The 70,343-nt window shown below is 35.3% G+C and overlaps 9 protein-coding genes across 13 annotated transcripts in view; 6 read left to right on the plus strand and 3 right to left on the minus strand.

Annotated features, from left to right (window-relative positions):
* The window catches only part of RpL24 (ribosomal protein L24), a 3,041-nt gene extending 407 nt beyond the window's left edge, over positions 1–2,634 (plus strand). The window contains exons 3-5 of the mRNA XM_028175253.2: positions 283–368; positions 995–1,156; positions 2,476–2,634. Coding sequence (XP_028031054.1) covers positions 283–368; positions 995–1,156; positions 2,476–2,614 — 387 coding nt within the window. The 3' untranslated portion in view covers positions 2,615–2,634. The remainder of the gene's footprint in view (positions 1–282; positions 369–994; positions 1,157–2,475) is intronic.
* A 949-nt stretch (positions 2,635–3,583) lies between these two features.
* On the minus strand, positions 3,584–5,869 carry LOC114243616 (ATP synthase subunit beta, mitochondrial). The gene has a single exon (XM_028175174.2). The coding sequence runs from the start codon at positions 5,263–5,265 to the stop codon at positions 3,724–3,726; it is 1,542 nt and encodes a 513-aa protein (XP_028030975.2). The 5' UTR covers positions 5,266–5,869; the 3' UTR covers positions 3,584–3,723.
* Positions 5,870–6,681: 812 nt separating this feature from the next.
* On the plus strand, positions 6,682–12,910 carry Nmd3 (60S ribosomal export protein NMD3). The gene is made up of 9 exons (XM_028175152.2): positions 6,682–6,848; positions 6,957–7,091; positions 7,598–7,748; positions 8,463–8,706; positions 9,404–9,697; positions 10,368–10,477; positions 10,908–11,065; positions 11,521–11,703; positions 12,629–12,910. Exons 1-9 carry the CDS (start codon positions 6,793–6,795, stop codon positions 12,813–12,815), a joined length of 1,518 nt encoding a protein of 505 aa, XP_028030953.2. The 5' UTR covers positions 6,682–6,792; the 3' UTR covers positions 12,816–12,910.
* Positions 12,911–16,163: 3,253 nt separating this feature from the next.
* Positions 16,164–25,879, plus strand: LOC114243701 (sphingomyelin phosphodiesterase). 2 transcript variants are annotated; one of them, XM_089729738.1, is made up of 10 exons: positions 16,164–16,275; positions 16,711–16,856; positions 18,872–19,033; positions 19,615–19,773; positions 20,101–20,478; positions 20,556–20,731; positions 20,963–21,157; positions 23,501–23,671; positions 24,059–24,233; positions 25,419–25,879. In XM_089729738.1, the coding sequence occupies exons 1-10, from the start codon at positions 16,209–16,211 to the stop codon at positions 25,752–25,754; spliced, it is 1,965 nt and encodes a 654-aa protein (XP_089585864.1). In that variant the 5' UTR covers positions 16,164–16,208; the 3' UTR covers positions 25,755–25,879. The 2 variants fall into 2 exon arrangements, with proteins under 2 accessions (XP_089585864.1, XP_089585863.1); XM_089729737.1 differs by lacking the exons at positions 16,164–16,275; positions 16,711–16,856 and adding an exon at positions 18,770–18,833 and having other exon boundaries at positions 18,907–19,033.
* A 55-nt stretch (positions 25,880–25,934) lies between these two features.
* Positions 25,935–29,336, minus strand: Uqcc1 (Ubiquinol-cytochrome c reductase complex assembly factor 1). Its single transcript, XM_028175273.2, has 5 exons — positions 29,029–29,336; positions 28,805–28,960; positions 27,886–28,164; positions 27,265–27,459; positions 25,935–26,088 (listed from the first exon to the last, which is right to left on the minus strand). The coding sequence occupies exons 1-5, from the start codon at positions 29,053–29,055 to the stop codon at positions 26,011–26,013; spliced, it is 735 nt and encodes a 244-aa protein (XP_028031074.2). The 5' UTR covers positions 29,056–29,336; the 3' UTR covers positions 25,935–26,010.
* Positions 29,337–30,147: 811 nt separating this feature from the next.
* Positions 30,148–32,177, plus strand: Atpsyn-beta (H+ transporting ATP synthase beta subunit). Its single transcript, XM_028175160.2, has one exon. It carries the CDS (start codon positions 30,562–30,564, stop codon positions 32,110–32,112), a length of 1,551 nt encoding a protein of 516 aa, XP_028030961.2. The 5' UTR covers positions 30,148–30,561; the 3' UTR covers positions 32,113–32,177.
* A 3,397-nt stretch (positions 32,178–35,574) lies between these two features.
* Positions 35,575–42,923, minus strand: LOC114243664 (uncharacterized). 2 transcript variants are annotated; one of them, XM_028175236.2, is made up of 10 exons: positions 42,616–42,923; positions 42,026–42,221; positions 41,455–41,616; positions 40,914–41,192; positions 39,890–40,046; positions 39,061–39,208; positions 38,608–38,767; positions 37,810–38,056; positions 37,021–37,731; positions 35,575–36,940 (listed from the first exon to the last, which is right to left on the minus strand). In XM_028175236.2, exons 2-10 carry the CDS (start codon positions 42,212–42,214, stop codon positions 35,688–35,690), a joined length of 3,306 nt encoding a protein of 1,101 aa, XP_028031037.2. In that variant the 5' UTR covers positions 42,215–42,221; positions 42,616–42,923; the 3' UTR covers positions 35,575–35,687. The 2 variants fall into 2 exon arrangements, with proteins under 2 accessions (XP_028031037.2, XP_028031038.2); XM_028175237.2 differs by having other exon boundaries at positions 42,405–42,693.
* A 689-nt stretch (positions 42,924–43,612) lies between these two features.
* Positions 43,613–47,462, plus strand: Uba3 (Ubiquitin-like activating enzyme 3). 3 transcript variants are annotated; one of them, XM_089729740.1, is made up of 7 exons: positions 43,613–43,776; positions 44,236–44,572; positions 45,728–45,888; positions 46,309–46,477; positions 46,566–46,815; positions 46,923–47,142; positions 47,210–47,462. In XM_089729740.1, the coding sequence occupies exons 2-7, from the start codon at positions 44,238–44,240 to the stop codon at positions 47,419–47,421; spliced, it is 1,347 nt and encodes a 448-aa protein (XP_089585866.1). In that variant the 5' UTR covers positions 43,613–43,776; positions 44,236–44,237; the 3' UTR covers positions 47,422–47,462. The 3 variants fall into 3 exon arrangements, with proteins under 3 accessions (XP_089585866.1, XP_028030941.1, XP_028030940.1); XM_028175140.2 differs by lacking the exon at positions 43,613–43,776 and adding an exon at positions 43,786–44,012; XM_028175139.2 differs by lacking the exon at positions 43,613–43,776 and adding an exon at positions 43,825–43,950.
* Positions 47,463–52,846: 5,384 nt separating this feature from the next.
* On the plus strand, positions 52,847–56,151 carry twr (signal peptidase complex catalytic subunit SEC11 homolog C twr). Its single transcript, XM_028175263.2, has 4 exons — positions 52,847–54,376; positions 54,452–54,711; positions 55,102–55,279; positions 55,955–56,151. The coding sequence occupies exons 1-4, from the start codon at positions 54,329–54,331 to the stop codon at positions 56,003–56,005; spliced, it is 537 nt and encodes a 178-aa protein (XP_028031064.1). The 5' UTR covers positions 52,847–54,328; the 3' UTR covers positions 56,006–56,151.
* The last annotated feature ends 14,192 nt before the right edge of the window (positions 56,152–70,343 follow it).

Below are 70,343 nucleotides of genomic sequence, written 5' to 3' on the forward strand. Positions count from 1 at the left end.
GCGAAAACAAGCTTATACAATCGTTTCTTATTCTTAAATACAATTACCAGTACATAGAACTAAATAAATGTAATAACAATCCATTAAAAATATTAATGTATAATTAACTACTTTAAAATACAATATAAACAATTAACCAAACATTAGTTATTTTGCTATTCTGATTCTCTATCGAGTTAAAATGCAGTTTTAAATTTGACTCAGTTCTCATCCTCATATATCCATTTCATCAAGTTTGTTAAGGGTACTATAAAAAAATCTATATTAATATTATGGTTTCAGACCTTCACATTCCTGAATTCAAAATGTGAAGCCGCCCATTTGATGAGGAGGAATCCTCGTAAAGTAACATGGACTGTCCTGTACAGGTAAAGGTTCCGTTTGAACAACAATTTGTAATGCATTTATCTAACGTTTTTCTGCTGGGTCCAGGGTTCTGTGGGTTCGATTTCGTGCACATCAGGCAATTATTCATGTGATGAAACCTTTTGTTTGCCCTTTATCGGGGTGTTTATTGCTGTATATATTCCCATAGTACAAGGAATGATACTTTGGAGTGAGATTGGTGAGTGATACTGTGGGTTTTCTTTGTGATTGTTAATATTTTTCTAACAATTACTTTTACAATCAATTTGAGGTGGCATCTTACTGGGGGTAAACAGTAATGTAGGAACCAATTTAACATACTAATGATATGCAGTAGGCTGAAGAGCTTACTTTCCACTCGATGGTTAGTGGTTTGACTTGTAGACATACAGTGCTAGTGGCACAGATGAGTTTCTGCTTAATTATTAGGTATCAATTCAAATCTTGTTTGAAAAATATGTCATTACAAAACATTACATCAAAAAAAATATGGAAATACCCTAACGTATGAGCGCAGTGGTATCATGTAGCATAAATGGTATACGACTGATATAAGATTAAATATACCACTTTAATTATGGATAAACTGAAACAGCTTTCTGTTAACATTCATTATTGAAATTTTTAGGCGCAAGTTCAAAAAGGGCCAAGAGGAAGAACAAGCAAAGAAACGTACTAGAAGGACCCAAAAGTTCCAACGTGCGATTGTTGGTGCTTCACTTAGTGACATTATGGCTAAGCGTAATATGAAGCCTGAAGTACGTAAAGCGCAGAGAGAACAGGCCATTAAGTAGGTTTAGAATATTAATATACTCAATTTAATTATAAGAACTACTATTATAATAAGATGAATCTACAATAAGCCTATTAAATCTATCTGATTACCATTTTTAACCAGTGACCAAATAACTTCACCATTTATTTGCTCTCTGAAAATGGTCTCCACCCTCCAATCAAAGCCAAAACTAATGCCTAAATATGCTGAGGCAGTTGGTTAAAATATGTAAAAAAAAACAGTGAAACACCAGGAGGTCAGAAAACGTTTATTTCATCTTAATAATAAACAGAAGAAATAAAAAAATATGAATAAGTCGAAATTTTTTTTAACAATGTAAACTATTTTGTCACATATTGTTGTTTTGGAACAGAAAATGTTTACAGCAGCACTATTAATTGTTGGTGCACATGGATAGGTGAACTCACTGTCCACTTCATTTTTAGCAATCACCTTATAGGCAGATATCCATGTAATAAAGACAAGTACTGTAGAAATTTAAATTATGATGACTATGATCTAAAAGTTAGTCTACAAATTGATACCTTAAGGAAAAAGTACATATATCTGAGTAATTTTAGTAAAATGTTAATTTGCCTGAAAATTTCCGAAGAAATAACACTCCATTTATTTGTTTTACTTCATTATTTTTTCATTATACATATTGGTAAATAAGTTCACTGGCCACCTAGTGTGAAGTGGTTCCTAGGAGCTTAAACATAACAGTAAGAATGCCGCAATCTAACTTCAGATATGAATTTGAACTGTCAATAATAATAATTGTATAGTATAATGCCTATCTTATTATTCAAACTGAAATGCATGACTGCTGTGTGGTGGCAGAAATAAGTGTACCTACTTGTACAGGCTTACAATACACCTCATTACTGACAAATGCTGATTAACAATTGCAGTATGCTGGTGTTATATAATAAATACTCTAAGAATGCTTCTTCGTGCTGATTCTCTGGCTAATCCCTTGGTGACTTTTTATGGAACATATGAGAAGCCATGAGGCAGTTCTATTTTAAGTCAGCACATATCCAAAAATGTATTCCTATGAAATTATGGAAGGTCTTGTATATATAGGAAATTAAATACTAAGTGTCAGTATTAAAATTGAAAATAAATAGTTATTAATGTTTTACTTTCACTAGAGTGTAAAACAGTAGTCTTACCTTTCTAGCTAAAAAGCAGTAGTGGCAGCAAAAATGCAGAAATGTCATTAGTTTTTAATTCTAATAACACCATTTCATAATCATTGTTTATTCAATTAGATGAGATAAGATATAAATAAAAATAACCAGGGAATTCAATTTTAAATTATTTTCAAGGGCGGCAAAGGAACAAAAGAAATCAACTAAAGCTGCCAAGAAGACTACAGCTCCTCCTACGAAGGCTAAGTCACAACCTAAAGCAAAGGCTGCTAAAGTCAGTCAAAAAGCAGCACCTAGAGTTGGTGGAAAGCGATAAAAATAAATTTTAAAAACTGACTTTTTTTAATTTCATTACCTACATATTCCTTTTTTATTATTACAATTACATACCTTGATTACTATTTAACTTGATCTATTCATGATTCAAAAAGTACAAAATGTAAAGTAAGTGAGATAGTTTCCTAAGCTAGATTTGTCTAAAATGAACATTAAATGTTTCCAAGGAGTGGTGGGGTATAGAATCGCAAATCATTGAACTGTAGTTTTCTTTTTATTGCATTATAGATGGGTGGACGAACTCAGCCCACCTGGTGTGAAGTTACCGAAGACATCTATAACGTAAATGCCGCTACCCTCCTTGAGAGATGTGTTCTAAGGTCTCATTATAGTAACAACAGCTGCCCCACCCTTCAAATCGAAACGATTACTGCTTCGCGGCAGAAATAGGCAGGGTAGTGGTATAGTCGTCGTAGCCTAAAGGATAAGACGTTCGGTGCATTCGTGTCTTGCGATGCACCGGTGTTCGAATCCCGCAGGCGGGTACCAATTTTTCTAATGAAATAAGTACTTAACAAATGTTCACGATTGACTTCCACGGTGAAGGAATGACATCGTGTAATAAAAATCAAACCCGCAAAATTATTAATACGTTTTGGTTTAAAGGGTGGAGCAGCTGTTGTACCTAACTATACTGAGGCCTTAATCGCCGATCCGAAAGAATCAGATTCATTTCCTTTATGGTTATTGATATTTTTTCAATGATGGTAAAAAGGAAGTTTTTTATTGAAAACAAAGTTAGTCAAAAACTAATAATTTTTATTTTGTTAACGTACAATAATCTTCTTTAGGTATGCTGACCTGTTTTGTCTTTACCATTTATTGTGTAGGTTATATGTACCTATACATACCTATTCAATTAATAAACAATTTAGACATATGTCAAATTAGTAGAATTTATATTCATAAAACAAAAAGTAATAAAATCTATTACAAAAAGAAAAACAACTTTTATTTTTACACATTTATTGATGTATATATTTTCAGAAGCAGATGTGTAATTTATATTGATTATTATAATTACTAGTGATACATCAATTTTCAATAAATTACTCTACACGATTTTAATATGACACAGTACTGTCCTGTTTATGCATTTTTGGCAAGTGTTTCTGCTTTAGCTACAACTTCTTCAATGGGTCCAACCATGTAAAATGCAACTTCAGGTAGGTGATCATAGTCCCCTGCTAGAATTTTGGAGAATCCTTTGATGGTTTCCTCAAGTGGTACTAGTTTACCTGCATGTCCGGTGAACACCTCAGCTACTTGGAAAGGTTGTGAGAGGAACCTCTGAATTTTACGTGCACGTGCCACTGTCAACTTGTCTTCTTCAGACAACTCATCCATACCCAAAATAGCAATAATGTCCTGGAGGGATTTGTAGTCCTGAAGAATTTTCTGAACTCCACGTGCAACATTGTAGTGCTCAGCTCCAATAATATTGGGGTCCATGATACGGGATGTTGAGTCAAGAGGATCCACAGCTGGGTAGATACCCAATTCAGCAATGGCTCTAGAAAGTACAGTGGTAGCATCCAAGTGAGCAAAAGTGGTGGCTGGAGCAGGATCAGTCAAGTCATCAGCTGGTACATAAATAGCCTGCACAGATGTGATGGAACCTTTCTTGGTGGTGGTAATTCTTTCCTGCATAGTACCCATGTCAGTAGCCAGAGTAGGCTGATATCCTACAGCAGATGGGATACGACCAAGCAGAGCAGACACTTCTGATCCAGCCTGAGTGAAACGGAAAATGTTGTCAATGAAGAGCAGTACATCCTGTCCTTCTTGATCACGGAAATATTCAGCAACGGTGAGACCAGTAAGGGCAACACGAGCACGGGCACCAGGAGGTTCGTTCATCTGACCATATACTAGAGCTACCTTGGATGTTTTGTCTTTTAGAGAAATCACACCAGATTCAATCATCTCGTGGTATAAATCATTTCCTTCACGAGTACGCTCTCCTACTCCAGCAAACACAGAGTAACCACCATGGGCTTTGGCAACATTGTTGATCAGTTCCATAATCAATACAGTTTTGCCCACACCAGCTCCGCCAAACAACCCAATCTTTCCTCCTTTGGCATAAGGAGCGAGTAGATCGACGACTTTTATACCAGTTACGAGAATCTCCTGCTGCACAGACATGTCGACAAACTCTGGAGCTTCGGCATGGATAGCAGCAGTCTTGTCGGTTGGGATGGGACCGCGCTCGTCAATCGGTTCGCCGATTACATTGATGATGCGTCCGAGGGTTTCAGCTCCCACCGGGATACGAATGGGTGAGCCAGAGTCGAGTACGGGTTGCCCACGGACTAAGCCTTCAGTACCGTCCATGGCAATGGTACGTACAGTGTTCTCTCCCAAGTGCTGCGCCACCTCCAAGACCAAGCGGGGAGATCGATTTTGCACCTCAAGGGCATTTAGGATCGGCGGCAAGTTGTCTTCAAACTGAACATCCACTACGGCACCAATAACGGCAACTACCTTACCTTGCCCTTTGCCGGAAGCCTTGGCTGCATAGTCACGTTTGTTCACAGCGGCTCCAGTCACCAATGATGCTTTTTCAGTAGCATTGTTTACTACTGTCTTCGTAGCCAAACGGCCTACTCTGCAGACAGTAGGAAACATTTCGATAATATTTTTGAAAATTTAGTAGAAAGGCAGCAAAGTAGGATCGAACTGGTTACGAAAATCACAAATTCTTTACGTAACGATCCGTCCAGTGCCGATGGGCGGATGCGAGCGGTATGAGGTACGAGGGGGGAAAGGGAAACCAAGAGTAGGCACAGGCACATAGTGAACGCGTATTTAAAGTATCTATGGGTCTGCAATGCATGTTTTATAAGAATTTTAAAAGTTACGAAAGGGATTAAAAGTGATTTTCAATTTTGGTTTAAACATTTTTAAGTCTTGAAACTTTTTGATGGGTCCATGAAAGCTAAGAAGACGTAAAAAGTTGTCTAGTTCTGATAAAGTCGCGAAAGCAGTTTGAGTCACTTTGATTCGACACATTCGATATGAAATTGAATCTGAAAATTATTTATTTCGCTTCGAAATACATAGAAAAAAATCGAACTGGTCTTGATTCAAAATATTATGCACCTGAAGCTACAATAAATATGGGTGCTATTTGGACTATAACCATTAATAGCGTTAACTAGAATTTTCTGGATTCAAAATATTATGCACCTGAAGCTACAATAAATATGGATGCTATTTGGACTATAACCATTAATTGCGTTAATTACAATTTTATTAAGACTGAGGAGCTAACGCACTATTTACAAGACTAGGCAAAAATGTAGCCAAGGCATAGAAGGTATTTAATATGTCTGAAAGTTTGGCAAAATTTATAGTAACAACAACTCTACAAATCGTATAAAAAGGGTGGAACCCAATACCAAGTAGGTGATGTAATGCCTATTACGGTCTAGAAAATCTAACTTGGCTTTAAGGCTTCAAAACGCATAAAATGACCCTAATATTCTAACCCTAAGATCCTAATATTCTTGGAATTGCACCATCATGAGCATGTTAAACGTGTCATTGATCAGTCTGTTCTAATATTTACCATTATGGCTTTCAAGTGATGGTACCCACCCGCGCGGACTCACTAGGGCCGTTTTCCAATTACAGCACAAGAGCGCATTATGCGGCATAATGCTCAACCAAGCTTCAGCATAATTCGGCATTGTGCGTCACTGAGTCGCATTATGATTGGAAAACTACCATCAAGTAATGGTTAATTACAGATGATGATTAGTTGAGCATTATGCCGCATAATGCGCTCTTGTGTAATTGGAAAACGGCCAAGAGCTCCTACCCCCAGTAAATATTGACCATCATTTTACTAAGATTATATTTCATCCCATATCATCTCATCTCATTTCATTTCATTCCAGTTGATTAATGTCTTAAATTAATCATCTTCATTTCATTTCACTCCATATCATTTTTCATAAAAATATGAATATAAATTAAAATAAAACATGACTTAAAAGTCTTAGTTATCAGGTCATAAAATCCCTAAAAAAAAAAAAAAAAAATTAAGAGGTTAGGTTCGTACAAACCTGCTGTTATTGGTCTACTGTGAAAAGCATTTTTCTTTAAACAGTGACTAGAAACTAAATTTTGTGTCGCGTGTGTTGAGTCTAAATGAAGATGGAATACTTTGCTCCAGAAAACGCTTCTTTAAGCAACAATACACGAATGTATGTATGAATAGGATTTTTAGTGATTTATGTAAATATAGGATTATTAAACACTATTACACTTCGAATAGTTTCAAGAGCACTTAGAAAATAAAATGTCTATTACAGATTGTGCTGTCAGTGTGCTGTACCTATAGAAGCAAACCCCTCAAATATGTGTGTAGCTTGTTTAAGGGCTCATGTAGACATCACAGATGGAATACCCAAACAAGCGACATTATTCTTCTGTAGGGGTTGTGAAAGGTAATATTATCTGATTAAGACAGAAAGAAGTTAAAAACGTGGATAATTAACACTGAATTTGAAACTGTCACAGTAAACAGTTTTACAATTTGTTCTGTCGTTATATTTTCTGAGAATCAGCTGTACTTACTATTAAGTACTATAATTTAGAGATGATGAATAATTTTCTTCTTGCACTTTCACATAATGCTCATGGCATGTGCAATGCGGCAGCTTACTATGTCATCTTATCATGCTGCATAGGGCATCAATTTCACCTGAGATTTGCACTGGCCGTCTGCCTGACATTAATCCTCATTGGGGTTTAGCTCCAGTAGTAAATCCATTGCAATAGCGAGGGACTTTCTCTTTCTTATTTTGATGTTTTATAAAATAAATATTAAGTCAGTAAACACTTGTTGATTATTTATAAACTTGTAAGATAGTGAAACTCTTCACAATTTTGCATATCATCATTGAAAATACATGTAATTTTCAAGTTATATCATCTAAATAATTTTTTTTAGATACTTGCAACCACCCTCTGAGTGGGTTGTGTGTGCATTAGAGTCACGTGAACTCTTAGCTCTCTGTCTCAAGAGATTAAAAGGATTGAGCAGAGTTAAGTTAATTGATGCTGGTTTTGCTTGGACTGAGCCACATTCGAAGAGAATAAAGGTATTTTGATGATTTAACTGTCTTGAACTGTCAAATATGTTGTTTGCATATATCTAGAAGTATCCAATAATAGTGAGAATACTTTCTATCCAGTTTTAGAATTAAAGTGAGAAAGGTTTCAAGTAATGATTAACATTAATTGTATTGATTGAGAATAAAGAGTTCAAAATGAGTATTAAAATTCATAAGAAAATAAAAGTTAAAATAAAAGGAAAATATATTAAACAGATATTATCAATATGTTTCAGTCAGTCTCAAATATATTGACAAATGTAATGATTAAATATAAGGACAATATTGCTCATTCTGTTGTCTGAAATTACTGGTTCAATAATTAAAAAATTTCGCATACATTTTGCAATATTGAATATAAATAAATAAGTATCCAAATAGATTACCATTAACATTCCCAAATTAAATACATTTCTTTATACAAACAATAATACTTAGCCATTAGTGTATGGTCCAGGGCAACATTTATTTGGTATTGAGAATGGTTCTCATTCTAAGACTTAAAAAGAATACGACTAATATACTTATGAATGCTGTGTCACCAGCTTACATTGATATTATGTAACAGTGACCAAACAAAAATATTAAATGTAACTTTTTTTGCTAAAACTATAAATGCAGTAATTGCTATCAGATATTTTGAAGGTTTTTTTTTAAATTATTTCTATTTTGATGTTGCTATTAAACTCTTTTGAATTTTAGGTAAAACTAACTGTACAAGGTGAAGTTATGGGAGGAGCAGTGCTCCAGCAGACATTTATAGTTGAATTTACAATTCAACATCAAATGTGTGATGCTTGCCATCGTTCAGAAGCGCAAGATTACTGGCGTGCTTTAGTGCAAGTACGACAAAGAGCTAATAACAGGAAAACATTTTACTATCTTGAACAATTAATATTGAAGCATAAGGCTCATGAAAATACTCTAGGGATCAAGCCCAAGCATGGTATGTAAAGTTTTCTAAAACTTGCCTTTTATCACAATAGAATGCACAAGATTTATCTGTTAATTAGCTTTTGCCCGCGACTCCGTCCGCGTGGAATAATTAATTTGGCATAATACTACATTTTACCCGCCTCTTCATTTACGTAGAAATTGAAAATATTTTTTAATTATAAAATGTTATTTATTGATGCTTCACTTGTATTGGCCTTACCGTGATGTTAAATAACCTATAGCCTTCCTCAATGAATGACTTATCTAACACTGAAAGAATTTTTGAAATCGGACCAGTATTTCCTGAGTTTAGCCCGTTCAAACAAACAAACTCTTCAGCTTTATAATATTAGTATAGATTGGCATATTGTTATGGTATTTTTAGAACTCTTCAGATTTGTAGAAGTCAATACTGTAGCTGATTTTCCTTATAAAACATGGGAAATAGATTATTTCATAAAACAAAGCATCACTGGTAGCCAGTGATTTGATATTGTCATTGTCATAGCTGTTCATCATAGGTGAGGGCGATCACTTCAGACTCTAATGGTGGTAAAATAAAGACCAAACTCTAACACTAGTGTGAATACTGATATATAATTTTAATCTATAAATGATATTATTGATATGAAAGAACCGATACCACTGTTTTCTCGGCAAATCTAATTATGTTTATTGTCAATTATCATATTTTTAAATAATTTCAGATGGACTAGATTTCTTCTATTCAACAGAGAATCATGCGCGCAAAATGGTTGATTTTATTCAATCTGTTCTGCCTATAAAATGTCAACATTCCAAGAAGCTAATTTCGCATGACATACATAGCAATATATACAACTACAAATTTACATTCAGTGTGGAAATTGTACCTCTGTCTAAGGACAGTGTTGTGTGTCTTCCAAAGAAACTTACCCAACAATTGGGATCCATTTCACCAATTTGTTTAGTGCACAGAGTAACTAGCACAATTCATTTGATTGACGCTAATAATGGACAAGGTAAGTTGTGGCCTAAAGAGTCAGACGTCCAATCTACTCATATCGATGTGACAATACTGATGCCCAATTCCTGTAGTCCTATAATAATTTTTACACAAATACACAGCTGACACCAGCAGTGTAGACATAACACCGCGTAATAAAAAATTTAATTTGCGTAATTACTGGTGGAAAGCTCTCTGAGCGCAGAACCCTTTTTTTTTTTAACGCTGTGTAATCCATTAACGGATACCCGGTCGAGGGGGAGCGCACAACCCTAGGTGTCACCACTCTCCCTACTTTTACCGCGAAGGTGTGTAGGGTTCCGGTCTATAGAGTCACACACTTGTTATAAAATATAATGAGAGTAACAATACGTAAGGGTACTGTTAACCAAACATTTAAAGAGTAAAATTGAAGAAAAATGCTGTTTTATTTCTAAAAAGTCACAAAATTTACCATAAAGTGATTTCAAAAAAACAATAGCATTGTTGAGCTGTAACTAAATAAAATATTTTAAAAAACAATGTGTGAACACAACACATACTTTATAACAGATCCACACATTTGCTAGGCCCTATTACAATAGGACGACAATAGGTACAAATTAACAGTAATAAAATCTAGTAATTACTGTTAATTTTAAAGTGAAGAAATGTATAACACTCTAAAATTACTCTTTTGTTTTCAGTTTGCGATGTATCATCCACTGTTTACTGGAGAAATCCTTTTTCACCCATATGTAATCCTAAACAGTTGGTGGAATATATTGTTATGGATATTGATATACTGAAAGAACATGTAAGCTAATTCATAATATAACTATAATTTACCAACTTAAACATTTCATTTTTACATATTTATTATAAAATTTAAGGGTATTTTAATGGTGAGATAAGAGTGGCCCTTGTCCTGTGCACACTGAGTTTCTCACTGCATCTTCTCAGCAGTTTGCGATTCTGATTCAGTGGTAGAAGTGGTAGTGGTGCTAGTGTTATCAAATTCTCTCAGGTTGAGCCTGTGACCTCACCTACCCGTCCGGGCGTAGCTGGAATAGCTTAAGCTACCAGTGAATAGGTAGGAATAATAAAAAAAAGAAATCGAAAGAAAAAATGTCTACAAAAAGAAACAAAAGTGCAAAAAAAATAATATAACCCAAATGTTATTGTAATAAATTATAATATATTACTATTCTATTTACTGATTTTTAAAATAAAATAATTTGTTTTAGGAAAAGAAATCTTTCCCGGGACAGGGTATGGTGTCTAACAAACACGTGATTGCTGACGTCTGGATCGTTAAAGCCAGCGAATTAGGCATGGACATTAGTCCCGTACACACTAGGACGCATCTAGGACACATCCTGAAACCGGGCGACACCGTTCTAGGGTGATTATATAATTATTTTTTTTTCTTTAATAGCAAAATATATTTCACCAGCTAATTTATAATAATCAAATCAAATCAAATCAAAAAAAAATTATTCAACATAAATGAAAGTACATACTTGTTGAACGTCAAAAGAACTACCATACGCCATGTGTTACGGGCTCAAAGGCAAAACAGCTCATGTGTCAAGGTGATTAGCGGTATCCACTTACGGTGTTTAGGGGTTCCAGCATATACTTCTACGACTGTTAACTTGTGCCGACCTGTCGATGCTAGTTGAAAACTAGAAATTTGGTGTATGACTCTACATAAAGCAGTGAGAGGGGCATGAATTCAGCTGTTATAATAATGCCACGGATCTAAGTCATAATTTATTATTTTTAGTTTCTTAAAATAGTCTTATAAAACAAAAGATTCTTAATAATTCACAGCAAATATTTGTTTTCATTTTCTAGATATAATTTAAGTGAATCAAACGTTAATGATACAAATTTCGATAAACTGGATCGAAGTAACATCCCCGACGTGTTTTTGGTGAAAAAGTTCTATGGTGAAAAGTCGGCTCGGAGGAGAGCACGTGCTTGGAAACTCAAACACATGGCCGAAGAGTTTCACGAAGGCCTCAGCTCCACTAATGAGTAAGTATCTTGTTTAATAATCAGATGCGTCGGCACGTAGTGGTAGGGTTGATTAAAATGTCCAAAACTGGAAGTTTACTTCAGTAATTTGTAATATGGGCGTTTGCCATTGCCCTGTAGAGCACCAAAAGGGGCCACCTTCCGCCGAGCAGATTTTACGACTCGATAGACCGACTCCAGATTTTGTTGTTTGGAACAAGCTTTTACGTACGCAAAATGATCGTGAAATTATCATCAGTGCGATACAGAACTTTTCTAGATAATACTTTACTCATTGTATGGCGTCTCAAGAGCCCACATGGTTGTGGATAGGAACAACCACACTGCTCGTCCCTGCCCCGAAGCAGTAACAGGTTTTGGCATGAGGGGTAGGACAAACGTTACACTACTATGGAGACTTAAACCTGATGTCTCAAGATTTCTGGTTACATTCACGTTATTGTATCTGTGAGTTTCGATAACAAGTTAACACCAGACGGGCCGTAATTTCATTCACCCATATATGAAGAATTGTTTGAGATGATTCCATCATCTCGTTTACCATCGCACCGCCCGGAGTAGAGTTCATCCATACTACCTGGAGCCATTGCGGTCATCCACACTGCGGTCATCCAGAGATCCTTTTTGCCACGTACCATTCGGCTTTGGAATGAGCTTCCCTCCACGGTGTTTCCTGAGCGCTATGACATGTCCTTCTTCAATCGAGGCTTGTGGAGAGTATTTAACGGTAGGCAGCGGTTTGGCTCTGTCCCTGGCATTGCTGAAGTCTACGGGCGACGGTAACCTTCATCATCAGGTGGGCATTATGCTCGTTTGCCTACAAGGGCAATAAAAAAAATGTAGTTAATAAATATAATATAAAAAAAAAACTGTAGTTCACGTATTGCAGTATTGTAAATTTATATGGTGCATCTTTCATTTTCAGTGACTACAATGACTTCCTTGATGATCTCGAGGAGGATCCTGCATTCAGACAGAATGTTAATATTTTTAAAGATACTAGCAGAATTGCTGTGGATACAGACGAGATCGATCCGTCACTTCCTCGTATTACACTGGCCGAAATGCTCGACGATTTAACTATTGAAGATGTGGAAATGAGCGACGTTTGACGAATGCTGACTTATTGTTTTCTGTTGTTAAAAATCTAATTTTATCTATGGAATTGAATATATAAAAAAATAATAAAGAAATTGTTTCTTTGTCCTTAATTGAGTTTAACTTGTATCAGCTTATCATGTTTGTGAAAATGTAATATTCGTGCCTGAAAAATCTACATTTATATACTGTTTTATCAGAAAAAATATCGAAATAGTGATAAGAAAACAAATTTAAATATAGACAGGTAAATATTTTAAATTGCTCAAATCGTAAGTGAATATTTGTCAGTTTTTAGCTATATTGATATACAGACCGAAGTTAGGATTGTTTCTTGTGCTAAGGCCGCTGAAAACAGACGTGACAAGTATACTAAGGTCCCGTATATAAAAACGTTTGACATCGAACCCGGCCGGACCCTGTAGTATAATAGTAGTAAAGTCTTAATACTATATCATCCTTGCTGGACCCATAATATTCTCTACACAACACCAGGCTAAAGTCTAAGGCTATGTCATCGTCTTCATCGAACTCGTCTATTATGACGAAGAGTTCGACGTGTGAGCTAACCCCTATGGGTTATCCATTATAAGATCCAGCGAGAAACTCAGTGAGCTGTGTATAGACATCTTTTGCGAGTCGTGATTCCGCTCTGGGGTTAGATTCTGGGAAGAACTGCTCTTGCTAAAGAGTGTGCAAACTCTCAGGTTGAGGTCGTGAACTCATTTACCAGACCGTGAGTAGCTGGAATAGCTCTTTAGGCTACCCGGGACAAGATAGAGAAAAAGGAGGTAGGTTCGGTAGAAAAAAAAAGAGGTCAAAGCTTAAGCTAAACGGGTGGGCCTTAAGATGAACATCAGAAGAAAGAAAGACGTTTTGGCAAAGAACAACTGCTGCCTAGTTTCGTCTATTAAACTTAGTGGAAAAGCATGTATAGGCAGCGTGTGTTCCGATAAGCACATTCTGCCACTATGATGGCGGCATACAATTGCACCACCTCAACTCTTTCCGCTGGTGTCATAAAAGGCTACTAAACAATTCAACGGAGAATGGGCAGTAACTGAGTCTGAGTATGATACCAAGAAGGGTGACGGCAATAAGTTTGTAATGTCGATGACAATGAGCTCGTTTGCCCATCCATGCAAAAAACTGTCGCCTTTCTTGGTTGGACGCGAGTAACTTTAGTTTACTAATAAGAAAATTTCTTTATGTAGGGAAAGGCTGATGGTAAATATTAAAACTGGTATCAATGACGGTGCCAACTCACTGCAGTATCCACGAAAAACAAAGCAGAGATGCAGTCCGGAAATATGATTGGCCACTGCGTCGAGGTTCGGCCTTGTAGTACCTACGAATGGAGCAAGTTTCGGCTGTGAAGAGGGACGTCGTCCAGTAGGGAGACCCAAGTACTGCTGGACTGCACGGAACGGGATCCGCCCAAGCTCCAAGTGCCAGACTGGAAAGATGTTGCGCAGCGCGGGGACGAGTGGCTTAGTGGCTTATTGGTTACTGTCGGAGGCCAAGACACACTGGGGTCACACTGCTAGCACAGTTGTGGTAGCAGTCGACTGCTTGTAATTAAAAAAAAGGCAAATGAGCTGATATTTCGCTTGTTGTTAAATATTATGATTAGGTACTAATTTTTTTCCCCACTGAAGATCCGACGGCAAACTTTTTTTAAGGAAGGATTAATTGTGGCCCGAAGGCCTTTCCGGTTTCACGAGGAAAGGTGGGCGAGCAAAAGCTCAGCCAAGAAGGGATGGCATTTGCTAACAGCTGCCCGAGCGCCTCCAAAAGAGACCTAACAACTGAAAAGCAACTGCTTCGCACCGGATTGGAATCGCGACCTGCTGAGAAGACTCGGCGTGAAACTCAGAGGGCTGATGCATGGGTTAAGTTGCACGGTTACCGGGAACCTAAGCATGCTCCTAGTGTTAGTGGCTGACTCCTGCGTGATCAGGATTCGAGGAGTAGTCAGTGGCAGCAATGATAAGGCGATTATCATGATCATGACGCATCGCCTTATCGAAGTAACGTTCCGAGTTCTGCCCACGCAGGAGCTAGACAACGATAAGGCGATAATCACGACGCATAGTCTTGCCTTGCCGTGTGCTTAGTGCGAGTTTTTTAATACGCTTTTATTAGTTTCAGACGTATGTACCTATATTTGTAACGGAATCTTTGAACATGATTTTGACCCCCTTCAAAACGTCAGATTAACTCGAAATTTGGTATACTTATTAAGGACCGATGACAATATATTTAAAATAAATTGAAAAAATTGAAATTCAACTAAAAAATGAAAAAAAAAAAATGTTTAAAAGAACTAACAAAATACGCTTTTATAGAAAATCCAACTAAAAAATAGTGAAAATAGTGTAGTTTTTCTTACACTATTTTTAATTCATAATTATTAAAATTTATTTTCTATTTTTTAGTTGGATTTTCTATAAAAGCGTATTTTGTTAGGTTTTTTAAACTATTATTTATTAACGTGTATGCAGTTGGAACAGCGCCCCTAGCGTACAAATTTTTGATAACTTTTACGCTATCGAGAACGTTAAAAAACTCGCATTAAACAAAATGTTCGCTATTGTTCACTTGGATTTATATTGATTTACTTGTGTGCTAATTAACCTATATTATACCTAAATCCAATCTTAGATACATTACACTTTACGTAAACAATATTCAATCTCTCTATGGTACCTATCTTTCGAGTCAGCGCCAGGATAATCTAGCTAGTTGAAGCAGCTTAACTACGGGTGCTCCTACAGCCTTATCAAAGTACCGTCGAGAAACTCAGTGGGCTCTGTCGGTTAAAGATTTAAGAACGATTACCAGACATACACTTACATCACCCACATTGAATAACGTTGGTGCAAAATTAAAATGGTTATAAATTTGAATTACTTACATGCAAATCACAGTAATCACAATCAACTTATCAAGGGGGATTTTTTTTTTACTTGCATTATTAGTATTTAAATAATTTAAAAGTTTCCAGAAACACATATTTTATCTGGTTATACATGATTTATGAGGGATAATACGCTTTTCAATTAATCCCATGGTGATTTTATTTTATTTGGTGTAATATTTCGATGTTTCCTACGTGCTAATGATTTTCAGAGGTGTGACAATGCAGTCCCATATCATTGTGTCGAAATATTATTGTCCGACTCTCGAGCAAGGTTCCAAAGGAGATAATAATATACTCGAGATATGATAAAAAATACGATTTATCTAATAGACTACTTACCCGCATCACGGCTGTAACAAGGTCTAATACGAGTACCGGTAAACATTTCATTAACTTGGATAAAATACTTAGTACAGCGTGTCAAGACTATATAAGGTTGGAGCGCCGTCGTTATCGTTCATTGGCGGGTGAAAGACCGGCCAAAATGAAATTCCTTGTGGTAGTTTTAGTATTGGTGAGCTCTAGTTTTGCAAACCGGCTTATTTCATTAGGTAGGTGACAAATTTTTTTTTTTTCTAGAACCGTAGAAACACAGCTACGTAACTGGTCTAGTGTCGAAAATTACTTAAGCAATATACAAGTCATTTGGCAATTTTTAAAGCAAGTCTTTACCTACGTAAATTTATGTGTATTTCAAATAAAAGTAATGTTGTTTTCTCTCTTAATATTATATTAAATAGCTATAACTCAATTCGTATGTAATTCGAACAATGCACGTGATTGACAAAAGTTTTTATATTTTTTATTTGAGCATCTCATGAACATGGCATTAACCGAAGTCATATGGTGTGCTATATACAAAGAAATTTTACTATTTAATAAAGTTAGTTAAGTTTTAATAAATATTGTTGTGGTGGGGCTTGATGGGATTTAGTAGTAACCAAAACATTAATGCAATAAAAATCAAAACGACATTTTTATTATAGAAACAGTAGAAGATGTTCTAAAGAAAATACTGGTTAATGAACTGAGTGAAGAAGACAAAAGCCTACTAGAAGATATAATTGAAATCTTGCATAGACCTGAATACGTTTCTGAAAATTCTATTCAATACGCCAGTCCAACTAGAACGGTAAGTGCATATTATTATAAGTATGTAGTATAGTTCTCATTTTTCGTATACCTACCTAACATAATTTTTTTTACGACGAAAACAACGGGTTTATAATTTTAGGAAACAAATATTTAAAAAACTCCATATACTCCGATATACCCTACTGAACCAAAATAAGCCTACCGGGAGGCGATACACCGCCAATCGGTCGGTCTTCATAGATATTAAATTTGCGGCGCGCTAGAGTGTTAGTAGCACGCAGTCTCAACCCCTCCGTTTGCCCTGAATGCTCATCAGGGAAGGCTGCTTCATATAGGGGTCGGTGCTGGGCGTAGTCCTCCAGCCCACGGCTTTACTCCTTTGGCGGAAATAATGATCGTATCAGAGGATAGGTAGTAGTGTGAAAGTCAGGCTGTAGTTTTGCTTTAGTGCCTATAGAAAAAAATAGTTTGTAATGATTTGATCGTGCGAAAAAATATATTATCTTTGAGTGGAAAATATTTACATTTAATGAATTTATTCCGTAGGAGTAATCTTAATCCGTAAGGGCTTAGCCTGCCTGAATCGTAATGTCAGTGACGACAAGAAAGATATTAATTAAGTAATATAATCGGTTTTCGGTGTTAAAGACAAAGGAAAGATCTTCCACCGAGCTCGGTATGGAGAAAAAAAGGTCTTTTCGCATCCCACGAAAAAAAAGTTAAACAACTGTTGACGTATGAGGAGCTTCTCCAAGCTTGTCATTGTTGAGACACCTGCACGATTTAAGTAGACCTTCAGTGCCCGACGAATTAATGAATTATGTCGGGATCACCAGTTTAGGGGTTAACGACAAAGGGAAGATGTTCTGCAGAGCGGATGTAATTGTTCGGGCGACTGACAGTCTGATTTATTGTTCGGAGCTTTTATACGTATATGCAAGCTAAAATTTAAAATGTTAGCGAGATTCAGGCATCTGTCAAATATTTTGTGTTCTATGATAGCTACCGGCTGCCGGTCCGAGCGTAGCTAGAATAGCCCCTTAGGTTACCAGCGAATAGGAAAAGGGAAAAACCGACAACACAGTTACCACACGTATCTTCACTTAATACGGTTAAATCGACTTGGCTGCTTTAGTTCTCTTTATGTTTGGGAATGCCTACACTTTGTGCCATAGGATTTTTTGGAAAATCCGCGAAAAGTCTTTCATATAATTCGTGAAAGTCACGGAATTAAGATAACATGATCCCTATTAAGCTCGTGGCAAAGATAAGGGTTTGATATTGTGCCTAATATTACAAGGCAAAGGTGTATTAAAATATTTTTTGTTTTTAAAATTTAAGGTGTGTTTCTTGATGAATAAAAATTTTAAGATTTAATATTTATCCGACAGTTTTCTACACATTTTTTTTTAATTTTTCGTGAGTTGGAATGTGCGGTATGCATTGCCCATTTTTTCCCCTACCTATGCTGGTAACCTCTAGGGGTTATACCAGCATCATCGAACATTGCATTGCCCGGCATGCGTAAGAATACAACGCTTTTTGTTTCTATAGGAATACCCAAAATTTGTAAAGTTATGATCTCTTGTCACTGATAATTTAACTTTGATAATTGATTAAATTCATTGATTAGATTTTTGAAAGATAAAACGGACGTTAATTCAGACATTTTATGTGTATTTATATAATGTGAATTATAATCTATATTAGGCTAGTCGATTTTACGTGATAATAATCTGACCAGAAAATTACATAATATTATGCCTTATTAGTAGACGATACTGATCACGGTATAAATACCTTTAGCTTTTTTTAAATAATAAACATCATGGTTTTGATATCAAAAAGCTATCGGAGTTCATAGTGAATAACGCCTCTCTTGGTTATTGGGTTTCAATTGCAATCGAAGATTCAGACAAGGACGCGCTATCGGGTCATGCTAGCACGCAACTACCTTACCCACGCGTATTAAGCAGTTAATGGGACACAGCCGTTGTGAGTGTCGTCACTTGGTGTAAGTACATTTTAAAGCAATAAAATCATTCTTCACAGACCCTAGACTGCGTCATCTGTCGGAGTGCTTTCAGAACTGCTATACAGGGACTCAAAGCTGGGCAAACTGAAGAAGAATTGACGAATGTTATATCTACACTTTGTATAACATTAGGAATTGCTGGTTACGGCGTTTGCAATGGAGCTGTTTCACTAAACATTGTATGTTAAAAATAACAAACTTAAAAAACATTTTATTTATCTTTATTTATTACCGATGATAGGGGGTGGTCACCGTTGCTCATAGACATCAGCAAGACCAAGGGACAAGTTAGCCGCCGTCTATTGTCATCGCAAGTTTGAAACTATAACTTATAATTAAACTCTAAAAGATGATGTTGCTCTAGTAAAAATGTCACACACAATGCTTGCAGAAATACATTAGGCTAGTAGTAGTACCTAGTAGTAGTAGTAGAAATGCTATTACCATTGTAGATAGATAAGCATACGGCCCAGGTGATAGGGGGTGGTCACCGTCGCTCATGGACATCAACAACACCGAGGGACAACTTAGCTGCTGTCTATTGTCATCGCAAGTTTTTTTATGTTGAGTATAGTTTTTACAGAGAACTATAATTATTGTTGACCAAGGAAATTATAACTTATAATTAATAATACTTTAAATGACGAAAAATGCAAAAATTATTAAATAATTATACACAATTCCAACATTGATTTATAGATTGTCAAATTACACTTCTCACATGTTCTTGAGTTTTCATTCAGTGCTAAATACCTTTCAGCCAATAATTCGTTACATTGTCAAAAATGAACCACAAGCTACAGCAGAAGCATTTTGTGGTTTAGTGCTACAAAACGTTGGAAACCCGAATAACTGTCCCTTTGACGATCAACGATTTGAGTGGGAAGTAACCCTCCCCGCGCCTCCTGCTGTGGAAGCCGTAAGTTTATTGTTGCTTAGCATTAATTCGGTCCCAAATGTACAATTTTATTTTTGCTAGTGATAGGACCTCTTGTGAGTCCGCACGGGTAGGTACCATCGCCTCGCCTATTTCTGCCGTGAAGCAATAATGCGTTTCGGTTTGAAGGGTGGGGCAGCCGTTGTAACTATACTGAGACCTTAGAACTTATATCTCAAGGTGTGTGGCGCATTAACGTTGTAGATGTCTATGGGTTCCAGTAACCACTTAACGCCAGGTGGGCGGTGAGCTCGTCCACACATCTAGGCAATAAAAAAAAAATTAAAGGGTCTCTCAATCAAATTTAAGGTGCCAGTTTTCGAAACTAAACCATTGACGATTGCGATAATCACCGACGCTCATCTCGATCCTCTTTATGAAGCTTTCGGAGTGGCTGATTGCGATGAACCGGTATGCTGCAGAATAGGACAAAGACCCGCAAGTAATTACATTTACAAATCGCACATCGACGAGTCTGTTGTCGCAGAGAGCTTAACTAATGTTACTGGAGAAATAAAATTGAATTTGAACGTTGCACCAAAGATCAGAGAGTTGAGGAAGAAGTCACAAACCAGATTTTCGAATCGGCACACAGCACCGGCTGGTTATTGGGGTGATTACAGGAACTGTGACTCCCCTATTTGGGCTTTCGATGATGTTATTGATAGAATAGCAGAGACACATAAGGTTAGTTATGAAATGATTTCAATAAGTCTTATGTCTTGTTTCTGTATATAAAATTGTTTAATATCTTTCACATGTAGAACATAGATGTTTTGTACTACATCGGTGACACTATTGATCACGGTGTTTGGGAAACGTCTTATGCACTAATTAATGACATGAACCGATATTTAATCGAAAAAATAAGGAAAACCTTTGGAGATGAAGTACAGGTTATACCTGTACTAGGAAACCACGAATCTCAACCCACCAATCAGTGAGTTAAAATAACGTAATTTAATTTTTTATATTACTAAAGCTTCATGCTCTCCATTCATTGCAATACAACTATCTTCATCCTCACATCATGATTATCAATTATTCATCTACGAGTAGGTACATGAGCAAAGACCTTATATTAATTAAGAATCCGAATTTTAAAATCACTTTTGTTTTAAATTTACAAAATTATTTATTGATTACTTCATTAATTTTGTCTAATTTATAGGTTTGCTCCCTCAAGGGTAGTTGGAGATCATTTGAATACTACTTGGCTTTATGAAGGGTTAGTTGATAAATGGGGATTCTATTTGACTGAAGACTCTAAAAGGACATTACTTGAACGCGGAGAATTTTCTCAGTTGGTGAGACCCGGTCTGAGGGTTATTGTACTCAACAATAATGTCGCTTATAGATATAACTGGTAAGTAAATTGAATTTATATAAAAAATGGTAAAAATTTCAGTAAAAGTATTTATTATAATGAAAAGCTAGAGATCCGATATTATTGAAGACGGCCAGCTGTCTTTTGCTACTGCTTCTAATTCCCCAGTATACATCCGCAAAAGTACTGGCCTGATTTATTTTTCTACTGAACTCACCGGTACTGACAGGATAACATTCAATATTTTTTTTAAAAACTAAATATTTTGATCTGTTAAATTATTTATCGATTAATTTGTGTTTACGGATGAAGTAGTCTGTAGTATAAGTAGTTTTATGTCTACGATTCCAGAAAACAAAGAGCGAACTCCGCCCCGTAAGGGCGTAATGTCAGTCGGCACCAACAAAACAATGCACCAGCATCTGCCAATTTCTGGTGTTCAGCATTAATGAGTTCCGGTTTGAAAGGTGGGACAGCGGTTTTAAAATACGAGAAAGCACAAGTCCGGCCTCGCGTGGAGTACTGCTCCCATCTCTGGGCCGGGGCTCCCAAATACCAGCTTCTTCCATTTGACTCCATACAGAGGAGGGCCGTTCGGATTGTCGATAATCCCGGTCTCACGGATCGTTTGGAACCTCTGGGTCTGCGGAGGGACTTCGGTTCCCTCTGTATTTTGTACCGTATGTTCCATGGGGAGTGCTCTGAGGAATTGTTCGAAATGATACCGGCATCTCGTTTTTACCATCGCACCTCCCGCCACCGGAGTAGAGTTCATCCATACTACCTGGAGCCACTGCGGTCATCCACAGTGCGTTTCCAGAGGTCTTTTTTGCCACGTACCATCCGGCTATGGAATGAGCTCCCCTCCACGGTGTTTCCCGAGCGCTATGACATGTCCTTCTTCAAACGAGGCTTGTGGAGAGTATTAAGCGGTAGGCAGCGGCTTGGCTCTGCCCCTGGCATTGCTGAAGTCCATGGGCGACGGTAACCACTCACCATCAGGTGGGCCGTATGCTCGTCTGCCTACAAGGGCAATAAAAAAAAAAAAAAAAACGAGACTTCGTCCTCATGTTAAATTGGCTACCGACATTCACGAAGAGTTTTAAGCTCTTTCATCCAAATACACAATAAAAAATATATATAAGTTGTAAAACACGTTTACTTATTCGTTGCTTCATTAGAGATATTTGTCCTAGATGCTCTTTAATTAATTCGATTTTGGTGAAATCTAGCAATAGTTAGCTTATTCTTATCAAAAAATTATCTAGGTATTCGAGGACACAACGGTCATTAGGTACCAATTAAACAATAATGAATCCATTTGTAACTGGGAACGGATTCCTATCAGCAATCACGCATTGATTAACAAAATTTGAATTAGATAGTGATATAAGTGGATAATAATTGGTTTGATTATTTCATTAGTTTAAATGACGAATGCGGATTTGTGTGACGATTTCATATTCATAGTTATCAACACTTATTAATGTATGTACATAATAATTATACACCAAGGCTTCACGCAGTCCTATCTATTCTTACCGCCACGCAGGCATGCGTTCCCATGCAAAAGAGAAAACCAATATTCCAATGAAACTTATTGATTGCGACCTGATTATGGTGGATAAATTATGAGTTTTTAAGCATTTTTCACGTTAGGTAGGGTTTCTAAAATAGACATATCTAATGTCTCATGGTAAGTGAAGCACATGTCGCGGGGCTCGTGAAAAGATAAGAGATGAGGAGTTCAAATGTTATAGCGCTTGTTGAAAGAGCGGAAGGAAATAATTTATTCCAAAATTTGATGGTAGGTACGTGGGAATAATATTGTCAAGAGATCGTTATCAAGTGACCACAGTCACACATTTCATAAGAAGGATAAGCCTTGTGGATAAGCGCGCCCATCTCTGCTTCAGTAATGGATCCAGATTATCATCAACATTGGTCAACTAAGACGTACTCAAGGGATTTTACTGGTGGTAGGACCTCTTGTGAGTCCGCGCAGGTGGGTAAAACCGCCCTGCCTATTTCTGCCGTGAAGCAGTAATGCGTTTCGGTTTGAAGGGTGGGGCAGCCGTTGTAACTATACTTGAGACCTTAGAACTTATATCTCAAGGTGGGTGGCGCATTTACGTTGTGGATGTCTACGGGCTTCAATAACCACTTAGCACCGGGTGGGCTGTGAGCTCGTCCACCCATATAAGCAATAAAAAAAAAATTGACCCTTTTCATCCCTTTTTTTGCCCGCTTTGCATTAGTCGTCGCTTAATCGGACCGTTGAGCGCGGCACATTACATTTTCCGATTCACGGTTTTAGCGGCGAATGATCTTAGAAAGTTCTTGACATTTCAAACAACATCTTATACTGTTTTCGTCTTATAGGTGGCTAGTTTATGACCCCTTGGACGCAAAGAAACATTTAGATTGGTTAGTTGAAGAATTATACAAAGCAGAAATAGCCGGAGAGAAAGTTCATATACTGGCACACATACCTCCTGGAGTTCACGACCTCACATACACTTGGACTAGAGAATATAACAAAATAGTTAACAGGTGAATAATTGTAGTACCTATTAATAACATTAGGCGCAACCTGCCAATGACAATCGACAACCTGAACAACAATTTAAATAGTATTCATAGACAGTAGAAGTGGTTACCAATTTTATAAAATATGTGCATACGTTATTTGATTGGGCTCTTAAATACTCAACACCATATGGGCCATGTGATTGTCTATGCGTCTGATTTCACAAAAAATGGCCAATATCTCGAGCGCTCGCATGAGGTACACATTAAAAAAAACCTTGCGCGGAAAAAGCGACGCTTGCTATCTTTTGTCTAATTTTAAATAAATAAATGAAATACTAAAATTAAAATCACTATGAATATATAGGCTCATAAATCATTTCATATTCAAAAGTATGATTCTATTTTTAGATTCACCAACACAATAGCCGCTGAATTCAACGGGCACACTCATTCTGATGAGTTCAAAGTATTCTACAATCAGCAAGGTACACCAATTAACGTTGCGTGGGGAGGAGGTAGTGCCACCAGCTACACGTTCTACAATCTAAATTATAAGATTGCTACTATAAACACTCGGACATTCGTAAGTATTCTAACGATCTTTCTGAACTCAATACATTTTTGATCTCCATAAAATTCCGCTCGCATATAAAATCAGTCCGCGACTGTGCCGCGTTTATTCCGACTCTACCCCATGGTCTGTAAGCGGAGTAAAATGTCACTAAGGAACAAGGTTACACTTTACAAAACATGCTTATGGGCCGTCATAACTTACGCGAGTGTGGTGTTCGCTCACGCGGCCCGCACACACACAGACACCCTCCAATACCGTTTTTGCAAGTTAGCCGTCGGAGATCCGTGGTTCGTGAGAAACGTCGACCTACACGACGACCTGGGTCTCGAATCGAAACGAAAACGCTTGAACTCAGCGTCGGAACGTTACCTCGACAACGCAATGCGTCATGATAATCGCCTTATCGTTCCTGCCACTGACTACTCCCCGAATCCTGATCACGCAAGAGCCAGTCACTGTTGACGCCCTAGAAACTTCCCTACGGATCCACCAGATCGAATAACTCTTACATTAGACGCCTTCAGCTTTAACACTAGTAACAGGTTTAGGCACCCTGGCAACCGTGCTCGTTGAACTCGGCAAAGGGTTCGACGTTCAACCAAACCGCTGAGTTTCTCGCCGGATGTTCTCAGCGGGTCGCGATTCAGATCTGGTAGCAGATTTATTCACGAAGCAGCTGCTCTTGAGTTGTTGCTCTCTTTTGGAGGCGTTTGGGTAGCTGTTAGCAAATCCCACCCCTCTTGCTGAGCCTTTGCTAGCCCAACTGTCCCAGAATTATATTAAAAAAAATGATTTTTTTGATGATGAATGAATGTTAAAATATTCTTTTTTTTTATTGCTTAGTTGAGTGGACGAGCTCACAGCCCACCTGGTGTTAATTGATTACTGGAGCCCATAGACATCTACAACGTAAATGCGCCACCCACCTTGAGATATATATAAGTTCTAAGGTCTCAGTATAGTTACAACGGGTGCCCCACCCTTCAAACCGAAACGCATTACTGCTTCACAGAAAAATAGGTAGGGTGGTGGTACCTACCCGTGCGGACTCACAAGAGGTACTACCACCAGTAAATAAGTTTAACGTGAGCACAATGAAATAGACGGTGTAGTATTGACTGAATCATAATAAAAGCGTTTACGCTTAGTGTCTATCAGAAAAAAATATCTAAATATTGTTTATTTTATTTTTAGGAACCTCTGAATATCGTGAACTATGCTTACAATCTAACGGAAGCTAATTTAACTCCAAACCGAAGGCCGCATTGGTTCCAACTATACGATATGAAGAATACGTTCGGTCTCACAGATTTGTCGGCAGTGTCAATGAACGATTTAGTTTACAAAATGGTAACTACAAACAAAGAATATTTGGAAAAATACGCAGCTTTTTATTCAAAATTAAGCGACACACGTTGGCCAAATTGTAATATTAACTGCAAGCTGGACAACCTTTGCAAAATTGTTGTAACTGTTTTATGGGAAAGGCAAAGATGTGAAGAGCTTCGGCAACTGTATTCTGTATCTTAAGAAAAGAAAGAGAATTTTGACATTTAATCAATGACAATTAGTTTTAAAATTTTGACATTGTATTTAACTTACCCGACACTGTAATTGACTTGCCCAATTAGCAAATAATAAAATTTTCAGAAGTATTATGTCTTTAACTACATCAATTTAAAGTTATGTTTTGGAATTATGAATGAAACATTTTGAACAGTTCTTATATATTATTCTATTCGCAACAACATTTTCAAAAATAATTTAACTTGTTTTATTTCAAATACTAGCCAGTAATTTTCAACCAAGGTATTTCAGGTTTCCATTTTAGATCTTCACTGGATATTTTATCTAATATTAATATCTGAAACAAACAAAAACAAATGATGACTGCTAAGTATAAGTACCTATAAGATAGTTGTATCTTCATTTCCCGACACCATTTAAGTCGTGGCCTAAAGGATAACACGTCCGATGCATTCGTACCTAGCGATGCACCGGTGTTCGAATCCCGCTGGCAAGTGCCAATTTTTCTAATGAAATACGTACCTAAAAAATGTTCACGATTGACTTCCAGAGTGAAGGAATGACATCGTATAGTAAAATTCAAATCCGCAAAATTATAATTTGCGTAATTACTGGTGGTAGGTAGGTAGGTAGGTGAGTCCGCACGGGTTGGTACCACCACTCTGCCTATTACTAGAAAGGGTAAGATTTGCTAACAGCTACCCGAGCGCCTCCAAAAGAGACCTAACAACTCAACACTAGCTGCTTCGCGAATGAATCTACTACCGGATCGGAACCGCGACCCGTTGAGAAGAACCGGCAAGAAATTCAGTGTGTTGCGTTTATGGGCTAATTTGCAAATCAGAGGACATCTTTGTTTATTGTGTGTTTATAAGTGCTTTAAAACTGTATTATTAATGTAACTGCATTAAGATGTAATGAAATATATGTTATTTTTTTTAGCTTAGATCATCAGAACTCACATTCCACTGATATTAAGCTAATACTGAAATCTATAGACACAACATGAATGCTGCATCCCCTAACATATTAGGTCGGAATAAGTATTTGTTTACGTCTGATAATTAATAAACAGATTGGTCAAGCTTCTTGGGTTTCGAGAATAAGGCAATCTTCCACTAAACAATAGGAGACAGAGCCTTGTTGATATGCCAACTGTGTTCAAGTGTAAAATATGTGACTAAAATTCACATTCTGAGTGCATGTTATGACTCTTCAAATATTATATATGTATATATAGTAAATGCATTGAAAGTTATGATTATTAAAGTGTCAGCATTCAGCAATTTCAGTTCCAGTTTGTTGGGTGGGGTAGCTGTTGGACTGTAGTACTGAAACCTGGAGCTTATGTCTCAAGTTGTGTGGCACTATTTACGTTGTTGACGGCTCCACTAACTATTTTACACCAGGTAGGCCATGAGATCTTTCATTAAACAACCTACACTTAACAATATATATACCTAATTACTGGTAATCCGGTACAATATGAACTTACTATTAAAAAAAGACTAACCTGACGCCTGATAAAACTGACAATTTTCTCTACATTTTCAACATCTGTATTTTCTGATAATGAATAAAATCTTCTCCATATTGCTGCTGCTAAAATTTTATCATCACTAAGACCTTCATCGTAGGCTACAAGGGCAGCTTGAAATTGTTCAGAGAGCTCTGATACTTGTTTCTTTGCAATTGATGGATTTGCACCCTGAAATATTTAATAATTAAAGTTTTTTGTTTTGTAATCTTTTTTTTGTTTTTATTTTCAATTCAGTATGTAAACAATTTGTTTGTTCAAGAAAATAGCAAGGCATGCAAGGTAGAGGTAGAAGAACAGCTTGAAAATAAAAATTATCTATTATGTGACTTGAGGTTTCAAATATTGTCATTATGCAGTTTATAATTTTTGAGGGTGAAATTTTTGAATTACATAATGTTATTCCTACATTGTGAAAGTCATTCAAGAACATGAGCCAAGTACATATTTCACTAGAAAAATTGGTACCTGCCTATGGGATTTAGTCATCAGCATACTGTCATTCCCTAATAGGAGTACACCAAGCATCTTTATTCCATAGGCCAAAACAAACTTAATCCTTTTTTTATATTATATACTTTTTTATTAAATTTTCACCTCTAATAGCTTAATCCTACTAGAAACATCAGCCCACAGTGCTTCCACTATGCAATTCCTGACAAAATGACCATCTCCTTTAACATATGTTTTCTTCTCTTTGGCTGTATGAGCTATGTCCTCAGCCATGTATCTGACCATCAACAACCACACATGTAGTTCTGTTATGCTAAACCAGGAGGCAAGGGTATCAGGAAGTTCAAGCTTTTCAAACCATTCTTCATAAGCAATATTAGCATGAATACTTTCGTATAGAAAATAACCTGTAAGTTTTAAACGCTGAAAAAAATATTTATGAGTGTACAGACTAAGATAAAAACAGAATGGAAAACATTTGTTTAATAATATTTTAAATTAATATCGAAGTTTCTGAAGAAAATTGGTCAAAATAAAATTATTAATATTTTTAAATAACTTTCAAGAGGAAATTAAATAGAAGCAATGTAGAAAATTAAGCAATCAGTGCACAACAATGCATAGGTTACAAATATCTAGCTATTTTCTTTCATTTAATTTAAAATAACACCTTTAGGATCTAAAGGACAGTAATTGTAAACTAAAATGAAATAAACATTTAAAACAAAATTGATAATGTCTTTAAAGATATTATGTTCAAAAATAAATAAAGGAGCTCATTGTTGACTTAATGAATCATATTTTTAAGAAATACTAAAAAACTATCACATATTTTATAATCCATGTCATACCGAAAATGCATACTAGTTTCAAACATAAAGATGTTTCAAATAAACAAAAATGTCTGTGAAAAGTCAATAAATACACAATGCAGGAGCCAACGCTAAACAGAAGAATGTCACTTATTCTAATAGGGTCAGACTCTACAGAGTTTTTGTATCTTCCAAATGATGTTGAGAATTCTCTTAGGAGCTTCGTTTTTTTAGTTTAAAACAGCACTTACAGTTCTGTCCTGATCCATCCATCCGACGGCTTTCATAAACTTCTTTACATAGCTATCTTCAGCAGCAACTGTGCTGTGTTCTCGATAAATCTTATTGCACTTGATGATTCCAGGGTTACAAATATTTCGAATTTTGTGTCGTTGTTGTAACAATACCTATAACATTATTAAGTATCACTACGAAATAAAAATATAATTTTTAGAACAAATTTTTTGTTACATACTTGGGCTATTACTCGGCTGTTCAGCATTTTTGTTTCTTTGAGATAATTTCCATTGATTAATAAACTTGCTCTTTAAGAAGTTAACCTTATTTAACGTAAAAGTTTCATTTCACTGAATTTCGTTAAATAGGATTGGTACCCAAGCTATTCTATTTAAGTGTATTATGTATTCGATGGCTTAACTCTAGATTATACACATATATAATAGTGATAATACTGATTAATTACATATGGGTTATGTGTAATTCTCTTTTTATTTTTAATTCTGTCTGTAGAGTACTTTATATAGTACAAAATGACATCTCTATGTTTCATTTTTTAATTTATAGCCTGTGTTAAACACAGTGTGTTTATCATCTTTTAAGCCAAATTTTTATTTTCATTTTATGGTTCAATATACAAAAAATTGTATGGAAGGAAAAAATGAACTTGTAAACTGGGCCCATTGCGTTTCTAGCAAAAAAAAATTTAGTGGGGCGCGATTCCGATCTTGCGGTAGATCCTGCTAAGTACTCTCTTTCCAGAGTAGATGTCAGCAAATTCTTTTAGGCTGAGCCCCGTGAGCTCGCCCACCATTCAAGGTAAAACCAGATTAGGTTAGGCAAAAAACAGGGTACATATTAAAAAGAAAGTGCATTCTGTTTCAATTACTTTGGCTTAGGACCTTGAAAGTGAACTGTTTGATTTTTCATTATTAATCATCATCATTATCATCATCATCATCATAGTAAAGATTAAACTTAAATACTTAAAATTGATTATATCTAAAAAAAAGCATATATGGTACGATTAAATAAAAATAATCAAGTTAAAATTGTATCTACTTTAATAAAATACCGGCATTCCCGCATAATTTTTGAATGGCAGCGTGGTAATCGATTTAAAAGCTGCAGAGCTTCAGTGAAACTAAATCATAATGTTTTAACGGAAGCCCGACGTAGGTTGATTTATTTTGTTAAATTAGTTAGGTTTCAATATCTATTTAATAATAGAAACGCATTAAACTTTTTAGGTCAGTGAAAGTGCACCAGTGTCAGAAAATAAAACTAAGTCGCTGTGTGTATATGTATAGTACAGGCAGTCAATGTGTCTAGAATTCTGTCAAAATCTTACGGAGCTTCACCATTTCGCTCATTTTAAACCATTTCATCATAAATGACTACAATTTCAAATAAATGCACTCAATTCTGCTACATTCCAATATCAATAAAACAAAATATGTTTAAAATATGAATTGAAGATTTTTTTAAGGACGACGGTGATTAGCAATCTGAAAAAAAAAGGTGGACTCAATCCGAAATTGAAGTTCTTTGGCTTTACACTTTGAGCAATTTTTACAGATTTGTAATTTGACAAAAATGTACGGTAATTTGTAACTTGACTTTTATAGTGTACGGGAAATTAGTTGAATAATTTCCTGTGCCTTTGCATGTGTATGATTAGGACGAAAAAGTCTATACTCTATGACTTTTAGGTTACATAATTTATTTTGCGGCTAGCCCATTTTCCAGACTGAGCAGCTGATTTCTGAAAATGTTGGGGGCAATAAGTCGAGTTGGAAGCGGCATTTTAGCCGTTAAATCAGTTGCTGAGAAATCCCTTTCAGAATGTGGAAAAATCGTTGCAGTCAATGCCGTTAACAAGAGGGACTATGCTGCTAAATCTGCAGGAAAAGGCCAAGGTAAGGTTGTTGCCGTTATCGGTGCTGTGGTAGATGTGCAGTTCGAAGATAACCTGCCTCCGATTCTAAATGCCCTTGAGGTACAAAATCGATCTCCCCGCCTCGTACTTGAGGTAGCCCAACATTTGGGTGAGAACACAGTTCGGACCATTGCCATGGACGGTACTGAAGGCTTAGTCCGTGGGCAACCCGTACTAGACTCTGGCTCACCAATTCGTATCCCGGTGGGAGCTGAAACCCTCGGTCGCATCATCAATGTAATCGGCGAACCGATTGACGAGCGCGGTCCCATCCCCACCGACAAGACTGCTGCTATTCATGCTGAAGCTCCAGAGTTTGTCGACATGTCTGTGCAGCAGGAGATTCTTGTAACTGGTATAAAAGTCGTCGATCTGCTCGCTCCTTATGCCAAAGGAGGAAAGATTGGGTTGTTTGGCGGAGCTGGTGTGGGCAAAACTGTATTGATTATGGAACTGATCAACAATGTTGCCAAAGCCCATGGTGGTTACTCTGTGTTTGCTGGAGTAGGAGAGCGTACTCGTGAAGGAAATGATTTATACCACGAGATGATTGAATCTGGTGTGATTTCTCTAAAAGACAAAACATCCAAGGTAGCTCTAGTATATGGTCAAATGAACGAACCTCCTGGTGCCCGTGCTCGTGTTGCCCTTACTGGTCTCACTGTTGCTGAATATTTCCGTGATCAAGAAGGACAGGATGTACTGCTCTTCATTGACAACATTTTCCGTTTCACTCAGGCTGGATCAGAAGTGTCTGCTCTGCTTGGTCGTATCCCATCTGCTGTAGGATATCAGCCTACTCTGGCTACTGACATGGGTACTATGCAGGAAAGAATTACCACCACCAAGAAAGGTTCCATCACATCTGTGCAGGCTATTTATGTACCAGCTGATGACTTGACAGATCCTGCTCCAGCTACCACTTTTGCTCACTTGGATGCTACCACTGTACTCTCCAGAGCCATTGCTGAATTGGGTATCTACCCAGCTGTGGATCCTCTTGACTCAACTTCCCGTATCATGGACCCCAATATTATTGGAGCTGAGCACTACAATGTTGCACGTGGAGTTCAGAAAATTCTTCAGGACTACAAATCCCTGCAGGACATTATTGCTATTTTGGGTATGGATGAGTTGTCTGAAGAAGACAAGTTGACAGTGGCACGTGCACGTAAAATTCAGAGGTTCCTCTCACAACCTTTCCAAGTAGCTGAAGTGTTCACTGGACATGCGGGTAAACTAGTACCACTTGAGGAAACTATCAAAGGATTCTCCAAAATTCTAGCAGGGGACTATGATCATTTGCCAGAAGTAGCATTCTACATGGTTGGACCTATTGAGGAGGTTGTGGCCAAAGCTGATACTCTTGCTAAGAATGCTTAAAAAGTCATTTCATGTGAATTGATGAGAAAATACTTGTATTTCAAATAAATTTAATTATTACAAAAGTCATTTTTTGTTTCAACCTGCATTTTTTATTTATTATTTAATAATTAATCACTGTCACTTGAGATGGGTGATTGATGATTTGAGTTTCCGTTGAGCTTCAGTTCTAAGCAGTTAATGGTGGTACTTGGTTACATCTTCCTATTGCAAAATATATTACGTATTAGCTGAATAGGGGTGCAGATTATTGCAAAAACTATTCCTCATAGCTAAGAAAACAATTACCATGTTATTTTAGAAATTTTATCTATGCAAGATTGATTGTTAATGGTATATACGGTTATACCAAATAAGGGTATGAAGAATATTAGAAAAAGTTAATTACTGGTGCTAGGGCGCATGGACATTATAAAGGAAACAGCATAGATGGTCAAACTTTTTTTCCTCCATAAGCTGGGAGGCTTGATAGGCTATGCCAGCGTACCCTAACGAGTAGGTAAGCTTTCGAGGCTCAAACCTGGATGGTCACAGTCGCTACAATGACGATGAGAAATGCGATTAATTGAAGTGCAAGCGTTTTATGAGTTTGCATGGGTAGGCGTCACTATCCTGTTTATTTCTCCTACGAAGTAGTCATGCATTAAAGGGTGAGATAGCCATTATATAATGCAATAGGGACTTTGATCTTATGTCTCAAGCTTGATTGCAGCATTTACATTATGGTATGTCAATGACTTTCGGTAACCATTTAACACCAGGTGAGTTACAGGTCAAGCTGTTTAGTAGAATATGAAACGCTTCTTACGAATGCCAAATATCTTAGAAAGCAAAAATAAATGAGCATACCCGACAAAGATGTTAAAAGCGGTATTTCGCGGCTGGACAAAGATTGTTGCATTGCAGAATGAAAATAAAATAACATTGCTAAAAAAAGGCCTTAAGATAAGGTATAGGAATGGTATGTGTGCCAACAACTGCCAGTAGATAAGTACCACCGACGATTGGAGTTTACTCTGCTTACAAATAATGGAGTAGTCTGTTAAGTTTTTTATTGATTTATTGCAAAAACGGGTGAACGAGCCCTCCACGTTTTAATTCGTTCAGGCATCACAAGGCGAATAACGCACCCAGATAATTGGGAGTCATGAGGTCTCAGATAATTGGGAGTCATGAGGTCTAAGTCTCAATTGTGTAATATAATACCCTCGTCCTTGAAACCGAAACGGATTAATCAGGACCATATAGTCTCAGAGGAAAGGCGGAAATATAACGCCGCTTCCAGGTCCCACAAGAAGGTTATTGTTATTGCCAAGGCGAAGTCGGAGCACGTTGCTAGAATTGGCGAGCGACTAGAGAGCTATCCTTCTGGGAGCCGTGCTTTTTGGTCGCTCACCAAAGCTGCAGAAGGAAATTTTTGCAGGTCTAGTCTCCCAACACTGCGCAAGTCCGATGACAGTCTGGCCCATAGTGCGAAAGAGAAAGCTGACCTTCTGGTCAAACTCTTCGCCTCGAACTCGACTGTGGATGATGGGGATGCCACACCACCGAACATCCCACTGTGTGATAGCTGCGAAGCATCGCACAGTGTGCAGTCAGGCGGGTGCTCCGACTCCTGGACGTCCATAAGTCGAGTGGGACAGACGGAATCCCCGTAGTGGTTCTGAAAACATGTGCCCATGAGCTGACGCCTGCGCTAACGCGTTTGTATCGCCTCTCTTATTGCACTAACAGGGTTCCGTCTTCATGGAAGACCGCCCATGTCCACCCTATCCCCAAGAAGGGTGACCGGTCGGACCCATCGAGCTATAGGCCTATCGCGATATCTTCCTTGCTTTCTAAGGTGATGGAGCGAATAATAAATACACAACTCCTGAAGTATCTTGAGGATCGCCAGCTCATCAGTGACCGACAGTAAGGTTTCCGTCACGGTCGCTCAGCTGGCGATCTTCTTGTATACCTTACTCACAGGTGGGCTGAAGCCTTGGAGAGCAAGGGCGAGGCCTTGATATCGCGAAGGCCTTCGACAGGGTCTGGCATCGGGCATTTCTGTTGAAGCTACCATCTTACGTAATCCCCGAGGGTCTCTGCAAGTGGATCGCTATCTTTTTGGATGGGCGGAGCATCATCGTCGTTGTAGACGGTGACTGCTCTGATACCATGACCATTAACGCTGGCGTTCTACAAGGTTCGGTACTCTCCCCCATGCTGTTCATCCTGTATATCAACGACATGCTGTCTATTGATGGCATGCATTACTATGCGGATGACAGCACGAGGGTTGCGCGATATATCAGCCATCAGAGTTTCTCTCGGAGCGTGGTGCAAGAAAGACGATCAAAACTTGTGTCTGAAGTAGAGAACTCTCTGGGGCGAGTCTCCGAATGGGGGTGAACTGAACTTGGTTCAGTTCAACCCGTTAAAAACACAAGTTTACGCCTTCACTGCGAAGAAGGACTCCTTTGTCATGGCGCCGCAATTCCAAGGAGTATTCTTGCAACCTTCTGAGAGTATCGGAATACTTGGGGTCGACATTTCGAGCGATGTCCAATTTCGGAGTCATTTGGAAGGCAAAGTCAAATTGTAGTCCAAAATGCTGGGAGTCCTCAACAGAGCGAAGCGGTACTTCACGCCTGGACAGACTTTTGCTTTTTAAAGCACAAGTCCGGCCTCGCGTGTAGTACTGTTCCCATCACTGAGCTGGGGCTCCCAGATACCAGCTTCTTCCATTTGACTCCATACAGAAGAGGGCCGTTCGGATTGTCGATAATCCCATTCTCACGGATCGTTTGGAACCTCTGGGTCTACAGAGGGACTTCGGTTCCTTCTGTATTTTATACCGTATGTTCCATGAGGAGTGCTCTGACGAATTGTTTGAGATGATCCCGTCATCTCCTTTTTATCATCGCACCTCTCGCCATCGAACCAAAGTTCATCCATATTATCTGGAACCACTACGCTCATCGACACTGCGTTTACAGAGGTCTTTTTTGCCACGTACCATCCGGCTTTGAAATGAGCTCCCCTCCACGGTGTTTCCCGAGCGCTATGACATGTCCTTCTTCAAACGAGGCTTGTGGAGAATATTAAGCGGTAGGCAACGGCTTGGCTTTGCGCCTGGCATTGCTGACGTCAATGGGCGACGGTAACCACTCACCATCAGGTGGGCCGTGTGCTCGCCTGCCTACAGGGGCAATAAAAAAAAATAAAAAAAATGTCTCAGGGCCGAAATAGGCAAGGTTGTGGTACCTACCTGTGTGGGCTTAAAAGACTACCACTAGTTATGATACATTATGTACGTAACATTTATATACAATGTTACGAACAATATCTCGGTTTGTCTTGACCGCAATGCAACCTTTACCCGTGCGTTTTTGCAGCATATTCGTTTACAAGACAAGTTATAAAAATTGTGTTGTGATCAGAGGAGCCGACTTTCTATGTCAATAAAATAAATCATAATCATGTACATGTTTATATATTTACAAGAGGATGACATATAACAAAAATGAGCCATTTATCACTTCTGAAAGAATTGAACCTAAATCAACACCAATTTGTGCAAAAGCAATTTATTATAATTTAGAAGACTCACTCACAACTTTAACAAGATCATTCTGTTTACTAATTGTATTATTAGTATTACTACTATCTACATTGCAATCACCACTTTGTTTAGCACACTTTGTATCTGCTATTGAAATAATTTTATTGTTGCTTTCACCTATCTTCAAAACTGTATCTTTATCGAAATTATTAGGAGAAATATTTTTGTTATCATCACTCTTGTCCGAACTAGTAGTTGAATTAGGAATAACCGGCGCAATTTCATTAACTGATGCTAATTCTGCCGTTGGTCTAGGTAAGGCACACTCGGGAACCTTAGGAACTTTTACTACTACTACCTGATCAGACATTTTTTCTTCACCAGGGATCTGTTTATTTGCATCCTTTAGTTTAATTGTTTGGAACTTTAAAGGTGTGTTAATTCCTTTTGCACTGTCTTGGTTTTTAATTGGTTTGATCACTAGTATTTTAGTTTTCATTCCGGCTTTTGTAAAATCTTTTATATTTTTATTAATTAAAGGGTTATTTATTACTTCTAAACTCTGTCTTCTAAATTTTACCGGCAAAAGAGGAGGTACATTTACACTGTTTTTGGATAATTCTGATGTTACATTTTGTTGATCTTTATTTGAACTTGTGATTTCTACAGACTCTTTCTGGTTTAAATTTCCTTTTTCAGTAGCTTTAGCACCATCGTCTTTTGATTTGTAGAAAACAGATTCAATTGTGGGACTAGAATCAGTCTCTTTGTCTTTTTTGGGTGATGTTTTATCATTTTTAGGCACGCTTTTCGGTAATAAAGGTCGCACGAAAATGTTTGATAGACGTCTTTCTTTTTGAACATTCACAACAACGGGAAAATTTGTTATTTTCATGTGTGCTGCAGATTTTTCTACAGATTTTTTACACAACAATAGAAATGCACCGGAGCATTCTTTGTTGAAACTATCGTAGTTCACAGCTGGTTCTTGAATCTTTTTCTTCGTTTGATTCGCCTTAGTTGTAACTACAGACTGGGAATCTCGATAACCTTGTGCTTCCATTTTCAATAAATTTGATAAGTCATATTCAAAATCTTCGTTTTTGCGTTTGGTTCTTCTACGGACTGGTCTTCGTGAAGCTACGGTTGTTGTTACAATCTTCTGTTTTTTAGATAAGTTTTCACCAGCATCGTCAATATCTGATGAATTTTCTTCAATTATTTTACTGGGAGAAACATTTTCTCCAGTGTTTGATTCTTTCTCTTTTGTTTCGTCATTATCTGTAACATGTTAAAATTATTAAAAATATGGATAATTGGATGGATGGATGTTTCAATAAGAATTCTTAGTACTCTCTTACCAATTATTGTAGGTTCACGTCTCCTTTGTATTTTACTGTGATGTAATTTACGTTTCCTGGTTCCTATTTCAACGCGAGTACTACTTGAAGAGCTGTCATCAGATAATCGACTCGAATCACTGGAACATCTACTGGGTCGTCTAGAATCAGGGCTGGTGTCATTTGAAATATTTGAATCTTCCTCGATTCTACACATTTCCAAGGCTTCAGGTCCGTTTATAGCCTTTACAGTACTATAAACGAAATCTTTATCTCCTTTCAACTTGTGGACCACTTTTACGTGTTCCGGTAAGTTTTCAAAGCAGTAGTGTTTAAAGTTACATAATTTACAAGCGTATCTCATCCAATTATGATGTGATGCGGCATGGTCGAAAAGCTCATGTGCATTATTGAATTTCGTCTCGCACTTTTTACAAAGTAAGCTGTCCATTTCGATATGCGGTTTTATCTTTTGTTTTAGTGCCATGAGATTACTTTTTTCCAAATGTTGGGCGAAAGGCAGCCGAATTATTGGTTCCGGAGTGACATTCCGCGGTCGCTCCTCTGTTTTCTCCGGAGACTCTGAGGGCTCGCGTTCTTCTTCGCTGACCTCCATAGATTCATCGGCTTCCTTCTCCTCTTCTTCTTCTTCCTTTTCTTGTTCTTCGATTTGCGGACTTTTGGAACCGTTTATTTCTTCTTTTGCTTCGTCTCGGACAACGACTTTGTTTTCTGAAAATCGAAAGTGATTGACTATCTATTTTCTAAGGTTTCATTTATTAATTCCACAGATGAAAAATGCAAACTGACCGTCGGCGTCGACCGGTTTGAGAGGCAGTTGAAAGATCGAAGGCTCTCCCTTATTGTAGTCCTTGCGGATCTGTATCTCGATGCGTTTAGAGTCTGCGCGGTCGGTGCGACGGATGGCGGCGAGCGCGCGCGTGCGAGTGAGACAGGTGTGCGTGTGCGCGGCGAGCGCGGCGCGACGTTCGAACGCGCGCCCGCAGCCCCCACACCGCGGCACCTCTCCGTCGCCCTCCATGTTGTCCATCCACGCCTGCTCATAATGTTAAGTCGATCAAACAATGTTATTATGGAGTACATAAATAATCTACTAATTAATTCGTCTGATCATGACTGATTTAATAATAATGGATTGGAGTGTTTATCATCATATCACGATTATGGATGGCATACATAAGTTTTGTTAACAGTGCATAGGGTTTAAGTAAGGTCTATCTGGTTTTCGTGGACTGTGGTAGCTGTACAACATTAGGCGAAATTTGCGAATGCGATCATTGGTGCATACAAAATAAAAACAAAATATAAAGTGTCGAATGCCGAATGATAGGTTGAGAGTGTTGCATTGATGCGTGCCCGCTCCTCACGCCCTACTGCTCGAAATCAAAATTAGCTTGGTTTGTAGAATCGCCAAATCGTTTGATTCATCCATGAATGCAGTATACAATCGATTCGGTAATTAGAGGGTGTGGGTAGTTACCTTTTAGTACATATGATGTATTGAATTGGAAAACTTACACAATGAAAGACGACAAAACAAAGAAAATACAATCTGATAATATTATAAAGTTAGTGGTAAGGCCAAACCTGATTCTCTTGGTCTATTCTTTCCTCCTCACTAATTTTATTAGCAGCAGCAGCTTTTGCGTTATTCTTGCGTCTCTCATAGGATGCAGGAGGATTATTCATTCTAAAAGCTTTGGACTGTATCGACTCTCGTAATCTTCTTATTTGAGCAGCAGTTTTTCTGCACAAAAAACCAAATAAGCTTAATAGCTTGTTCCTCGCGTGTATCATGACTAGTTAAATCAATTTAATAAAAATAACTTCGTTCATCAAAATAGCTTCTTCTTTAAGTATTCATAAAATTTACATATAACATTCATGAAGAGTAATCTCCAAAATTAATGCAAAATATACTGAATATTCACTAAAATATACTGAATATTCAATAAAATTCACTAAATATTTTGCGTATATTTTCGAAATCCTGTACTTTACTAGGAGTATTAATTAATTCGGAGTAATTGAACTAACTACCTGTGTACTTTGAAAAGATGTCTATAAACACTCCATGAAGTAGAAAAGATTTCCAAACAATCAGGACATGGGTATACAAGTCTACTTTCTAAATGTTTGTACTTCATGTGAAACTTAAGTGTTTTTAGTGTAGAAAATTGTAGATCACCTGGAATAAAAGACAAAGTTTTTTTCAAACATAAATGATGTGAAAATATATTGCACTTCTAACTGGCAATAATTTCAGATTTGCATAAATGGGCCTTTCAAATGTTTGTTGCCATGTTTACATCAATAATTCCTCTTTTGTACATTTGTTTGTACTTGAACATTACTTCTGCAACAACTTAAAGAATATGTATTGTGCATTCTAAGTCCACAATGAAAAGGGTTTGCCATTTGTTGGGTTTGCGGCAGTGTTTTTTTTTAATCAGGCCACTCTTTAAATAACTAGCTAATACATTACCTTCTTTCATAGGAACTATATTGAATAATTCATCATTTTTAAATCAGAAAAAAATATTAAGAAGGAAAAGTACCCTAAAACAGCAACAAGAATAAGAAATAATTGTGGTAATTCATACATCATTATATTACATGGTTATGGTTACATGGATATGGTTTTATCGCATAGATGGATGTACTAGTTCATGGTCCATGTGATGTTTTGTGCTTACTGGAGCACGTAAGTTGCCCACCATGGGACATGAAGACTAAGTCACAATTTTATAGTTAGAAATAGGTAGGGTGGTGATACCTACCTGTGCAAGGTTCCATGCGGTCCCACTACCAGTAAATAATATTTGGATGGATAAATAATTTAATTTCAATATAATTATAAGGCACTTACATGTTTTACATTTAAGAACTCCAGTGTCATCATTTTCATCATCACTGATCTGTATGACATTCTCTGTGTTATGAGGCATGGACCTTTGTATTGTAAAGTTACCATCACTTTGAAGTACAGCTACGTCTCTCGATGTTATTTTCTCAATTTCTTTAACCTGAGCGAAAAAAGAATTGATTCAGTGAAACAAACTGATCTGGTAAACACATATTGAGTAATTGAATTATGGAATTAAATTATAAGTTTTCTAAGTAAAAAATACACATTATCCAGTTCATGTTTATAAATAATTCACTAAATGAAAAAATTATAATGTGTAATTAAAATGAAACTTGCAAAATTATTGGGAGGAGTGTTTTAAAAGCTATATTTCTGCTACACTGCAGAGGTGTATTTGGCTTAAAGGGTATAACAACTATTATATTATCATCCAATTATCACTTCCGCTGCATAACTCCAAGGATGGTGGCTTTTACTTTGTGATATCTCTGGGCCCCTGTAACAACCTAACCAGGTTATATTGAGCTTATTTACATAAGCAAAGCTCTAAAACAAAGAATACTTTTTGGGCCAGGGAATATTGTCTGTCCTGGTATGTCCATTCAAATCTGTCCATGGTGATATTGTTTTAATGTTATATTCGTACTTAACTCCCTCAACATGTGTCTCTTTATTCTGTCTTAGTTGCTGACGGAGTGAGACTGCACAAGCTACTACTAAAGCCCAAGTTATTTCTACTGTGAATCATTAGGTTTCTCTTTAATAGTACAATAGCAGTAATTTTTTACAAAAGCGACTTTAAACTTTAGTCAAGATGAGCGGTGATGTCCATGTTGTGAATGAACTTCAGTATCTGCTCAATTTTCATTTTGAATAAATTCAATGATTCAGATTTCTTATAAAATGGCCTGGGCTGTAATGGAATAATTGTAAAATACATATTAAAGTAAAAAAGCATAATTATTCAATTATAAAAATCAACTAAGAGAAGCAGGTCACAGAAATTAAGTCTCTATCAACACACCTGCTTTTGAATATTATCATTTTGACTCATCTCATCTTCTTCAACTGTTTGAAACACAGCAACTGAGCTATTTGGTATTTTTTGTAAGACAACCTGAGTTTCTTCAGATTTATTTTTGCGCTTATTCTTGTGTGCAATTTTTTCAACAATTTCAGTTAAATCTTTTGAAAGTGGAATCCTTTCATCGCTGTCACTGTGTTCAGCATCTTCTGTTACAGATTCTTTCAAGGACTCTTGATATTCTTCTTCTAAATGTTTTATTTTCATTAATTCTTTCAGCTAAAATAATAATACACATAATCTGAATGTATATGGATAGTGGCAGCTGTTAACCTGTTTTCTTGACATTGTCAATGTGTTGAGCTACAATGACCACTTATGATCAGATAGACTTTAGGCCTCTGCCTTAAAGGGTTATTAAAAGTATACATTAACAATTACTACTACTACTTTTCAACCATATTTTTATAAATTTTTGACCACACAAACTTTATATTCAATATGAGATTAAAATACTATATTAAGTAATAAACATACTCACTGCTGAGGTAGCCTTAACAAAGTGTCCATGAATTGTGGTACTGAACTTTTCTTTACAGTAAACGCGTTTGTGAGATACAAAGTTTGCTAGGCTTCTGAATATATTTCGGCAAACTTTGCATTCATACAAAATATCACACTCATTAGATAGTAAATTTTTAAGCTGAAATTTTTATAAGCCATTAAAGATTTATCTGTATAGTCTATATAGTTCATAAAGTGAGAAACTTGAAATAATACAACTGACAAATTATTTTTTTATTTAAAGCATTGCATTACATAATACTTATTCAGATACAACTTCAGTACATTTAATAGAATTGAACTCTAATCAACTTAACCAACCATTGGGTAATTAGAACACCAAACCCTGTTTAAATAATAGAATATAGATATGTAATTTTGAGAATATATTTTTGAAAGAAAATGATCAATTGTACCTTTTTCAATGTTATCTTTCAGCATTTACTAAGCAAGTGGGTTAATTAAGAGTTTCATAAAAATTATGTTATTAATGTTTTTAACATTTGTTATACCTTTTTCATAAATAAGTCAGTAAGTGGTTTTCTTACCTCTTCAGTGGCTAAGTCAAATATTTTTCTTGCTTGACCAAAACTAGTGATACTGGTCAAGATAGGTTTTCTGAGTAAGGCATAGTCTGGGAGTTCATTTTCTTCATTGGTTTGTCCATTGCCTCTATTGTTTGATTTGCTTTTATCTTCTTTTCCCTTTGATTTTGTATTCACTTTGTTACCAGCCATGTTACACCTAACAATTACAATTTAATGACTTTATCACAAGACATTTACAAACGTAAGTTTGATTTGAAAGCAACATAAATATGAACTGTTATAAAATACTGTAGGTATCAACAGTATATTTCGTGTGATACTGATCAGTTTTACGGAAATCACCAATGTGATATTTATTTCAATTATGCACTGAACTCACTGAATTTAAAATCATATGTTTGACAACAGATATTTTTCCTTCATCTTTATATCCGCATGGTTAAATTGCAAGCAACACTCGACTTCAAAATGTTCGCAGTCTCTCCCTCAATTTTAGAGGATATTTCGCGGTTTGTGGTCACAAATCTTATTCCAATAAATATTCTAAATACTGCAGATACCGAAACCAGTGCTGAAAGGTTTCAACTTACCCTAAAAACCTCACTACCGCTAACTTGAAAATTGAAGACCTGCGACAAATTCACATCCATCACGCCTCCATTTTCAACAAATGAATGGCACCAATAGAACGTAATCAGGTTTGAATGATTCGACTATAGAATGTAAATTTTTGAACGTAGATTTAGTTTTACACAGGTAATTACCTAACTAGTTTGGAGTTTTCATGAGAGAATAAAATTGATTAACATGCATTTTTTAAGATATTTTTATTGATTGGTCTTGTGTCTATTTTCTTTGATTAACTGATATTAATGTCTCTAGTTGCTCTTTGCAGACAGAGTACGCAATTTATTGGTATTCAGAATTGAGCGTATACCGCTTGAAATAACTAATTTATGGCTTTCTACCAATCTTCGGTAATAGTTTATTTGGGTGTGTATAGGGATATCCGATATAACAGGAAAGTTAACTACTAATTAAAACCCATTATTTTAAATGCATAAAATCGTGAATCCCGTGTGTATGTGTATTAAATTATGTTTAAAAGTATTTTAAAGCCCTAATTCTGAAATCTAGTATATTTGCATTTTCTTTTACTTTATTAATAAAAGTAAAGCTTAATACCTCTATTAAATACCAACATACTACCTAACCATTTGAAGTTGTTGGAGTGGACTGATCTTTTACCACAAAGACAGTGCTACCATAAGTAGACAGTACGCGTGAGCTTCGACGTACCTATACCTTTCTCTATTTAGCATGAGAAAAAAAGCGCTTGTCACAGGTGATCTAAATATGATATCTGCATAAATCCAAATTTGATCATGTATTATAGTTCAGTGATTTATCTTGGAGGTAAAGAATATTAATCTATTTAAAAATTCCTTTGAGTTTGGACGTCAACATTTGGGTATTTAAAAAGTCAGTAGTAATACTTAATTCTGATTCATGATTCATTCATTACACTCTGATTTACTCGCGATAGTTATTTTCAGTGACTCGCAATAGTCGATGTGACATCTGTTCATCGACTAAATTATAATCGTGCCTTTCGCCTTAAGTTGCGATTTATAAATGAAGGAATACTTCCGCAGTCACTTTTTTCTTTAATACGTTTTAAAATTTTAATCGATTTTTTTCGAATTTTAGTGTTTTCAATTAACTTTAAACCTTCAACATATGTAGCACACGTAAGTATTAATTGGCGAAATACTACTACTATTACTTATTGTACTACATGGTTATACTCTTTGGTCTATGAAAATAAGGCGATTTATGTTAAATAATTACTTTTTAACCGCAAAGTTAAAAAAAATTAACAGAAAAGGTACCGTACCTACCTACCTACTACATACCTCTTCTAGGTAGGTATCATACTTATTGTCATTATATTTATTGCACTAAAACTTATTGGAAATAGAAATAGGTACGTACATAAAGTATTTTGAAAGAATACTGAATCATTAATTACAAATTTAAATAAAAATAATAAAAGAAAGTAATAAATACATCTCTTATTGCTAATTATTGAATATTCGTTTTGATTAGCTGCATATTACTGAAGTACACACAAGTGTGGTTTAAAAGAATAATATCTCAGTTCTTTCAATGTGTATGTATTTAAATAGTGTAATGTATTTATTTTTCAGTCATGACTTCAGAATCTCAAACGGCTGATTATCAAAATAGGAGATGGCAACATATAAGGAAGCTGCTGGAAAGATCTGGTCCTTTCTGCCATCCGGATTTTGAAGCTTCAGCAGAAATTCTAAATTTCATCATGAACTGTTGTAAAGTTCTCATTGTTGGAGCAGGTGGTCTTGGTTGTGAATTATTGAAAGATTTAGCCTTAATGGGCTTCAAAAAGTTACATATTGTAGATATGGATACAATAGAATTATCAAATTTAAACCGGCAATTTTTGTTCAGAAGAAATGATATTGGCCTACCTAAAGCTAAATGTGCTGTGGAATTTGTCAATAAAAGGTACAAATGTAATTGTGATGAGTAGAGTTAGTGTTTAATTGAATGTTATCAATGTACAATAGTTATTATTTAAATTATTAAATAAATACATAAAGTTACACACTTACAAATAGTAGGGGTCCCTGAAGTAATTATCTATAATAGAAGTAAACATCTATTATCCCATTATGATAATTGTTACGTTTTCTATATGAACGTTCATCATTTTGTGAAATCTTGATAAAAATATTGCATAATGGGGGAAGTCTTTACACGATGTAGGAGGCGATGGATGTATGAATTCAAAAGGATTCCCTGACAGGAAGTAGATTTTCAACATTTTCTAAACTAGACTTTGAAGTGCATCCAAAGTAGTGAAAACAGTGTTAGTACTTTTATTCCCATGTCATAAATCTTACCTTTGATTTTAATATATTAAATAATATAGATTTAAAGTAAATTTAATTTGATATTGTTACATTTAAATTAACAATTAACTTTTTTGATTTCTAGTTTTATTTCTATACACTAGCGACCCGCCCTGGGCTTGCTTCGGGAACTGTAATTTATTATTGATTATCAAAATAAGATGGCAGATTTCTTTCCTACTTACTTGACACTTATCATTATATTTTTGTAATTCACACTATATCTTTATAATTTATTATAGTCAATGTCAACTATATTATTGTAAAGTTTCATCAAAATCCATCAAGTAGTTTTTTGGTGAAAGAGTAACAAACATACATCTATACATTCTTACAAACTTTCCGTTTGTAATATTAGTAGGATCTGTGTTATATATTTTTATTAACATCTCCAATAAAATATTGATGATGGCACAAACATTATACAATATTTATCTCCTAAGCAAACCAAGTTTGTGGTTTCAATTCCTTTTTGGCATTTTTGAACATGCATTTTTAAGCTAAGATAGACACCCCCAGCCACACCACACTGCGGGCACTGTGCTTCAGCTGTTTTTTTTTCATTATTGAGACAATTTATGTACATTTGGTATTTGATGTCATTTAAAATGAAATTAAATATATTTGCCAAAATTTTTTTTCTTAAAATGTGATCATCATTCACTTATTTTACTTAAAATGACAGTTGTTGTATTTTTTGTTGAATAAATTTTGTTGTTTTGAACTTTGGTATTTCTTTTCATTACAGAGTTCCTGGTTGTGAAGCTGTAGCTCACCACTGTGCCATTCAGGACCTTGATGAAGATTTTTATAGACAATTCCACATTGTTGTTTGTGGACTTGACTCAATTATTGCTCGGAGATGGCTTAATGGAATGCTGGTATCCTTGTTGCAGTACAATGATGACAGTAATAGTTTATTTTCTTAAAGTTCCTGGTAGTAGGTAGTGTTTTATTTACTGGCAGAGTGTGTATCTTGAGCCTAGGAAAAGGTATTTACCTATTCCTGCCACAAGGCATTAACATGTTCTAGTTTTCTACACTTTTATTATAAAAATATAATTTGTTAAAACCTTTTGTAAGAAAATAATATTAAATACTTTGTGCCTAAAGAGATAATTTCAGACAGAATAAATAAAATTAAACTTGAATAAAAAATTGTTAAATATTTATATAAATAATTTATTATGATTACGAATTTTTCATTGCTCATATTTTGAAAATATTCTAAAAAAAAACAATGTTAGCAACATATCCATCTTTATTGTTTTAACTTTCAATAGTATCTACCTATTGCATTTTAAATTTTGTTAATTTGTAATTTGACAGGAAGTTTGGACCAGAGTAGTGTAATTCCAATGGTGGATGGAGGTACTGAGGGATTTAAAGGCAATGCTAGAGTTATATTACCTGGCATGAGTGCGTGTATTGAGTGTACTTTAGATCTATATCCCCCACAAAAAACTTTCCCTTTGTGCACCATTGCTAACACTCCAAGGTAATTAGTGTAACTATATATCTATTCAATTGTTAATTTACAAATGACAAAGTGTTCAATATTCTCATGACTCATATATTATTTCCAGACTACCAGAACATTGTATTGAATATGTTAAAGTAATTCAATGGGCAAAGGAGAATCCATGGGGTAGTTCAACAACTTTAGATGGTGATGATCCACAGCATGTCGTGTGGGTGTATGAAAAGGCCCAAGAAAGGGCAATGAAGCATGGGATTGCTAATGTTACATACAGGTTGACCCAAGGAGTTTTAAAGAACATTATACCAGCTGTTGCCAGTACTAATGCTGCTATAGCTGCTGCTTGTGCTACAGAGGTGAAAGCCCAATTTATTTAAAATCTCGATAGACTTAATAGTCTGTATTAGTCTATTCCTTAAAATGTTGATTCATCTGTTATATACTTTGAATAATATTGGCACAGGTATTTAAACTAGCTTCATCTTGTTGTGTGAACATGAACAACTACATGGTACTGAATATGGCTGATGGTGTGTATACATATACATTTAGTGCAGAGAAAAGGCCTGATTGCGTTGCTTGTTGCAATTCTACTAGGGTTATGAAAATCGATCCTGATGCTACATTACAATATATTTATACAAAACTTTGCGAAGATCAAGCTTATTTGATGAAAAGTCCAGGTAAACACTAATTTTTGATGCTCACATTTCATTCAATTTTATGAATAAAATTAAATTTATTTTTCAGGCATAACCACTGTAATTAATGGATGCAATAAAACATTATACATGTCATCTATTAAGAGCATTGAAGAAAGGACAAAAGATAATTTAAAGAAGAAATTAACAGATTTGGGTTTATTTAATGGTGCCGATATATTAGTAGCAGATGTGACTACTCCTAACACCATAACCATAAAATTAAAATTCGAAACTCTTGATGTTGATATGACTAAATAAAAATGAAATTAAACTAATAAACAAATATCCATCAAATTTAATGCGGTCTACTCACTACTCGCCAATGCCTACCTACCTCTTTTGTTTTATTTGTTTCGTACATTGGATACATAAAGGGAACGTAGCTCTTCAGCGAGTTATTTGTAGGCAGGGCGTAGCCGAAACAAAAATATGAAAATTGATTTAAATGAAATTAAATGAGATAAGAATACAGCAAGTGTAGGATCAGAAAAAATTAAGTAACATCGTACATAATAATTGTGAGTTATTGAACCCTCTCAATAAACATTTTGAAAGAAAACGAAAGGGGAATGCCCACTCTCCAGTGTGCTGGGCCCAAGATGGACATCAAAATTAAATATTACAATAAAAATGGACTGATTCAAATTCTTAAATGTGTTGGATATCTAAAAAATATATTGAAATTGACGCCACTATTATAAAAAATATAATAAAAATAAAAATTAGTTTTGAGCTTAATTTTCTATTTAAATAAGTGTCGGATTGTGAGATACTTCCAAGAACTTTTCTTTATGTTTAAGATGTTCCTAATGAATTTTTATCCAATTGTAGTTATTAGGGTATAAAAAAACACACATATATACTTTAAATATTTATATTTTCTTCATCTTCATACACAATTAGTAAATCATCTAAAAATAGCACAGGAGAGCATATACATGGTTTTAAATCTCGGTCAGGTTAAAATTACAATTCACACAATGTTTTTCAGTCGTAGTGTGAAACGTTATTGATAAAAGTAAAATAAATCGAAGAAAAATCAAAACAGCAATTTTGAACGCAAGCAGAAGGACAGAACACTATTACCATAGATTATACACTTAATATATTTGAGAACTACCATATTTTAGCGAAGTGTCAGTCAGTCAGATTTATAAGGGATTTTCTGACCTGGTAACTAAGACCTTTAAGTCATGTCTTATTTTAATTTATATTCATATTTTTATAAATATTATATTATGGAGTGAAATGAAATGAAGATGATTAATTTGAGATATTAATCAACTGGAATGAAATTAAATGAAATGAGATGATATGGGATGAAATATAATCTCAGTAAAATGGTGGTCATTTACTAAGATTTTTTCAGTGGACTTTTTGGAGGATCCCGAAAAGTGACGTCCAGCGGCTTTGTTTCATTTTCCCACATTTGTGCACTTTCACAGATATTAAACAGTTAATAAACCACCGTTATTACATATTTAAACCTGAAGAAACACTAAATAGACAAAATAAAACAAATCACACAACTTCACTCCTCGCGTTCCCGCCAAAAAGTCCTCAGTCAGTCAGATTAAATTCAGTGCTGTCAGTTTAAAGAAAAATAATTACATGAAATTCATATATCGATTATTTTTTTAAATAACCGATAATAGATTTATTGCTTAATCTTTTTTTTACGAGTACACATTATTTTTTAACAATACTAGTAAAGTTTTTTTTATTGCTTAGATGGGTGGACGAGTTCACAGCCACCCTGGTGTTAAGTGGTTACTGGAGCCCACAGACATTTACAACACAAATGCGCCACCCACCTTGAGATATAAGTTTTAAGGTCTCAAGTATAGTTACAAGTAAAAGTCCAATGGGTATGTCTTTGATGTTATTTTATGTGCTTATAATCCATTAAAATCGATTGATTAATGATAATACTTAAAATGATTTATTTATATGTTTTATTTATATACTTAAAATGTTTACTTAATACGTAAGAAGTTTTGATGCTGGCAATATTTTTCCCGTAAAAATCAAAAACCTTGTTTTTTCAATAGAGTTACTTTTTTTAAACTACCGGTAAAATGGGGCGACTAGGTACAAATTCCAACTTTATGACCAATTTTAAGGTAGTTGTTTATGTATATAATGCTATATCAGGATCAAAATGATTGAGTCTTGGAAGCATCTTTGTTGTCCAATTTAAAACTATGCAACTAGCATTCCAGTTTTAGCAAAAAAAGCAAAAATAGGCGTAATCCCTATTTACCTGGAAATTGCGGTTAATTGGGACGAAATGAGAAATTTGCTAGGGATGGCATTACTTGGTTTTAATTTATTTATTTATTCAGTTGCACCAACAAAGTGATCATCAATAAAAAACATTGAAAAACTGACAAAAGTACATGGCAGATGTCACTTCAATTATAGGTGCAATCGACAGTGCATTAACAACAAAATATATATAACTAAAACTTGATTACATTTATTTACTTATGATTAATTTATATTTACTTGGGAAATAATCCGCGACAGATTTGTCCTGTAAGTTGTGAGACAATTAAAAAAAACATCTATTTCATCACTTAAAATTAGTTCAGCGCAATCGGACAACTCCGAATGAACATTGACGGAGACCACGCTACCGTGGACATTATTGTAGTCCCAAAGGATTCTGAATATGGGAGAGTAAGCACCGAAATTCGAACGAGTGGGCTTTCTTATAAATGGTTTATATTTCTTCGTTCTTGGTAAGTACTTAGGGGCTGATATTTTTATCTGGGTTAAGAGATTAGGTGTGTCGGTTATTTCATGGATTAATCAGATTAATACCCCCACTCTGAACAAATATTAAATGTTTTATTTTGTATTACTTAGACATTTTTGTCCACCTTGAGATTTCATTGTTCTTGTTACATGTCTGTGCAAAATCGACTTACTTATATTAAATTGCTCAGCTGTTTCAACTAAAGACTTATTCCCAATTTCATAGGCTTCTATTGCTGTTTTTAATATTAAGGAATCATATCTCTTAAAAGGCTTTGCACTCTTTGATACGTACACGCGAGGCATATCTAAAAATAGAAAATAATACGTAACTGATAATATAAATATTTACCAAACAATAAAATAACCCATTGATAATTTTGAATAAAAGTTCTAGACAAAAACATCATGAATAAAGCAGATTTTTACCAACAAATTTAAAAAATATTGATATAACTACATAAGACAACCCTACAAACCTGTACCTATTTATACTTATGTCGTTTCCAATTCACTCTTTCTCATCCCAATTGACCCCTTTTTTGTTGTTATTTGTACCTAAGACGTCCCCAATATCCCCAAAAACAACAGATTTTTACATGTATTTTTATTTTATCAAATACATTAAAACCAATAACAACTGAGACTTACCTTTAATATATATGATGGTTATAACACTAAATAACGTTTATAAATCACAGTCGTCTTCTATTATTATCAAATAAATAAAAGAGAGGAAAGTTTCTAGCACTAAAATAATTACCACCACAGGAAGTTAATTTGAAACGCGATTTTTTATAAGTTAGCAGCTATTATCATGCATATTCAGAGTTGTTTTGTGAACTTTCAACATTCTACTATTAAACTACAAAAAATGGAAGATTTTGCAACGAATATAAAACTGATATTGAGCGTCGAAAGATTTTCCCGGTTTTTTCCCGATTCGCCTCTCAATCCCTAATCGCCCCATTTTACGGTACTTATTGTAAACCGTAGTGGCGCTTATTTGGAAGAAAGTAAATGCATATTTATTTATGACAAAATTAATGCACTAAGTCTTTTTTTTCTAATCTATTGTCCGCTTTGGGCCTGAAATGGGCATTCCCCTTTGTCTAATTATATCAAGCCTCTCTAAAACCAAAAAGCCACTATTTTTAGACTAGAAGAAACTGAATTGACAAATGTTTTCACAATTCTCACATAACTTCACTCCTTTTTTTGGCGGGAACGCAAGGAGCGAAGTTTCATTAATTGTTCAATTTTTTTAAATGATATTTCTTCAAGTTTAAAGGTGCAATAACGGATGTAAGGGCACAAATGTGGGAAAATGGAACAATGTCGATGGACGTTGCTACTCGGATTCTCCCTAAAAGTCCATTGAAGTCCCAACAAATAACCACCACTTTACTCAGACTTAATTTCATCTAATTTCGTTTCATTATTTTCATCTGAATAAATGGAATTCCGCTCTCTACTATTTTTCTTATTACAGATTATTTGTGTAGAAAACAATAATTGAAGAATTTAAATCTTTCAACTATGGAGTACCGTCTTTTATAGGGGACAAATTGAAATAGTCTCCACCTATAAACAGCAATTAGCTTAAATATCCAATTTTTAAATATTACTAAATTTAAACAATAGTTAATTAAACATTAAATAATTTGCTAAAGTGAAAATAATACAACAAACAATGTTATTTATTGTTGAACGCTAGAACTATTAGTTCATCTGGCTGATATGCATATCATAATAGTCATTAATTCACAAAACAAGAAATAATTAGATAGATACTCAGAATCAGTGGTCGTCGTGGCCTAAAGGATAAGACGTCCGTTGCATTCGTATCGAGCGATGCACTGGTGTTCGAATCTCACTGGCGGGTACCAATTTTTCTAATGAAACACGTACTCAACAAATGTTCACGATTGACTTCCACGGTGAAGGAATAACATCGTGCAATAAAAATCAAACCCGCAAAATTATAATTTGCGTAATTACTGGTGGTAGGACCTCTTGTGAGTCCGCACGGGTAGGTACCACCGCCCCGCCTATTTCTGCCGTGAAGCAGTAATGCGTTTCGGATTGAAGGGTGGGGCAGCCGTTGTGACTATACTGAGACCTTAGAACTATATCTCAAGGTGTGTGGCGCATTTACGTTGTAGATGTCTATGGGCTCCAGTAACCACTTAACACCAGGTGGGCTGTGAGCTCGTCCACACATGTAAGCAATAAATAAAAAAAAAAAAGAATCCAAATGGCACAATTTCAGTCAATGGAAAGAAGGTGACTGAATAGAGGCCCTCAAAAATTTTTTTTTTTCATATTTTCTACTTATTTTCTATTAATTCGTTTGTTCATCATTTGTTCTTGATTGTTCACTGTCAATAATTGATTGTTCTGCATTTGTTTATTTAAAAAAAATTATTAAAAATATATCTATAAGTTAGCCCCTCGATTGCAATTTTTTATATTTTTTCGTCCTTAATGATTCGTAAATATTTATTTTCGATTGTTCTTATATAAAATACGTTTGTTCTCTTTCGGAATTACTCATTTTTTGTTTAATTAACTATTTGTATTAGTTGAATAAATGTATGCAAGATATGTGTACTGCGCATGCGTCAACTATAACGCCTAAACTTTCTACGCGGTTTTAATCGTGAAAAAAAAAACAATTATAAATCCTGAAGGATCAATTAATTGGTCTACAGTTTAATTAAAAAAAAAAAAAAAAAATGAAATAATGTGCATTGGCGTAAAGTTAGACCAAATACATTTTTTCCATCCTCCTACCTATCGTTATGAAGGTATAAAAAAGATAAGTTAAAACCGCGTAGAAAGTTTAGGCATTATAGTTAACGCATGCGCAGTACCAAATATAGTGTTTAATCTATGCGCAGTACACATATTTTGCATACATGGACTTTTTGGCGGGAACGCGAGGAGTGAAGTTGTGTGATTTGTTTTATTTTGTCTCTTTAATGTTTCTTCAGGTTTAAATGTGTAATAACGGTGGTTTATTAACTGTTTAATATCTGTGAAAGTGCACAAATGTGGGAAAATGAAACAAAGCCGCTGGACGCAACTTCTCAGGATCTTCCAAAAAGTCCACTGAAAAAATCTTAGTAAATGACCACCATTTTACTAAGATTATATGTATATGATTATAAGATTATATGATTTTCATCCCATATCATCTCATTTCATTTGATTTCATCCCAGTTCATTATTAATGTCTCAAATTAATCATTTTCATTTCATTTCACTCCATATTATCATCTTTCATAAAAATAAGAATATAAATTAAAATAAGACATGATTTAAAGGTCATAGTTACCAGGTCATAAAATCACTTAAAAAAAATTTGCATACATTTATTCAACTAATTTATATAGTTAATTAAACAAAAAACGAGTAATTTCGAAAGAGAACAAACGTGTTTTATATAAGAACAATCGAAAATGAATATTTACGAGTCATTAAGGATAAAAAATATTAAAAATTGCATTAGGGAGGGGCTAACTTGTAGGTATATTTTTAAATATTTTTTTTAAATAAATAAATGCAGAACAAACAATTATTAATAGTGAACAATCAAGAACAAATTATGAACAAACGAATTAATAGAAATTATGTACAAAATAGGGAAAAAAATTTTTTTTTAGGGGCTAACTTCATTCACCTATGGAACAAAAAGCAACCACGGATTGTTCTCAAAAGTGTTTAGGTAATTTATGTTCTGAGCTACAAATAGAAACTCTTTGGTTCTTTTATCTGTTGAGATTAAGCAACGGGAATTAAATTCACCGAGTTTGGGAATAATTAGGTGAACGGTGCGGAAAACAAATGTGTTCAATTAATCATAGATTTTTATTTTTATGATAAATTAATTAACCCAAAGAATTGTGACTTATTTATTTTTGCATTCTATCCCAAACAGAAATAGTCTAATCTCGATTTTTTGCTGTCTGAGAGTAATTTTATAGGATTGGTTCTTAAAATATCGATTGAGAATCGATCTTAATGGCTAAGATAATCGACTCGTTAATTATCTATTTAAATCTGCGTCCTTACACACGTTGGGTACATTGGATTATGTACAAATTATAGTGAATGTTGGGTAAATGAATAAAAACCAATGTTTATTTAAATATCATTGAAATTGACATTTAACACTAGCATCGTAATGTTACTTAATCATATTTTGGATAAAACAAAGCAACGACGACGTATGTAGATGCTAGTCACTACTCACTACCTGCTGTCAACCCTATTTGTCCTGCCTTGCCTGACTGACGTGGTGATTGTGGTGACGGCAACTGTCGGCAACAGGGAAAACTTCAATAACCAAACACTGCACTGCATTATTTCCCTATTTTAAAAATAACTGATTAAATTAACAATGTTGGAAAGTCTATTTGATGATGTGCGGCGAATGAACAAGCGGCAGGTAACAAAAATTGGTTTCGCATACTTGGATGTCGTTAACATTCAACCAGTTCATGAGTTTTTTCATAATTTTCAGTTCATGTACCAAGTGTTAAGCTTTGGTATGATAGTGTCTTCTGCCTTGATGATATGGAAAGGTTTGATGGTAGTAACAGGAAGTGAAAGCCCAATAGTAGTAGTACTGTCAGGCAGTATGGAGCCAGCTTTTCACAGAGGAGACTTGCTGTTTTTAACCAATTACCCTGAGGAGCCTGTCCGCGTTGGAGAAATTGTTGTTTTCAAAGTAGAGGGCCGGGATATCCCGATTGTTCACAGAGTATTGAAACTACATGAAAAGTAAGAATGATTAATTATCCAATGAAATACTAAGTATTTATCCGAAACAACCTTTAAAAGGTTGTTGATGTGCTCACATTGTAAATTTGTAGTAAATGTTTACCATAGCTCAAAGGCACTGCAATCTGCATATTGCCCACATTAACAGAACAAAACCTAAACAGTATTGGACAAACGGGAATCCAAATCTAAAACTAATTGCTATAAAAAATAGGTTATAATAAGTTGACAGTGATAACAACTGATTACAACATTCAAGTCCATATTTTTGCCATATAATTATTTGTTTATGTTTTTTAATTTGGCACAAACAAGTTTTTACTAGATAATGTAACTTTTTTTTTAAATTTTAATCTTGAAAAATACATAACAATTAATTTTAATCATCAGGAACAATGGCACAGTAAAGTTCTTAACCAAAGGTGACAATAATAGTGTTGATGACAGAGGCTTGTATGCTCAGGGCCAACTGTGGCTCACTAAAAAAGATGTGGTTGGCCGTGCAAGAGGATTTTTGCCTTATGTTGGAATGGTCACCATATATATGAATGAATATCCTAAGTTTAAGGTATGTGGAAATATCATCAATCAAAGAAACATTAATGAAATAAATACTGATCCAGGCAAACTTTGATTTTTAGTAAACAAAAATAATCATTTATATTGTTAATCATCATTAAATTTACTTGACAGGCCAATCAAATAATAGCAATGCTATAAATGTATGTTTCTAAAGATGTTATGGAAACAAATTTTTAGCTGCAAACATTTTCCTGCACTTTTCACAAACACCAATCATAAATTCACTTCAGTTGTATAACAGAGCTATTGTTTGACAATATAGCGTAATTATCAACATGTTTAAATTTGAATTTCTTAAATATGAGTACATAATATGTTATGCTTTAAATCCCTATAAATTATGCCACATAAGGCTATGGTAGAGGAGCAGAATCCACCCTATCACCTGGAACCACTGTTTCACCGAGTGTTTTTAGAGACTATGTTATGGCCCACCCAAATTGCAGTCTTTTGCTTGGATCAACTGCCTCCACTGTTTCCCAAGTACCATGTTTTCTCATTCTACTAATGTAGCTTGAGCAGTCCTCTATGCTAAGTTGTGGTGTGACCCTGGCATTGCTCAATTTGATAAGAGACCAATACTTACCATCAAACAAGCAGTCTTCAATGGCAATAAAAATCATATAAAATATTTTGACTTCCGATTTTATTATTTTTTCAGTTTGCTGTGCTGGCTTGCCTTGCAATTTATGTATTGGTACACAGGGAGTGACAGAAGCGCTAAGATCTGAAGTGTTGGGAAGAGAGCAGGAATATACATACTTCTGCGGAGATTATATGGCTCTGTGAATGTATTTAATTTTTATGATTAAATGAAGTTCTCTCTAGTGTTTCTAATAAGTAATTTATTTAAAGTAATTGGTTATTTTTTTTATGAAAACACTTTTTGTGTACCTTTTTTAATTTCTTCAGTTGAGGCCCCTTTTATAATGATTTTGGAGGCGATGCAGCACATTTTTTTATTAACTGTATAGTGAAGTTAAAAAGTTATCCATAAGCATAGGCCTGTTGTTTGTATGAGATTTCTCCTTAGTGATGCAATATGAATGATGGGCACTTATGAAAATACATCTAGGTTTTTGGTTATGTAATTTGCAATCAGTTCGATGAACTTTACATCATATGTGCTGTAAGATGAATAAGGACATAGTAATTTTTTTTATATATTTGAAAATGGTAGGTATAAGAAAGTAAATGTAGTTAGTTAAAATATAGGCATTTAAACATCAAAAGTTATGTTGAAGTTAAACAACGCGAAATTCTGCGTAAATATCAAATTGGCATACTTAAATGTCTCACATTGTCGTGTTTATATGTTTGGGATAATGAGGTCACACGTTGTCGAGTGACTCGGAATGGTATACATTCATAAAAATGTTGTTATGAGACTAAAGCTATGGCAACTTTGTAAAATGCAGTGTCTATCTGTTGTTGTAACTAATGATTACTGATTTAGATATATAATATGTACAAAAATCATACAAAATAATCACTTTTATTGCTTAGATGGGTGGTGGCTTATGCCTACCTGTGGTTACCAAACCTCATAGATATAACACGCCCTACCACTAGTAATTACGCAAATTATTTTGCACATGTGGTCGAAGTCTTGATAATGTTGTATTATGGTTGTCCCATTTTTTAAACTGGAACGGAAGAAATCCAAGGAGTACACTACAAACTCATAATACACAAACAAACTAATCCAAATATCAAACAAAAAATACCGTAATTATTTTTTTACGCTCCAGTTTATTTTTATGTAGAAATAATATTTTACTCTTTCAATATATGGATAGACGATAGATAATTATTAATAGGTACTCGAGAAGTTGTTAATAAACTACCTATCTAATCTGAAAATATCCAATAGAATCTTCACTCTGTATTATTTCAATTCAACATACTTACAACAAAATAGTTTTATTATTCTTATTTGTGAGGACAAACATTTCACGTAAGAATTGTGAAGTAATACAGAACAGCCAGTTACAATTGTTAAAATATATTTAAAATACTTAACTTGGGCTACGTAACTCATTGATTCAATAGAAAAATATGAGATATAATTTTGTTTGTATATACAAAGGATATTCCTACTGCAAAAACAGGTGTTAGCCCAAGAGCCCGTGGGCTCTATCTGTATGTATTTGACCAGACCTGAATTTTCGTACATTGAGACCCCTATACCTACCATGCATGAGGTGGGGACTCACTAAGCTCAAAGTGGTCGACGCGCCGAGCGTTCAGGTAGGACAGGTACCGATTTTGACGGATTTTAAATCCATTTGACCACGTCTGCCGTTTTGAAATTTTGAAAATATATGATTATTATTATCGGAAAATAAGAATGGCAGACCATTATCGCGCATTTTACTTTGTGGCAGACCACTTTGAAAATGCTAAATAAATAAAATTTTGAAAGTAGTTGACCAGACCTGCCATTGATTTAAATATGTTGTTTATTATAGTCTTAAAAACTTATATTGATCACGGCAGACCTCTACATTGCGTACACCCATCAACATATAATAAAATCTTAGCTACTACCCGGCCAGATGTATATTACGTTTTCCGTTCACTGTTTTAGAGGAATATAATTTACTTGCGATTTACTTTAGCAATGTATTTACCGAAATTAATATTTTTTATATTCTATATACTAAACTTCATTAGTTAGACAATAAAGAAGTGATTTTTTATGGAATAATTATAAATAACACGGTATAATGCTGATCAAAAAATAATTCAATTCCTCATTTTTATTTCGTCAAGACAAAATTTAAAAGTGTTAAATCAGTTAAAAAAATATCATCGGAGTCATCTTTATCATCATCGGAGTCATCTTTATCGTTAGGCGACTCGTCTTCATCATCCATTGAATCGAATACTGCAAAAATAAAACAAATTGTAAAATGAACGTAAATTCATCTGAACATGTTCGAGAAAGAATTGTTATCAACTTACCAGGAACATTGGTGATTAAGTCACTCACAAAATATGGAAGTTGGTCACCTTCGAACCCTTTGAAGGCATATATGTTGTCCTGCTCAATCCAACCATACTCCAATGGGTCTAAAGTTGTGGGTTGCTTTTTGTAAGCATTTCTCCAAATAGTAGAAATATAGTAGGCCCTCAAAAGTTGTTGATAAAGCTCACTCTTACGCGGTGGTTTTGAGCTTGCCTCAAAATTTTGAATTTTTTTCTATAATTTTCATTGATGTCTGAATCTTTATAGTTGCTAACGAATAGCTGGAACCTTCCATCATCTACATCACTAGATTTTTTGGCATTGTATAGCTGGCAAGTTAAATGTTGAATGATAAAAATGAGGAAATGAATTATTTTTTGATCAGCATTATACCGTATTATTTATAATTATTCCATAAAAAATTCACTTCTTTACTGTCTAACTAATGAAGTTTAGTATATAGAATATAAAAAATATTAATTTCGGTAAATACATTGCTAAAGTAAATCGCAAGTAAATTATATTCCTCTAAAACAGTGAACGGAAAACATAATATACCTACATCTGGCCGGGTAGTAGCTAAGATATTATTAAGTATATGTTAATGTGTGTACGCATCGCAGAGGTCTGCCGTGATCAATATAAGTTTTTAAGACTATAATAAACAACATATTATTATATCAATGGCAGATCTGGTCAACTACTTTCAAAATTTTATTTTTTTAGCATTTTCAAAGTGGTCTGCCACAAAGTAAAATGCGCGATAATGGTCTGCCATTCTTATTTTCCGATAATAATAATCATATATTTTCAAAATTTCAAAACGGCAGACGTGGTCAAATGGATTTAAAATCCGTCAAAATCGGTACCTGTCCTACCTGAACGCTCAGCGCGTCGACCACTTTGAGGTTAGTGAGTCCCCACCTCATGCATGGTAGGTATAGGGGTCTCAATGTACGAAAATTCAGGTCTGGTCAAATACATACAGGTAGAGCCCACGGGCTCTTGGGCTATGTACAATTGTACAAAATCACATCGCTACTAATATATCAGACTACATACACACACGGAGTTTCAGCTGTTATACCGGTCACTCACATTCGCACGAATACGCCAACCCGCAAGTGTAGGACGACATTTGCAAATGAATGATTATGCAAAGTTTTCGTTGCATTCGTGGTTTTCCAAGCTGTGTCGGTTTTTTAACAGACATCAAAGCGCGCGAACCGCGATCCTTCGCGTAGTCTCCCATGCATTCGTGTCACAGTTGCCAGATGGGGGGGATTCCCTGCAAATTCGGGGGGCTTTTCGACCTTGGGGGGGAAAGATTCTTTGGGGGGACATTCGGGGGGAAAAAGTTAGTTGGGAGAAATTTCGGAGGTTTTTTGAGTATCAATTTGCAATTACTATTAGAATAATTATAGTCTACTATACTATTCACAAGTCAATATTATAAAGGACAAATTATGCAACCAAATAGCAATAGAAACTGCCGAAGCGGTTCTCAGGATTCGATTTTCACTGCCAAATAGATGCATAAATTTTGTTCCCACATCGGACATGTTAAATATCTTTAACTTCGAAAACGAGTATACTTTAAATAATAATAACGAAAGTGAATATGATCGTGATAATTGTTAAGAGATGGTTGAAGTTATAGGGATAGCTTGATTAAAAAATAAAAGAATCCTTTTGGTTTTTTATTTCTTCTTTAAAATAAGTAAAAACTGTTTTGGGGGTATTTTTCTTCAAAAAGCCTATTTTCGGGGGGTTTTCGAAAAAAGTTGGGGGAAATTCACACGGTCATCTGGCAACACTGATTCGTGTGACCAGTTGCGCCCAGGATTGCGAAGGCAACGGACGTTTCGCTATTTTCATAGATCTTGACGTCTACTGTGTAGCGTATCTTCATCAAAAGAAATCCCATAAAAACAGCATGGCTGTTAATGATGTCTGGGAAAGAATTCAAAACTCTTCAATGTTCTATTGACGAATTAAAAAGGAGGAGAAATTCATGAGACATTCGTAAACAAGTGTAGGAGGAAGCGCAAACGGGTTCGCAAATTGAGTACCGAACCCATTTGCACAGTCGCTAAGTTTGCGAATGTTTGACGGCCCTTCATATGCGCGCAAATATTCGTACATTGTACGGTACAGTGGCCGGCATTAAGCATAGGATCGTGTCTCTAGTCTGGGTTACCTACACCGCGCCAATAAAAGACTTTTAAAAAATACGTATATTATGGCGAGGAAAAATTTATTTGTTATGGAGTAATAATAATAATATAATTTTTCTTGCATTCTTGTGGTGCACGTGTTTTTATTTAATTTAGTTTAATATTATTATTAACTTATATTTTTTTACACCAGACTTAATTCTAAAAATTTTGGATGGAATAGTCGTATTATTAGGAATTATTTCCAACAAAATCGTTGTTGTCATCACAGAATATTCGCAGTAGGTTTATGCCATAGGGAAGGAAAGAATTTATGATTGATAGTTATTAGATCCAACATTGACGTGTTTGAAGAGACTGCTAATGATACGGATCGCTGGTTTGATCAATATTGATCTCAAAAACTGTTTAAACATTATTCATCTCGTCCTAAAATCGACCATTAGGTACCTATACTAAGTGTGTAGTACATCATACCGAATTATACGAAAGTACCTAACTGTGTTAAGTTTTTTGACAAATTGTATGGACTGAAGAGAGAGAAAATACCAAATATGAATTCCAATACTAATATAAAATAAAACTAAACGATTACAAAATATGGTACGGTACACCTTTGCAGGATCATTTTTAACAATGTAATCCATTGTATTCTCGATATGTAGTTCTTTGCTTCTATGATCAGTGTGCTTAGTGCGAGTTTTGTAACGTTCTCACTAGCGAGCCAGTTTGCTTAAATTTGTATGCAATTGGAACAGCGCCCCTAGCGGCAAACGTACTCGGTGTTATTTTGTGAGTGCGAGTTCATATTATCGTTGTGATCTCGTAACCGAGTAATTTTACCGAAATGAGTACTACGAATGACATTTGTGCGAGTGCGTGTTACAAATTAGTGGATTTTAACGTTTCGATCGAGTATTTCTTTAGTAGTTTTATTTTCCCAACTAGAGAGGCAAAAATATCATGCCATAGAGCCTAATCTTTTTTTATGAAAAATGATAATATGGAGTGAAATGGATTTGATTAATTTGAAGCATTAATCAATTGGCATGGAATGAAATGAAATGAGATCAGATAATATGGGATAAAATATAATCTCTGCAAAATGCTGATTATATACTGAGATTTTTTTCAGTGGACCTTTTCGAAGACTTCGAGAAGCTACGTCCAGCGGTTTTGTTTAATTTTTTTAAATTTTCGCACTTTCACAGATACTAAACAGTTAATAAACCCACGTTACTTTGTTATTGCACAGATGGGTGGACGAGCTCCCGGCCCACCTAATCTTAAGTGGTTACCGGAGCCCATAGACATCTACAACGCAAATGCCGCCTCCCACCTTGAGATATTAGTTCTAAGGTCTCAGTATAGTTACAACGGTTGTCCCACCCTTCAAACCGAAACGCATTACTGCTTCACGGCAAAAATAGGCAGGGTGGTGATACCTACCCGTGCGGACTCACAAGACGTCCTACCACCAGTAATTACAAAAATTAATTTTGCGGGTTTGATTTTTATTACATGATGCTATTCCTTTACAGTGAAAGTCAATCGTAAACATTTGATAAGTACGTATTTCATTAGAAAAATTGATACCCGCCGGCGGGATTAGAACACCGGTGCATTGCAAGATACGAATACACCGGACGTCTTAACCTTTAGGCCAGGACGGTCTCAAAATTACACTTATACACGAAGAAATATTAAATACGCATTAACTAAGAAACATTAAATAGACAAAATAAAACAATTCACACAATTTAGCTCCTCGCGGTCCCTCCAAAATGTCTTTTCATCTTTTTTTCCTAGTTGTTCAATTGTAAATGAATAAATCAAAATCAAATCGAGTTTACGTTCTATACGGTGAAAAATGAAGAATTGTGAGTGTGAGTTGAGATATGCTACTCGCTTCGCAGGGCGTTTATTCACCGAGAGCAGCAATAATATTATTTCTCGTATATTGGTAGCACGTGATGTTTTGGCATTAGACCGTCTAAATGAAATACAACGCATTTTAACAGCATTTTAATGGGAACCAACAACTTTCAAAATTATTCGGGTAATGTCACGTGTTCAATACTATTTTGTACCTTTAGAATTAAAGTGGCTCAACCCAAAATTCTTAGTTTCTGGTAAACTTCAATATTGTAATACAATTGTATTTTTTTAGTTTTTCGGTTTAAACACTTTAAGGCATGCCATTTTATTTGAAAAAGACAGAAAGAGTACTTTGTCCTTTTCTAGACTAAAAGAGACTGTTTAATTTTATAAGCTGATAGAATAATATAGAAAAGAATAATAGGATACCCTCTAATCGTCACATTGGAAAAAGGTATGGCTTTATCATTTTATCATTTAAATTATTTTTTATTGCACTTATAAAACTAATTTAATTTACAATATGTAACTACATATATCTATAACTAATCCGTACTTGTCAAATTCCTCATAAATTGTCAATATTCTTAATAAAATTCCTATTAATAATATACAAGTGCAAATGTTGAGCTGCTTGCCAGAAATGATATAATAGTGTTTTGTTTTTTTGTTGTTTCCTTGTAGGCTGCCTGTAATAATCTAAACCTGTGTGAAAGGCAATAAATGATTTTATTATTATCTACTAATGGTAGTCCAGTGGTCGAAATTTGACCATAATTTATTTAAATTTTAAGTTTGAACATTATTATAGTTCTATTGTCACCTTTCTATTATCATCATTTCTATAATAATCATTGCTCTATGTCGCCAAGGCTACATTATAGAAAAATAATATTAAAGACAAAAAATATTAATCTATTCTCAATTTGACCACAGATTGATAAATCAATAAACAAAAAAAGTATAAATGCATGTGTGTGTGTGTGTGTGTCAAATACATGGTAATGTGTGTAAGGTTTTTTTATTCATTTAGTTTATTCTTTTATTGTTTATGCACAATTAAAAATTAGCAATCTGCACTACTTCTCTATATTCTCTATGAGTTTGGGAAATTTCATACTTCTCCGTCCGCGCAATTTTCGTAAAAAGGAGTCCAACATTTTTGCTGCACGTATTACCTACTTAAAATGTAGGTTCTTAATAATAATACATAAGTGTTTTGAAATATAAAACTAATCTTAAATTTTTTAGTTATACCACTTCCATTCTAAGGGTGCAATTTCGTAAACAAACTTTGCCGTAATGGCGTAACCTTTAAAATACACGAAAACTGCCCAGCATAAACATATTTTTTTAGTAACTTTAATAGAAGTATTAGAATTAGAAGTTTATTATAGAATTTATTTAATTGTAATTACATATTTAGACATACTTAACATAATTAATCTTGGAATAGGTAATTATTTCAGCTTTTTTTAATTAAAGAAATTATGTTTTACATAGGTTTAATCTTTTACCCGTTGAACGTTTATAAAATGATTGTATTTACGGTAATAGTGTTGATGATCTTCATTAGGTGGCCCAAATATACTAAAATTATTACGAGCATCCATCCTTATTTATAAATGTGTAATGAAGCAAAATTATTATTACATTGTTCAAATTTCTATATAATTTATAAATATAAATCTGTACGTATGTACCTGTAAATATGTATATTGCGCGCGTGTGTGTGTGTGTGTGTGTGCGCGTGTGTATGTGCGTGTGTGTATATATTTCTATAATAGATAGATACACAGTGTGCAATTCATTTCGAAATTATTCTTGCCCATCTAATGGTTGTCTGGAAGAGATCACTCTTAGCGATAAGACCAAGAAAAAATGTTTCACAATATTTATTCATTTTGTGTACAATAAAGAATACTCTTTCACTGGTGGTAGGACCTCTTGGGAGTCCACACGGGTAGGTACCACCACCCCGCCTATTTCCGCCGTGAAGCAATAATGCGTTTCGGTTCGAAGGGTGGGGTAGCCGTTGTAACTATACTGAGACCTTAGAACTTATATCTCGAGGTGGGTGGCGCATTTACGTTGTAGATGTCTATGGGCTCCAGTAACCACTTAACATCAGGTGGGCTGTGAGCTCGTCCATCCATCTAAGCAATAAAAAAAAAAACAACTCTATCTCGCTCTCTCTCTCTCATCAAACAACTCTTTAAAAAAAAGCAATGATTTAATAAGAATTAAATGAAAAAGCAAAGAATTAATATGTATTTACAACTAGCTAGACGTCTATAAAATTTTCTAACCGAAAAAATATATGTGTATAAACCATTAGAATAGATAAAACCTTAAAAAACAACATTATTATTAAAAACGAAAGAAAAAATCTTGATATTGTATTGGTTTCACGGCAAAATTTTTAGTGACTACTTAACTTGCTTGAAAGTGAAGAAATACTCTCAAAATCCATTAATTTGTAACTCGCACTCGCACATACAATAATCGAGAGGCTCACTTCGGTAAAGCTATTCGATACATGAGACAGCAACATAAACAAACCTTCTCTCTCCCACAAAATGAGATTCAGAAGCTTACCACTAGGTGGCACTGATACAAACTCACACAAATTAAACATAACATTAACATCGACTGAGTAATTAAAAAAACTCGCACTAAGCACAGGTACATTACCCATTACCCGACTAATTATAAATATCGTTAGAAAGCTTGGCATTTCAATGAAACGCCTTAAAAAAAAACTTGCATGCTACCAATATAAAAGAAAAAATTATTGCTTCTAAAGATGAATAAACGTCCTGCAAATCGAGTAACTCGCACTCAGAGCTCCGCACGTTTCACCGTGAAGAGCGTACACTCGATGCGAGTCATTCGATTCGATTTTTGAAACTCGCACTAAGCCTACAGTTCTACAGTTAACTTTCGGCCAAATTTGTTGCCAAGTAAAGAAAGAAAGAAAGAAAGCGTTAATTCAATGTCCCATTTTCTCACTTTTTGAATAACTGTCAGCTATGCTTACAATTTCACTTTTAATTTTTTAATCTTTAACGATTGGCCCCGACATTATTATTATCCTTATCTTTTTAGACCTTTATCAAATTTATATTATCTTTATCTAAGACGGGCGTTGGAATTGGGATTTAGTTCTATGTCTCAAGTGAGGCAGTTTTATTTATTTTGTAGTGTTTTTGGGTCCGGTAACCGCTTAGCCTCAGACAGGAAGCTTCTTGACCCATCGAAGCAAAAAAAAAGACGTGTGGCACTCGGAGACTGCCGCGCAGCGTTGCTAACTCGAAATTCGTCAAGGTGGGAGATAGGGTTCTACAAGTTGGTAGTTTCCAACAAACCCTACTATGAAAAGTTGGTAGATCTACCACCCATAGTTTTCAAGTCTTTTAGAGACCCTCCAATAAGAATCTGGCATCCTTAATTTACTTTTCGATTGGATAAGACATATTTGAATTTTTAACTATTTTTATTAGAAATCCAATGATAAAACAGAATTACAGGCCGCTAATATTCTTCTTTTTCCCATAGTTGAGAATATTTTTGATTGTAATGGATCTTTTTAATTTTCGAGGAGGAGAATTTTCTTCGTTTTCACTTTCACTCATTTTGATAGTGTTCAACTGAAACGTTTTAAAAATTACAATCAGTTATTTGTTAATTGAATCGCGTTAGATATAGAGTTCAATATTATTTTCATGGAGGTTTGATTTGAACTTTTTGAAAACTTCAAAAGTTGGTAGATAAAGTGGAAGGTTTGATTACGACACTAAAAGTTGGTAGATCTACCGAAAAGTTGGTAGAGTTGGTAACGCTGCTGCCGCGGTAAATCAGTTGCATAGCATTTTTTATCAACTTATGCTATTATAAATCGACAATAATAATTTAATATTAAAACAACAATAAAATAAGATCCGGCGAGAAACTCAGTGGGCTAACTTTCAATGAATCTGCTACATTGTGAGTATTCCATTTTGACCGCGCACTCACTAGAGGGCGCTACATGGGATAGAGACACGCCTTTGGATGCTAGTTCTAACTCTCATTCGCCCAGAATCAACGGTTTAGCTAGTTTATTTTTAATGCCACTCCAATCCCTAAGACTAAGCGATAGAAAATGGCACGCCCAACGCATTGTAATGTGATATAATTTTCTATTTTACAATTCCGTTTGTCGCTGATAGATGGAGCTTGACGCAAAAGCTGAATCGCGCTATCGTTGTGTTACCCACGAAATTATATCACATATTTTGATAGTACACAATAATAATAATAAAAAAATGTAAGATTTTTATTACACACATACATATATTTAATATACATTAGACTTGCGCAAAACATCACTTCCCCAATGTAATGTGATATGACATCACTTTTACAGATAGGTGATATTACTCGAAAACATTACACATCACTCTTAACATTACTCGGTGCGTTCAATAGATACTGTGACTAATACATTGTATCTATACACCCGAATCATTACCTACGTGATGTGTTCATACTTTGTATTGTAATACACTGTAGACTTGCGCAAAACATCACTTCCCAATGTAATGTGATATGACATCACTTTTACAGACAGGTGATATTACTCGAAAACATTACACATCACTCTTAACATTACTCGGTGCGTTTAATAGATACTGTGACGACGAATACATTGTATCTATACACCCGAATCATTACCTAAGTGATGTGTTGATACACATCACTTAGGTAATGATTCGGGTGTGTCATTACAGTAGTGTATTACAATACAAAGTATGAACTTTGTATTGTAATACACTGTTATATTACTTGACAGAGATTGACTTACTTAATAATATAATAATTTTATTTTTTACTTAATATAATTTATTGTGGGATGAACGGATTTCATATGGCGACTTAGACTGCAAATTGAGCTCGACAATAATGTTAATATACGAGAGCAGTAGATGCATTGTTTCGGCGCGATATCCTCAAAGTGCATCCAAGGAGGACTGTACTTTCATTTAGACGCCGTTATTTCTTTCACTTATTAAACACGCATTAAAACAAATAATAAAACTATCTTCAAACAAGTGCTTAAGTAATTCAAATCAAACACAAAAATTAATATGAAATATTACTAAACAATTACGAGCGACTAGCGATTTTACAAAAGTTGCGAATAAAAAATTAAGTAAGTACTTGCGGGAAACTACCGGCTGGCCGCATGAAAAATATAAACACAAATACCTATATTAAAATTCAGACGTACCATAGGTATAAAAATGTACCTAGCGGCCAGGACATACGGTTCCAAATCACTAGGAATAATTCCGTGTCGCTTGCTCATTTATTTTGCGTCGATCGGTCTGTCTCGCTCGCTCGGTTCCGTTCGTGTATTAAGCAACATTACACGACAAAGAAAGAAACATGTTGGGTGATGGTGTGATGTTTGTTTCCTTCGCGTAATGTGTGATGTTGCATTACATCGTAGAGTAATATTACCCGAGTAATATCACTCGCATTACTTACACATGTCTAATACACTGTTATATTACTTGACAGATATTGACTTGCTTAATAATATAATGATTTTATTTTTTACTTAATATAATTTATTGTGGGATGAACGGATTTCATATGGCGACTTAGACTGCCAATTGAACTCGACGATAATGTTAATATACGAGAGCAGTAGACGCATTGTTTCGGCGCGGTCTCCTCAAAATGCATCCAAAGAGGACTGTACTTTCATTTAGACGCCATTCTTTCTTTCACTTATTAAACACGCATTAAAACAAATAATAAAACTATCTTCAAACAAGTGCTTAAGTAATTCAAATACAAAAATTAATATGAAATATTACTAAACAATTACGAGCGACTAGCGATTTTACAAAAGTTGCGAATAAAAAATTAAGTAACTACTTGCGGGGAACTATCGGCTGGCCGCATGAAAAATATAAACACAAATACCTATATTAAAATTCAGACGTACCATAGGTATAGAAATGTACCTAGCGGCCAGGGAATACGGTTCAAAATCACTAGGAATAATTCCGTGTCGCTTGCTCATTTATTTTGCGTAGTGCTGTAGCACTGCACGTCAAGCCATCGCGTTGCAGCGTCGATCGGTCTGTCTCGCTCGCTCGGTTCCGTTCGTGTATTAAGCATAAGCAACATTACACGACAAAGAAAGAAACAGAAACATGTTGGGTGATAGTGTGATGTTTGTTTCCTTCGCGTAATGTGTGATGTTGCATTACATCGTAGAGTAATATTACCGGAGTAATATCACTCGCATTATTTACACATGTCTAATATACATCCATAACCCTGGAAAATACATTTATATTTATCATACAAATATCTTCCCTTGGCGGAATTCGAACCCGCGACCCCCTTGTGTAGTGACTGTGACTGTGACCATGTCACTTACCACTACACCAGACGGCCGTTACATAAATCGGTGTTTAGACTTCTTACTTTAAACACTACACAAGCGCAACGTGTGAATGTGTTGAACGCGAGCTACATAGTAGGCGTAGTGAGTAGTACTGAGTAGCGATGTGAACCGATTACAATTTCTGGCTCCAGTTTATTACCGGTTTTTTTCTAAAAAACCGGTTTTTTAGGTATTTTTAGGTTTTTTCCATAAAGGCTAAATAATCACTAAATAAAACAAATTTACGTGCAAACGAAGAGTTTTCTTCATACAATTAATTGGGTGAGCATATTTTATATAGGCTTTTAATGATCATATTTTATATATTATGATCCAATAATAAAAAGCTTTTTATATATATATAATATAAAGCAAAATTTTGATGCAAGAGGAATAGTTGGTCCACTGCGTCATCCAGAAGCCTGCTCCTTCTGGATGTTAGCACGTGCCAGCAATTTCGGTGTGGTTTACTGTGGCGGCTTCAGTCTCAATATATATTCGCACTATATTCACTGCGGCCGCCGTGGCGTTCGGAATATCCCGTTTTCGCGAATGCAAAAAATCCAGAATACCAGGCTTTTTAAAATTGTTTGTGGTTTTTTTCTGGTTGTTCCGATGATAAAGCGAGAATTGAAAATTCTTTAAGAAGATTCCCCAGTTCACGATGCACCATCTCTTTTGCAGACAACATGTGCTCTGGTTGGCGAAAGTCATTTCTGAGTGTTGGATGCCGATATGTGGATATTTGGGTCACGATCCTCATTTCGTACGCTAAAAGTCTACCAACCATATAGTGGTTATTGCACTGTAGTTTTTAAATGTAATGCACGGTAATTTGATTCTGAAACACGGTTTTCTTATATTTGTAGCTTGTATATTTGATCTGGTAGCACTGGTGTGAATTGTGAATGTGAAGCGTAAAAAACCGGTATTCTTAAATAAAAACCGGTGTTTATCGGTATGCATAAAAACCGGGTTTTCTCCGGTTTTCTCCGAACCGGTTTACATCCCTAGTAGTGAGGGGTGGAAGGTTTTTTTCGTTACGGAATTTCATGATTCCGCTCTCAAGCCGCGCTCAAGGCCCGCGATAAAATCTATGCAATAGCTTAAAAGTAAACGAAAAACGTGTTTTCGAATGTCAATTGTACTAATTGCTATCCTAATTTTCAAACTGAAGAGCATGATTGATTTCCGGCAAAAATAGATAAATACAGAGCTATATGTGAGGTTCTCGCCGTGAGAAAAATATGTTTTTTTCTTACCTAACCTGACGACGTTGCTAACACGAACCCTAGCAAGAGCCGCGCTTCGCAGAGTCTACCACCGGATCGGAAACGCGACCCACCGAGAAGATCCGGCGAGAAACTCAGTGGGCTGTGTCTGTGGGTTAATTTCCTCGTCGAGCCTTTCGTCGCAAACGACGGGTTCTTTTGAATCATGTTACTTCAGAGAAGTAACATGTTCCAATAACCAAGTTCAGTTCACAGTTACTTCAGAGAAGTAACATGATGTAGTAACATGATGAAAAGAAGACCCTTGGGAATCTTGTTAACGTTTCGAATTTCAAAGTCAAATGGGA

Source organism: Bombyx mandarina, chromosome 09 (assembly GCF_030267445.1).
Source record: "Bombyx mandarina strain Sakado chromosome 09, ASM3026744v2".
NCBI lineage: Eukaryota > Metazoa > Arthropoda > Insecta > Lepidoptera > Bombycidae > Bombyx > Bombyx mandarina.

Excerpts from the sequence above, each read along its gene's own strand:
- LOC114243616 (XM_028175174.2), bottom strand. The coding sequence starts at position 5,265 with ATGTTTCCTACTGTCTGCAGAGTAGGCCGTTTGGCTACGAAGACAGTA.
- Nmd3 (XM_028175152.2), top strand. The coding sequence starts at position 6,793 with ATGAAGATGGAATACTTTGCTCCAGAAAACGCTTCTTTAAGCAACAAT. Across the intron at positions 6,849-6,956 it reads TTAAGCAACAATACACGAAT|ATTGTGCTGTCAGTGTGCTG; the intron begins GTATGTATGAAT and ends TGTCTATTACAG. Across the intron at positions 8,707-9,403 it reads AGGGATCAAGCCCAAGCATG|ATGGACTAGATTTCTTCTAT; the intron begins GTATGTAAAGTT and ends AAATAATTTCAG.
- LOC114243701 (XM_089729738.1), top strand. The coding sequence starts at position 16,209 with ATGAAATTCCTTGTGGTAGTTTTAGTATTGGTGAGCTCTAGTTTTGCA. Across the intron at positions 19,774-20,100 it reads CGCCTCCTGCTGTGGAAGCC|GTGCCAGTTTTCGAAACTAA; the intron begins GTAAGTTTATTG and ends ATCAAATTTAAG. Across the intron at positions 20,732-20,962 it reads GAATCTCAACCCACCAATCA|GTTTGCTCCCTCAAGGGTAG; the intron begins GTGAGTTAAAAT and ends TCTAATTTATAG.
- Uqcc1 (XM_028175273.2), bottom strand. The coding sequence starts at position 29,055 with ATGCTGAACAGCCGAGTAATAGCCCAA. Across the intron at positions 27,460-27,885 it reads GTAGGATTAAGCTATTAGAG|GGTGCAAATCCATCAATTGC; the intron begins GTGAAAATTTAA and ends TAAATATTTCAG. Across the intron at positions 26,089-27,264 it reads TCAGTTTTATCAGGCGTCAG|ATATTAATATTAGATAAAAT; the intron begins GTTAGTCTTTTT and ends TGTTTGTTTCAG.
- Atpsyn-beta (XM_028175160.2), top strand. The coding sequence starts at position 30,562 with ATGTTGGGGGCAATAAGTCGAGTTGGAAGCGGCATTTTAGCCGTTAAA.
- LOC114243664 (XM_028175236.2), bottom strand. The coding sequence starts at position 42,214 with ATGGCTGGTAACAAAGTGAATACAAAATCAAAGGGAAAAGAAGATAAA. Across the intron at positions 41,617-42,025 it reads TTGACTTAGCCACTGAAGAG|CTTAAAAATTTACTATCTAA; the intron begins GTAAGAAAACCA and ends TAAAAATTTCAG. Across the intron at positions 37,732-37,809 it reads CAAACCGGTCGACGCCGACG|AAAACAAAGTCGTTGTCCGA; the intron begins GTCAGTTTGCAT and ends TTCGATTTTCAG.
- Uba3 (XM_089729740.1), top strand. The coding sequence starts at position 44,238 with ATGACTTCAGAATCTCAAACGGCTGATTATCAAAATAGGAGATGGCAA. Across the intron at positions 44,573-45,727 it reads GTGGAATTTGTCAATAAAAG|AGTTCCTGGTTGTGAAGCTG; the intron begins GTACAAATGTAA and ends TTTTCATTACAG. Across the intron at positions 47,143-47,209 it reads TTATTTGATGAAAAGTCCAG|GCATAACCACTGTAATTAAT; the intron begins GTAAACACTAAT and ends TTTATTTTTCAG.
- twr (XM_028175263.2), top strand. The coding sequence starts at position 54,329 with ATGTTGGAAAGTCTATTTGATGATGTGCGGCGAATGAACAAGCGGCAG. Across the intron at positions 54,712-55,101 it reads GTATTGAAACTACATGAAAA|GAACAATGGCACAGTAAAGT; the intron begins GTAAGAATGATT and ends TTTAATCATCAG. Across the intron at positions 55,280-55,954 it reads ATGAATATCCTAAGTTTAAG|TTTGCTGTGCTGGCTTGCCT; the intron begins GTATGTGGAAAT and ends TTATTTTTTCAG.